The 59436-nt window shown below is 36.6% G+C and overlaps 1 pseudogene; it reads right to left on the bottom strand.

Moving 5' to 3' along the window:
- Positions 1-22681: 22681 nt before the first annotated feature.
- Positions 22682-27888, bottom strand: LOC144359958 (uncharacterized; annotated as a pseudogene).
- Positions 27889-59436: the final 31548 nt, after the last annotated feature.

Below are 59436 nucleotides of genomic sequence, written 5' to 3'. Positions count from 1 at the left end.
GTATTTCTTCAGTGGTTTTATGATCATGTCTCCCAAATATGTGAAAAAGTAAACCATAAATCTTGTTCTCTGGTTGCCAAGGTGTTATGATCATCATACTTTTTTTTTCATCTTTAGGCTAATGTCACATAAAATGCGATGTGAAAAATAAGGGTCGAGTAGTCGCCATTTTGTTGAAATCGGTCACGTGATGGTCACACACGACGCACACTGTTATGGGAAATGACACATAAAATCATCAGTGAGAGAAAGGCTTAGCCTCTCAAGATGGCGACATATTTGACATTTCGCTCAGGGGCCCCCCGGTAAGTTGTCATCTTGTACCATAATCCTTGAGGTTCGCTTGGCAAAACCAGAATTCAATAGATGGCCGCGGGTTTACGCCAGGTCTCCAGAGGGGGCCATCTTTTTTCACTTGCAAGTGTTTTAATGTACAACGTATAGCGTACATGTTATGCTTTCAGTGTCCACATTTCGGCGATGGCCATTACAAATTGGCACTAATGACACAGGAAATGTTTTATTAAAAATAAAAATCAGAGAAAAAAGATCGATAGTTTCAGCTATTGCCGCTATAAGGAAATATATTCTGAAAACTTAGATGTCATTTCCTTAGTTAAACCATGATTATTTTTTAAGACTTTAAAAGCCCACTAAAAATAATTTTAATTTATTAATACGTCTCGTACTAGACATAAACAAGTTCATTGTAGGACACATTAAATCATATTTTCCCCATGTGTCATCGACCAAGATTTTGAGATACTGATAATCCTTGCCACAAATGGTAAAATGCACAAAATGACAAAACATGCTATTTTCACTCCATTATATCAGTGTTCTCTCTAAGTAAATTTAGCAGTGATACTGACATTTTGTGATTTCATCTTTAAAACCACTTTGAATCAGGTGTATTTGAATACAAAATGCATGAAATTAAGGAATATTCCTCAGATTGTCCAGTTTCACTGAGAAACCTGAGCTCAGTCGGAAAATTTTGCAAAAACACTGAAGGCTTTAGAGGGAACGGTGCATTTATACATCAGATTTTCACCAAACTAATTCAAGTTTGATGATGAACCCATATCTTCATCCTAGTAAGATGACAGATGCATACCTGAACTTAAGAAGCAACCTCTCCAATAGAACCGTTGTATGTTGTATATATTAGAATTCAGGGCTTGAACTTCACGGAGACATCGAAGGCAATTGCCTCAATGCCCTAGGAGTTCGCCTTGGTGCTCTTTGAAAAATACAGATTTTCCCCATACTATTCTTGTACACTAAGGCCATTTTATGAAATTTTGCCTTGAAAATGGGTGCCCTCTCAACTCCGAAGTTCAAGCCCTGCATCATGCCTTGATGCCCTTCAATATTCCCTATATTATTCTTATAAAAATGCATGTGCTACTAATAAATCAAATATGGTACCTTCAGATGCTACCAGTAGAGTAATAAATTATTATCTCCATCACATGAGCGATTTCAACAAAATGGACCGCGACGTGACACTTAAAACTGCAATCACATCGCCATTTTATGCGGCTTTAGCTACAGTTGTGGATAAAACAATATTTTGGTAAATGTTATGTTTTTTTTAACCCAAAAAATGTTCATAATTGCAGCTATTGCCGCTTTAAATAAAATTTACATTCATATACCCACTACCAACCTGAGACACCCTTTTCTAATATGAAAAAATAGATACTTGCCATATTGTCTTCAATTGTAGTAATATCCACCACAGCTTCATCCCTCTGTGTATCCAGTTGTTGGATACCATTACTGTCAAATGCAGGAAGGAGATCTTCTGGGTCAGATTCAGAGAATAATACTTCAGGACAAGTCTCCAAATGAGACCGGATATCACGTAAAGGGAATGTGTTGAGACAACCTTTACATATTTCTGTCAAACTAGATGAAGTGACAGTTGCATTAACTGGCTTCGTACTGAGGCTGTTTTGAACTGGACATAGATATATGCGGCTTTGTGGGCCAAGGTTACATTTCAGTTGGGCAGTATTCCATGTAGAATCTCGACAGTTCCCTGCACAACTCATAATCTCAAAACCACCACACGTTTTCAATTGTGGATACTCATTTGATATTTTCCCCAAAATGTCATCCTCTTCATCGTCAACATTAAACATTATCTTCTTAGGTCCGAGTCCGGCCTTGAAGAGTATCCCTTTCTCAGCAATTGTTGGAATCTTTTGGGCATGTCGGTCAGCCAAACAAACGACATTTACTGTCCAGGTCCGAACTCGCCCAGCATTTCTACCTGTGCCAGATCGCCCTCCTCTCCCAGTCCTCTGTCGACTAACTCTGGTTGGATTGAAAAGTATGTTCCTTTCATGGCGAACACTGGCTGCCAGAGATCCACTACCACGACCTGGTGATTCAACGTTATCAACATGATCGGTGTATTTCGCACATCGCTCCTTGAACCTTATTCGGGCCCCAATGGTAGAAGACGTATCATGTAAATATGTTAAAGTTGTATGTTGAGCGGGAGACCAGATGGAAGTGAGACAGGTTACTCACCAAATACGGCCATAGACTTGATGAATGCTGTGCACGCAGCTACAGAGGGGTGCAACGAGTCAGATGAAGAGAATGCTGTAGACGAAGATGATATTCTAGAGTTAGGAACTTGTAACCCCAAGGAGTCAAGTAAAGATGTTCAAATTGGTACAGACCTGACAGAACACCAGGGAAAAGAACTGGTGGGTTTAGTCAATACTTATGATAAGGTGTTTACTGACTTGCCAGGAAAGACCAAGGTAATCAGTCATAAGATTGACCTGACAAATGATACACCAATACGATCTAAGCCATACTCACTACCATATGCAATAAGGGAGAACCTTAGGCAAGATATTGAAGATGTGCTAAAATGGGAGTAATCAAGAAGTCTCCATCACCCTATGAGTCACCGGTGGTGATTGTAAAGAAGAAAGATGGATCGAATCGCATATGTGTAGACTATAGGAAATTAAATAAGGTCACTGTAACCGACCCTGAGCCAATAGTAACAACAGGGGACATATTTCAGAGGCTACATAATAGTAAGTTCCTGTCAAAAATTGATTTAAGTAAGGGTTATTGGCAGATACCAGTAGCTGAAGAAGATATACCAAAGACAGCATTCGTTACTGCCGATGGAACTTATGAATTTTTAAGGATGCCATTTGGAATGAAGAATTCGGGAGCTACTCTGGTGCGGGGAATCAGGAAATTATTGTCAGGTATGGAGGGGTTGGAAGCTATATAGCTGGGGGAAGAGCATGTTCAAGTATTATCAGAGTTGTTACGAAGACTGAGGGCAGCGGACATAACAGCTAGACCATCCAAGTGTGTTCTGGGTGCAACATCAGTAGAATTCCTGGGTCATGAAATTGGACACAATTGGGTGAGTCCGAGTCACGACAACATGGAAAAAATTCGAGAAGCGCAAAGACCAGCGACCAAGAAAGGTGTCCGATCATTCTTTGGGCTGGTCAATTACTACAGAGACCACATCCCCTTATTCGCAACTATTGCAGCACCCCTGAGTGATCTACTAAGGAAAAGACAACCCAACAAAGTTGTATGGGGAGAGGCCCAGGAGAAAGCATATAACACTTTGCGGGAATACTTATTGGGCAAACCAATTTTGAAGTTGCCTGACCCACAGAAACCATTTGTGTTGCGGACGGACGCATCTCAGGTAGGAATTGGAGCAGTTCTTATGCAGAATCATGGTGAGAAGCTTCATCCAGTTGCGTATGCAAGTAAGAAGTTATCCGATGCAGAAAAGAAATATTCAATTGTAGAAAGAGAATGTTTAGCCATTGTATGGGGCGTGAATACATTTCGCCTATATTTTGAAGACGGATCATAAACCATTGTCTTACCTGGATAAAGCCAAGTTTGCAAATGACAGAGTGATGAGATGGGCGATGACTCTGCAGGGATATAATTATCGTGTTGAGGATATTCCTGGACGGGACAATGTGGTAGCGGACTACCTGAGTAGATTGATGGACTGAGGAACTTTTGAACAGTATAGTAGAATGTTATTCGTTTATGATTATATTTCATATTTTATTATAATCTACTGTATGTGATTTTTGAGTTTATGTACTCAGAGCTTTATACAGTTCGATTTGATATATTGTATTGTTGTTTTATTTGAAATTGTTATCATATTCGTATTATTGACGTCGTTGCTAGTCATGTAATATTATATGTTATAATATTCTTGAGAGGGGAGGCATGTCGCATACGACTTATTTACTACTTCTGTGTCACTGAGAATGTTCTAGAACCGTACTGTGTCTGGGTAGAATATTCTAGATTTTGTTTAGAAACTGGTTGAATATGTAATAGAACACTGTAGGAGGCAATAGAAGGTAATGGAACATTCTAGTAAGTGCCAGACTCATTATGTATGCTGATGTAATGGTCTATTTATAGACAGTGGAGGTGTTCAGCACTGAGTTCAGATCAGAGATCTCGTTGAATTGTATTGGAGTTTAAGTATCTAGTTACTGGAGTAGTGGAGTTTTACAGCGTTATTGTAATTGATGTCTGCAGAGTATAATTATACCAGTACCAGTTGAAACCTCATCTGTTGACTCCGTGTTCGTATTTTATCATCGCCGCCAGGGAAGTCTTTCTGTTACTGTTGCCATTTTGGTATTTGAACCATCACACCTGTACTATACCAATTACGGTAATATTACGTTGCGTGTGACAGTTTTCATACAGCTAACCATAATTTTTTGGCAGAGAAGTCGTTGAATGAGGATTTACAGCAATATCTTGAAATATTGCAGGGACAGAGTAGATGCAATGGAAAGAAACTGTCAGAATTGAAGGACAAACAAAAGATAAAACTGAAGTTTCTTTATGGTTTATGGAAAATTTTGGCCTTTCGGTCAAAAACCTAACTACAACGGATGGCAGTTCTGATGTAGTCTTTGACTTTCAGAATAACAAAATTATTCATCAGAGAAACCAGCAACCTTCAAATTCAAATGAGAAGACACCAATCGCTACTCCCATTGGATTTTCAGAAGATGAAGTGGCAGTTTATGAACTGCAACAACTACTTGATCGATTCTGCATTTCTGATGAGGCATACCATGAACTTAGCATGTCTTCATGTGGCTCAAATCTACCAAGAACCTACTTGCTAAAGCAGTGTAAGCAAAACCTGAACAAGATCAGTGTCATCGAACCTGTGCCCGAGGGTTATAGAGTACAGAGAAATTATCAAACATTCTGTTGAGCCTGTTTATGCAAAGTACGAGTAACAGGAACATAATTATTCTATCTTTCTGTAGGTCAAAATAAGTGGTGACGGTGCACAGATGTCAAGAAGCTCAAATTATATTTTTTTATCATTCAGCATTATCAATAGGGGCTGAGTTTTGAAAAGTTCTCAAGGTAAAATGTCCATTATTTATTTGCAATTTTCATTGGTAAACCCTAATGCATTTCAATTCAATTTCCAATTCGTTTATTTAAAGTCAGTTTGAAATACCTAGCCAAAGGCTAATTTCACCGACTACTAAAAATTACATCAAACAAAAGCAAAAATTACAAACATCAAACACAAAGAAAAACAGTAAGATTTCACAAATAATCAATTAAATATCTTAAAATGATGGTGACCACAATGACACCATTTTCTTAAAAGAATACAAATCTTCACACTCCTTCATTCGATTAGCGAGTTCCACATTTTAGCACCCTTATAAGACAATGACTTCAGTCCATAGCGTTTAGTCCTTGGTCGTTTTAACTGTAATTGATGAGAATTTCTTAAATTGTACATTACATTTTTCTCCTTGTATAAATTCCACATAAAAGATTGGGAGAGTTTGTTCACACTTTTATAAACTTCAACAAGTATGTCACGATTCCTGGACATCTCTAGTGTTTGTAGTCCAGCACGTTCCAATAAAGTTTGATAGCTGGACTGAAAATCATTGTACACAAATTTCAGAGCTCTGTATTGATTATGCTCCATCTTGGCAATGTTTACCACAAACATTCCAAACTAAAGAACAATAAGTAAAATGTGATAAAATAAAACATCTAAATATATAATATATAGTATTGAGGCTTGATCTAAATAACCCGACATTCTTTGCAAAACTTTCAATTGGGCACCTGCCCGTTTACACAGAACACTAACATGATGATGAAAATTTAAATTCCGGTCAATATTAATCCCGATCAATTTAACACTAGTTTCAGTTTCGATAGCAACACTTCCAATACTAAAAGTGGTATTGTCAGATTTGTCATTTAATATAATTGCTTGAAATACATTTATATTAGCTTCCATCATGTTATGTTTGAATCATTTGACAGCTATTTCTGACTTTTGAGTTAAGTTGTTTATCAGTTCATTTTTTTTGCACCAGTAGCTGATATAGTATTGTCATCAGCATAATTATAAAGTGATATATTTGTAGATATTACAAAAAGGTCATTTACAAAAGTATTAAAAAGTAATGGCCCTAAAACAGACCCCTGTTGGACCCCCTTACATAAACTGAGCCAGTCACTAACATGCCCAAATAGTTTTACTCTGCTTTCTAGATGCAAGATAAGACCAGATGAAAGTACATCCTTCCACTGACATGCTATAAGCTCTCAGCTTGGCAATTATCAGCTGATGGGGGAGACAGTCAAATGCTTTATTAATGTCCATAAGGATGGCCCCTACTTGTTGCTTGTTTTCTAAGGGACAACGTCAAAAGATCAATGTCGGATAAAAAACTTAATTCCTTTAGTTTTTTTCCAAACCCCCTACCCCCACTGAAACTTAATTGATAAATATTGGTCATGGAGTCAGACTACATTCACCATTAAATACAAATTGATAATCGGACAGTAGTATTGCGTAGCAGTTGGTTGTCGGGTGGTGTAAAAAGATTTTACAAATGCACCTCATTTGACGCACAGATTTACACTCGATCCAAACCATTTTCTCGTCTTGGATGTGTGTTTTTTCCTTTTCGGTTATTTCTGTCCATGATTGGATAGAAAAAAAACGAACTATAAATACTTCAAGATTTTTTTGACTTCATTAAAAAATAAAAACGTTTTTGTAGGATGGAAACTTTTTGAGGTCAAAACCCCCCACCCCCAAACTAAAGGAAATAAGTTTTTTATCCGACATCGATCTTTTGACGTCATCCATAAAGCAAGCTGCCAGTCTTCCACAAGACGTAATAGGACATATGTTGACAGCTATACCCCTTTCTATAGGCTGCAATTTTAGAATCCCAGATATGATCCAGGAAAACTGACATCTCTTTATGAATAATAGCTTCCATAACCTTAGATATAGATGGCAAAATACTGACTGGTCTGTAATTTGTTATAACAAGTCTGTTGTCTTTTTTAAAAAGTGGTACAACCTCAGCTAATTTAGCATTTTTAGGAAAAATAGTCTTATCAATGCATTGGTTGAAAATGGTGGAAATATGATGGCATATACTGGAAGCACCATGCCTCAACAGTCTTGGCGGTATATTGTCATACCCCGTGGCGTTCCTTGTATTCATATGATTTATTATTTCTTCCACACTCTCAGGTGTTGTGTGACAAAAAGAAAAGTTACACGAGTTCAAATTTTGTTTTATATTAATGAAACATTGCAAGGATTTGTTTCAATTTTGCTGTTTGTTTTAGTCATTATAGAACCACTATTCTCATTGCCCTTGTCTGTCAAAAAAGGTTTGATAGTTTTCCAAAAGTCATTATTTTTGGGGGTCCTCCATTATTTGTTTTTAAAATAGTCCTTAATGGCATGCTTACGTATTGAAGTTGTAAGATTTCTTTGGCGGCGGTAAACTTCCCAGTTGTCATCAGCTGAGTGCTTCTTAAATTTATTATGAAGGTGCGTCTTAACTCTCACCTGTCATTTCTAGTGACATGCAGTAAGATAAACATTGTTTTGTTGGCTTGGTCAAAATGGAGTGGCAAAATGTCCACATTACCATTGCATACAAACAAACTTGTATTCACGTCAATGGCATCACCTTTCAGTCAGACCTTTGTTGGTATCTTTCTTCTAAATTCAATGACTTTTTTTCTGTAAAATAGTTAAATAGTTAAACATTAAGCATCTTCGTAAAACTGAATGTTTTTTTACAATTAGTAATTAAATAAATACAAACCTATCTTTTAAGTCTTGTTCATTTCAGTTGCATACTAAAAGAAACAAAAATAAGTCGGGGGTAATGAATACAAAAAATAATATGCGAGTGTTCTCACCTTGCCGCGATCAGCTGTTCCACATCCTGTTGTCAACAGGGGACTAAAACAGCTCCTTGAAATAGATAAAATCACCCAACTGTCATTTGCAGAATATTTCAGCAAAATGAATGTGGCTGAAAGAGTACATGCAGAAGAAAATAAAACACTTCAAAATCATGGTCTCTTTTACACTGATCAAGGTGTACGACCCGGAAGTAAAGAACACAAAAATGGAATGGAAAGAATGGTAGAAGTAGTAAGGCAAAGTTTGACCACAGCAAGCTTTGGAGGAAGACCTCTTTTACCATTCCGGGAAATTGGAAATAAAGATAATTTTGTCTTCAATAATGAGAACATTTCTCTCTATGACTGAACAAAACAAATTGGAGTCAAAGATGACCTACCATCTCAACAACATTTTACAAACACTAAATGATGTATGGGGAATAAACAAAAACTTCAATTGTCTCTATAGTGAAGATTATGAATTCTACGAAATATCAACCCTGATGCAGAATACATGTGCTGGTGTGATGAATATACAGCTTCCACTCACAATGTATCCACAACCGAGAAGAGCCTACAACCCTTACAATATTTTGTGAGATGGTCAATTGAGGATGGGAGCATGGGAGTAATATAGAAGTGGGTCCATGGGATATTCCGAAATTGTGTTTGCCATCAATTGTCTCTATAGTGAAGATTATGAATTCTACGAAATATCAACCCTGATGCAGAATACATGTGCTGGTGTGATGAATATACAGCTTCCACTCACAATGTATCCACAACCGAGAAGAGCCTACAACCCTTACAATATTTTGTGAGATGGTCAATTGAGGATGGGAGCATGGGAGTAATATAAAAGTGGGTCCATGGGATATTCCGAAATTGTGTTTGCCATCAAGAATACTGCAGCCTGTCTTTCTTGCCCTGCCACACATTAAGGAAACCATTAAACCATACATGACACTGTTATGTTTGTTTAGTGTCAGTACATGACATGCAGCAATACTTAGAAGACTCGAATAAAATCACATAGAATACACTGCAGATTTAAATTCTCTGCCAATGAATACTTTGGATGCAATGAAACTTACAGTTGTCAAGTTAAAAGAAATGTTACATTTTCACAAAATACCAACTGCTGGTTCTAAGGACGAGTTAGCTGTGCGAGTAGTAGCTACTCCACATGATACGACGGGAACCCTCTTCAGTCATGACATACAAGAGTCCCCTTAGAAGTAATCACTATAGCAAAACAACTTGGTTGCTGAGATAAATTACCGGAGAACATTTGCAACAAGCTCTCTATTAAAAGTGGCACATGATAGGCCAAGAACAAATGCAGCCTCCAAATGAAAAGATGACATCATAAATCATGTAGCACCATACCACAGATTAAAGATTTGGTAAAAATAACTGGCACACAAACCTTAGTGAAGTGGATGGCAGAAAATTGCATGGAAGACTGGACTCCTGGTAAGATTTTTTTCACATTTTCATACTGTATTATTGCCCTATTTAATTTGGGGGCATTTTTGTATTACACTCTAGAGACACGCATATATTCTTATGTCAATTAGGAACACACAATAGTTGTGTGGTTCTGGTAACCCTACCCAATTTTTAATTGCGACCCTAGACTTTATTGACAAAATCTGATAATTATGCAAATTTTATTAACGAGAGAAAAAAAATGTGTATTTATTCAAAACAAATTGTGATGATTAACCACAGTATTCAATTACACAAATGCACAAAACAGTTTTTCAAGAGTGTGTTACAACTACAAGTTTTTGAGTTGTATTTAAATAGTCAACAATGGTACCGTGACAGTCGGGATAATGATTGATAACATGATATGGTGTTTGTAATCTGTGTAAACATGGTTGTATTCTGATTGTTGTCAACTCGTATTATGACAATTACCGAATATTGCCTACTGGAACTGATATTGCTGATGAACTCAGTTATCTTAGTTATCTCTTGTTGTCAACATTGCATTTTTATTCGACTTTGAACCTTGCCTTGTTTTTTGAAGACGTATTCAATCCAACTTCTTCCACACAATTGTTATGGTAGTATAAATAGTGTACTGGTATCAAAACCACAAACTACTATTTCAATGACATCATTGTTGAGTGAAAATATTTTTTATTTATATACAGAATCCACAAGCTGCTAATGAAGACACCAATGTTACAGAAGAACAGCTTGTTTGCTTCTTCAAGCATTTGTTCCGAGACACAGATTGACAAAAGTTGCCGTAAAAGACTTGATGTATACCATAAATCTTATTTGTCCTGGAACTTACAACAACACCTTACTTTTTCAAAGAATGTTTTGAAGTTACCATCCTTTGATGCGAGAAACACTTGCTGTTCAAGCTGCAAATCATACATTGGACTTTAAGGAACTATTGATAACCTTCATGAATGTGAAAAATCATTCAATGCATTATGTAGATCCTAACACCATGACCCACACCAACACCGTGAAAGGCATATCCACTTTATTCTTGGGAAATGGAGCGCAGAGTAAATTATTGCAATTAAATTGGCTATACAAGTTGTATAGCTCTGACAAGGTCTAATTGGCCCAGCTGGTTGTTCCTTGTCTCTACTCAGGGGTACGAGTTTACATATAATATGGAGCCATTTTAGGTCTCAAGCCAATATTCCAAAAAATAAAGCCTTGGTCCCCTATAACTCGTAAACCAACACACGTGGACACACCAACAGGGTGGACACACCAACAGGGTGACCCCTTGCACCCCCCCCCCCAAATAATAAATATATCACCCCTTTTAGAATGCATTGCCCACAAATTTATAAATAATTATGCTATTAAAAGTGAAATTACGTCTTCTGGAATTGTATCCAAAAAAATGGAAAACTTGAATTCGAGCCTTGCTGCAGAAGTGACGATTGGCAATTTAAGGGATGTCACATTTCTTTTTAACAGTTTAATCAGTTTAACTCCCTGGTTTGATCATTGGTTAAATTGGGAAGCAGTACAAAAGTACCTTAGTTTTTGCTATGGTCACAATGTATCAGAATAGTAAAAAGGATGTCTTGCATAACACTAGCATTTTGATAAATGTTTGTCAATTCCCTGTTATAATAATCTTGTTTTACAACAATGAGAGTAAACTCGTGTGGAATATATCCGTGACTGCCTCGTGTGGAAACTATTGCAGGGTCACAGCTAAGTAACCAATATGTGACAAATTGGACACGTGTACTTCATTTCAAGCTGTAATACTTTTCCCATTGTACATGCTATTTGTCTGCTTGTTAATATCACTGTGTTTTATATATATTTATATATATTCAGTGGAAGACGTGAGACTTCGACTCCAAACATGAGCATAGCAGAGAAACGGAAAATGCGTCTCAGTGGGAAGAGACCTTAGAAGGATACAGAATTACAGATTAGTGTATTTTTTCACAGAATGTACAGCCAGTATAATGATCTGTAATGATCCCCGAAGACAACGCCGGAGTTCATAACACAAGTTCGACAGATTGATGTACGTCACGCCATTTAATTGCAGGGCGAGTATGAACTTGCGCTGTGGATAGCGAAGATGCGCATCCAACATGTCATCTGGAGTCAAAAAACAAAAAGGAGCAGGACCCTATTTATAGGAAATTTATGAAAGATATACCGAAAAGGGAGAAAATCGTTTCAAGTACTGACGGGACACGGAAAATAGCACAACCAACCCTCCCAAAAAGGAATTGAAGCAGCTCAAACCACGACTTTGTAATTGTATCGAAATTGGTGGAAAACATTGAATAATCGCCGTAAAAAAAAATTTAAAAATATAAAAGGTCGTTTTTCCCGACAAAACTTCAATCGTTCGTTTTTTAGAACCCCCATGCAATTTACTCGTTCGTTTATTTCGAACATTATTTACTCGCTCGTATTTTAAATTTAAATTTTAAAACTTCGATGTTATGTAATTTACATTCATGTCTTCCAAAAATCCAATCTCGCGTTTGTATAAAAGAAGTTTCCGTTCAAGGTTGGGCATTCATTTTTCTGTGATCTGTTCAAATCTTCATCTTCAAGGTCCATTTGCAACTTAACATTCCCGCCATCGTAAAAAAAATGACTTTTTCAAGTCAACTGAAAAATGGTTTTGGCGATGAGATCAATGTGGTTCTATGAAATTGAGTTCCAATATGGGAATTCCTCTGTCAAAATCGTCTAACGCATTCAGGCGACACACTGAAGAGTTGTCAGGGTCCAGTCATAAAATAACCGAGCTCCAATTACAGGAAACATCATCGGAAGTTAGACAGCGGCACAATTCCAGAAACCGTACCTAAATATGAATAGGTGGCGTCACAAAATACATGTCTATCGGGGTCGTTTGTTCAGTAACTACAAATTAGCATATACAAATTACAATAAAGATATTTAAGACATTACTATATGGTGATGTAGTATTTTTCCCAGGATGAACGCTAACCAGACGTTGTAGGTGAGCCCATTTTTCAAGTAAAGGGACTGTTAAATTTTGTTCAGTAGAGATTTGTTGAGACATCAACCAAACATAGCGTGACGGTCTGTCCAGCTCCAGCAAAAAATACAAATGATTTGTCTACATTCGAGCGGCAAAGTTGGTTGATAAATAGTAACCCGTCCAAGTACTTCAATTGTAATAAACAGCGATACACCGAAGCAGTGATTAATGGTAAAGTACCAAAACAAATAAAGAAATATAGTAGATTCCCTGGTATCATTTCTGAATATGAACTCGTTCACTTACGAAGGGTTAAACCGAAAGACGTTTAGCAAATAGTCCAGGATACAAAAGTTTTTTTTTCTTTTTTGTCCGGAGTTCCTAAACTAAAGTGAATCAGAACAAAAACAAGCAAATACTCATTCTGAACTTTATTTTTTAATCAGCTATGAGGATGTGAAAAAAAATCAACAAGCTCTACGTCGTAGTAGTTCGTCTAAGTTGCATATGATGCCCACCGCGATGAAATCACCAAAAAGTGTCTACTCTCCGTGGTCTCAATTCCACCAATAATCGTATTCTTGTATGCCTGGTATGGATGCAAACATGTACGGGAATTAATCATGTGCTAACACATAATACCCCGCAAGTGCACCCATAACATAGTCATTCAGTACAATCTCCAGTTCAATCATATCTACAGCAGTACATGCAATCGGCGAATGCTGCACAAACAATCATATTATTAATAACTATGTTTTAGATATTGGTTTTATAGGATCGTTTATTTGTCAAATTTGTTTCCCTGACAGCACACTGTGTGAACATTATCAAACTTAAAGTGTCGGGGATAACAACCAATAAAAGTTTGATAAAAGTGCTCACGTATAGTGCATATGCCGAATTGCAGTATAAAACCATCGAATTCGCTTTTGGTTTAGTCCTCGTTTTTTCCTGTCGTCTAACAAAAACATGTATAAAAAAAATCATCGACTATTATCCATTTATGTGAAATACAAGGATTCCTCAGGTTGGGGCAAATTAAGTCAACACTGACTGTGGTAAAATTTACAGTATCTATGTTCCATTGTAGTCCTACAGTGTTCTGTTACGCTCCTCAAATCTTGGCATTGATGACACTTAAGCTACCATCATCGTCAAGTCCATAGAGCTTCTAACACTGCCTGTGCCACCAGTAAGATATCAGGGTAGATTCACTACCACCACCAGATGCAAATAATCATGCACGTCCACACGACCAAGAAGCACCAGATGTCACCATGATTACCAAATTAGAAATAGTAACACCAATTAAACGTGCTAGTTAAATTCCCGTCACATGACAATTCGACTTATGAACCTACTTCACGAAGGAATCATTTAATCTATAATTTACAAGGGTATACTTCTATTCATCCCATCAACTCCATGTAAATAATTGTGTCTGCACGACACTTTAACATGCAATGTACAACTTATATGCCGTCACTTACATCTGCTCCAGTCAACAAAGGACAGAAGCGTGAAAAACCAACGAACATGTCCTGTCTGTACACAGTCATTGGTTGTACTAGTCTGTTTCTGTAGGGTAAACCAAGGTGACAAAGAGCCTGAAATGCTCTTACAAACTGCTGCTAGGCAGAGCTTAATACGATGCTCACGCGTCGACGATTCGCGGTGTACTGACTTGCTTCGTTCACCACACAATTTCACACTAATTTGCATATCAAAGCCACGCGCTACATGCACTACACACACAGCTTCCCATTTCCATGGTAATTCATATATAAATACTCTCACCACACGCTGTACAAAGCAAATACAACACTTGGCTTGGTTTAGGTTTGACTCCGGGTTCAGCCAATTGTATTAGGTTTTTAACTTCTCCTAAATTTACCTAACAGAAAAACTATATAATTATTTCGAAATTGTATGTTATGAATAATTACGCGATAACATTAGACTGACTTTCCCACATGACATTTCTAGATCACATACTTTCTGCATGTTTTGATTACTGGTCGTTTCATTGCAGTGGCTTGGAGAAGAAAAACACGACTGAAACTAAGGTGCCTGACTGTGAATGACTAAAACTTTAACAACTGGAGATGCTGAATTGTTCGGATATCGAGTTACGAAAACAGTGTTACAAAAATTACCACGCCCCTATTAAAAAAAACACACGCCGGAATTGTAACCAAGTTGTAGCATAGAGTTACGGGCGACATAGATTTTTTATTTTGTTTAACGTTTTTCGAAGTTCAGTTTACAGTTAATTAAAATACAAGCCATTTAATTTGAAAGTTAAACAAAATGACAACTCTACTTACTCCTACTTGCCTTATATACCTCCCTTGCATTCTTTCTTCCTCTACGTTGAGGTAGGAATTCAGTTTCTATGCTCACTCATACATCATGATCCAGGTTATGGGGCTCGGCTCTAAACAATGCATCCTGGATTACTTGATGAAAATATTGCTTTGTCAACCGATCTAGGGAACCATCTCCATACTTTTATATGCAGTGTTTACACCAAACTGGATTCTGGCCCTGTTAAACTAACAGCTAGAAATATGCATTTTCGTATTCATCCCAACTATTCACAAGTATGCATTGTTCAAAATAGGCCAAATATTGATGCGAAGATGACATTCCAGAGATTTTTCCTGACACTACATTATGCTTCAGGGAAGTTTTGCCGAAGCAACCATACTGCTACGATCCCCTTTTATAATCATGGGAACATGTCAGTTGAATTAAAAGGATCCAATGGGGGAAGTCCATGGGTTTTTGACATGCAAAGGAACATTTCACAAAGAATTTTCTGTTCTGTTGATGATTGATATCTTGGCTTTCTGGCAATTTGTCAGGGGTGTGTATAACCACCCTGGCAATGCAGAAATTGTTCTTAGCTTGGTTTATTGCTCCATTTAATGATTGTTATATCTCTTTGAATCCATTTGGTTGCATAGCCGGAGAATAGGAATCTATTTAATGCATTCACGTGGCCCATTCTACCTTCTAGTTCCTTTCCTTGGGCATACTCAGTCTCCATGCTCCCATAAACATTTCCACTGACCAGCCACCTGTTGCTCTCTACTCCAATTTTTCAATTGTAGGTTTGGGTAGTCGTCTAGGCATTTTTTTGGGGGTCATCCAATCCAAGCAGTCGGTCTGTTACAGTGTCCCACCGCAGTGCCACCAAAGTAACAAAACACCAACAGGAATTTCACAACAACCCCATGATATTATGTTTGGGACTGAATATTTAGACAGTGCCGCCACAAACATACTAAAGCACACAGTCAACAAATGTCTCTTTGCATCAAAAGTTACACCACAAGTTTCAAAAGATGGCTCATCACTCATGCAGCGAGTTCAACTATAGTTTCCGCTGTAAGGTCTAAAAAGTATCAATCCCTGTCTAATTGCACTCCCAAATGATGCTGCTTTGCGTGATAACAGTTTTGCATAAAATAGACACTTGATAGGCTCAAGACTGAATTTATAATGAGCTAGTGATGATTGTTAGTAGCTCCGTACCCCATTCTGGCTGTGGACATCTGTACACACCATCCCCAGCTCAGAATGAAATTTGCCCCCATCCGATCTTGATACATGCCACTCACAGAATGATGGTTACAATTTTTATGATCACTTAGCTATATGCCAAAACAATTATTACAAATGGGATGCCACTGTCTAGCAGGGGCCAAACATGATACGTCAAACTAGAATTACTGTGACTTGGTGACTGAAACAATTTCTCACAGCTAAACGTACTAACCCCCAAGTGTGAAGTCACAATCTACTCTGAGTTCAAATGGCTTATGTGGTTATTCCGGAATCAAAGTAACACAAACACTAGGCTAAGAACCATCAATAATCTCCTATCAATACACTAGGGAAACTACCTCCCAAAACGAAACTATTCTGGTATACTAATACCACACATGAAGGAGAGAATAAAACGTTATATCTCTCACAAGATATCTCTACATATATAACGATTCAAATAAAGGGAGCTTACCCAATTTATGTGATTCAAGACGCGGTCTTGCTAATCCAAACGTCCACTCAAACAACTATGAACAAAGCCTTGGCTAGATTCAGTGAGTTCAGTTCACAATTTGACAAGGACTTTGCTTCCCTCTTTCCTGCTTTAAAGGACAGTTTTGAAAAATACGCCTATTAAGGTAGAGATGCAAGTTCGTGGGCACTTGGGAGTGAATTTTTTTTCTTTGGCTTTTTATTATTCAAACAGTCTTGGCTATAGAGTGTTACAATTTTGTACAATTGTGAATAGTGGAACATACTCAAAAAACGATTTTAAAATATAGATAACAGGTGCAAACATTCTTTCTTTTGAATACTTAGCAAGATTTAGCAAGGCTGTACATAAATAATAAAAAAGAAACATGGTGAAAAAAGAAATGATGGGATCTCCATATTATGCAATATATTTAACTTTTAACAAAACGATAATACATTTAAATTTGGAACTGCTACAGCCATTTTAATTATGAGCATTAGAAAACTTCTTACTGAGTGAATTGTTATGCAAATTAGCAATTATCTCAGCTTCTTTTGAGTGCACATCCCAGAACTTTAATAACAAATGGCTCCTAGACGCCTTGACCTTTTGTTTTGAAATTTTCACAAATGATTGACAATGTGTTTATCTTCAAAACGCCGTTGGGGCATTGTTTTTGGTTGAACAGTGTTACAACAATCGTACAGACAACTAGCCTGGGTGTTAATTTATGCATAAACTTGAAGTAGTGAAATTTGAGCTGCGGCCCTGCAAAATTGAAAACTGGTAGACAATTTTCAAGACGGCACTTTCTTCATAGTAAATAGATGTACCCATATACCAATTTTGACAGGAAACAGAAGCATGGTTTAGAAGCTAATTTTTTTTAAATCACTTTTGACCAAAAAAGTACACGACAGTGTCCATAGAAAAAAAATACTAACAACATTTTAAAATTCATACAATAAGCTTTCCGAAAATATATAGTTTTGTGGACAAGAGAGGTTATCTTGGTTCCCTAATTAACTAATGAAAATACCTGTCAGGTAAACTGCATCTCTACCTTAAAGGGTCTTATTCTCTCGTTTTCTTACATAGCCAGCATTCTTTAAATCGTACCACATCTGTACATTGATTTTTTTGTTCATGCTAGTGTGGATCATTGCATTGTTAGGTATACACAACGTGAATTGATATCTTCAAAAAAGTTTTGCCTGGAAACGTAAGAAATGGGCGTAGTTATTTGTGTTTGTTGATGTTGTTATTGGTTGTCATTTATTTGGAGTTCCACTCAAAAAGAGTCGACAATTGTTTTTATTACGAGGCTGGCGAGTGAACAGTAAACACTATACAGTTATAAATCTAACTAGACCCATAATTCACTTTTTTGTGCAACGTTCCTTTCAAGAGCTTGCAAATTATTTGCTTTTATTTACTTTCATGGACGTACATTATTTGTGAAGAGGGTTAGCTATTTTTTGACATATTGAAATTAACCAAATAACTAGCTAAACAGATTCTGGGGACAGATACAATTGTGGTGGACAAATTGTACCAATCGAGACTGTTCAGTCACAAATCTTAAAACGATGATGTTTGAGCCCTTTGACATTGACTCCTTCGTCATATCTGAAGTTACATATAGTAGAACAAGAAAAACTTGTATCAGTCTACAGAAGAAAAACTAACCAACTGTCTGGTGATGGGAGATGTAATTCTCCAGGTTATTCTGCTAAGTCTGGTACATATACTATGTTGTCCAGAATACTGAAACTGAAGGTTCACTCAGAATGGAAACAAGGGTTGCATAAGAGCACTGGAGAAGACGAAGGAAGAACAAGTAAATACTGGTGTCCTGGCTCTATGTTGTCCAAAGCATATCCAGCAACAGATCACCAGTTTGTATGGCATTTTAGCAATAGCATAAAAAAGAAGCTAACTTTGGCTGCAAAGAAAAAAGGCTGTGATGAGATATCGTCATAGATAATGGCAATAACCAATCATCTGTGGTGGTCACCTCGTCATTGCAAAGGAGTCTCTGAGGTCCTTGTAGAAAGATGGAAATCAGTAATTCACCATCTTTGCAATGAACAAAGATCACTGGCTGCGCATATGCAACACTATCATAAGATGAGGAACGATAAAGAAATGGGTAAAAAGGGGAGCAAAGCATACAAAGCCCTGTGGTCGATGATTTTAAACAAGCGGATCCAAAAAGATCTAAAGCACTTAACAAAATTCTGCCACACTGGTCAGCTGGAAACATATCACAGTTGCTGAAATACTGCTCCGATAAGCAAGAGTTTGACCATGACCAGATGATTGCTACTTTGTAAAAAAAAAATCGGATGCCAGACGCATCCAATTTTCAATAATGGGTGTTCAGATCATGAACGCTAGCGTTTTCAGCAATGTCGTATTCAGAATGTCCGACGCTACACGCGCAATTACGTTAATAATGCCGGTTCATTTATTGTGACATATTTTATGTTTTCAATGAAACAGCCCTATTTTATAATTAGTATTATTATTACAATGGGCGCAACATAGCTACGTACACAACAATCAAATCAGCTATACTGTCACCGCCATATTGTTTCGAACACAAAAACAGCAACATTGCCAGCTAAGTTGATGACTGCTTTGGTGTGCCCGTCTAAAGATCTTTATCTTACTTGACCTCCTCGGATCAACTCGACTCAATGTGGGCAGTGTAAGTACGCTCAAGTTAACACCCGGCTATTTCTCTCAGTGTGCTTGTTTTGTTTATTATTAAGTAGCTTATTCAATGTTCATTAACAATAATTAATAAATTGAACTAATAACTCGATTGTGTCCCCCACAATGTGTCGCCAGGAAGCTAACTGAAAATCGAAAGGTTGGACCTGAGTGTGTGTTCTGAATCGTATATAGATTTCCACATCTTTCTTACCCAAGTCAAAATGTACCAGATTCAGGTGAGATATCGTGGCAGGATTCGCTTTTTTGTTGTTGAAGTGGTTCCAGGGTATTCTGCTCTGGTGAAACTAATCAGAGAGAAAATAGTTTCACTTGAAAGCTGTGACTTTCAAATCACCTATCACAATGAACGTGACGATCGCGTAACTTTGTCTAATTCCGAGTTTGACATGATTCGCTGTTTAATGTCTATTTCGAAGCTGAATATAAAAGAATTCAGATAGAAATCATGAAAATCATCTCCAGCTACTTATGAAAAATTACGACGGGGAAATTTTCTTCACATATCCTTACCAAACAATCATCAGAGAATGAGTAATCAAACCAGACATAATGTGTAGTATTGCGAGAAGTGTGATAAAAATATAAATATGGCTTTGGGCAAACTTTATGAACTGGATATCATGCTGTGCTTTCGCTGTCGCTCGCAAATGTCGTAAATTACGAAATTTGGACAAGATTTACGAACAAAAAAAATATCTATTAGTAGGATTTACGAACACATTTTGTACAAAATACCCTCGCAAATCGCCCTCATTTAATTGTCAAGACTCGACTGTGGTCATCACGCGTTACGGTTTGAGTGATTGCCATTTTAAAGTTAAACAATGTCCCGTTACTTCTAAGATTGCAACAATTGTTACATGGTGATCGCGATCAACACGGAACTGCCACTGATTGTATTTTTCCACTCTAAAGTTATTTTGGTGTCATCGCACATGCGTAGTTTAGTCGACATGTGTTCAAGAGGGTGCTGGACATCTCGACCCATTTTTCATTGGACAACTCATCCAGGACCCCTAGACATCTCGACCCACCTATTTCAGACGACCCGCCGCCTCGACCCAATCCCAATAGCGTCGTACTTTTCCCAGTGCGCGTAGACCACAGTGTTTGTTTCACTGATTTATTATTTTTTGCTGCTTTTGCTGTTCATTTCACAGCACGCGACCCCTGAAAGGGACGTCATTTTTGGATTGATCCATTGCGCTTAATGGGTGATAAGTTATTCTTCAAGGAGGTGACACCGGAACGTGTTGCCACTAATATTGACATGTAACAAAGGGCGTGAAATGGCGTTAACAAACTACTAGTATTTGTTTTTATCTTGTAGACATGCAGACTTATATTTGAAGCACCGCGTGTGTTATTCAAGATTGGCTAAATATTAAATCAATTCGATCATGTTCACTGTGTTCAATGTTTCGAATCAATAGATGTCGTTCATTCAAACACAGCATTCATAACACAGCACGATACACAGGATCGTGAGAATTTTATATTTTTTCGAAGGGCAACATTAACAACGTTGAACTAGATAGAGGTTCGCGTCGCCACACTTAGAATAGGGTCGGGTCGATGCGGTGGGTCGAGATGTTCAATTTGGGTCGAAGTGTCTTGGGTCGAGATACCCCGCGACTTTACTCTCAGTATGGGACGGTTTCATGTCGCCCTTATCAAACACGTGATTTGTTTATTTATTGAAAATGGAGACTACGTCAAAAAGGAGCAGACAACTGCTCGACGAGTATTTTTCACGAGAGATGGAGAAACCGCTAAATCGTGTTCAGAACCAGAAACCCATGGGTGTCCTAACCCTGACAGCACCAAGAAACGGAAAGTTGATTGTACTGCAGCACGATTTCAGAAATAATGGAAGGTTAGATGCGGTTTCGTAGCTCTTTGGTGCGACATACAATCTAATTTTTCCCTACCAATTTCATTCGGACGTCTTGTTTATATTTTTATCGATCGAAAAATACTATAATTTGTGTAACATTCTTACCGAGCATTCTTAGCATTGAGATCGAGTTACAAGACCGAAAGTTACTTTAGTTACTTTTTCACTTTAAATCAGAAATTTCGATGAAAATAAATAGTCATTTTGTGTCGTCATAAACGTCAACATGCGGGTTTGCACGATGAGCACGGGAGATTACTTCATAATAATATTGATTGGCATAGAGTTTTTTTCTGAGAAATTTCCTGTGAAAATTTATTCACAGGATGACCTGTGTTCTAGGCAGTGAACTTTTGAATGATGACTATTTTCCCCACTGTTAACAATGTGAGCTTATCATGAATATGTTTAATTAATTAATTAGTTAGTTATTCAAATAAAGGTTCTGGTGTCTACATTGCATATTTTGTTGTAATGTTTTGTTTTACCATCATAAATGGTACATTTTGTGGAGCAGACTGCCTAATTTGATGTCATGAAATTACACACAAAATTAGAGTTCAGGTTGCACCAGCAAGCACCATTTTCAGCGTGCTGTTCTTGTTTTCGGCGGACGACAGAGGGGACACCTCCCTCTCCTTCTCTCTTCCCCGTTGTGCTCGGTCGCGGGATAATGCTCCGCAGTTTCCAGACAAAGTTTACTAATACTTTTTTTTCTTGATTAGTAAATTTACTATTACCTAGCAAATTCCAGAGAGCCCAGATATGGCTGGAAGAAGGAGCCCAAGTCCATAAATGTTTTATCCCATGCTTTATAGGTGTACCAGTAATTATAATTTTACCACTGCACGACAACGTAATTTCGTTTTGTTTTGATTGATGAAAACTGAATGCACTGGGCCGGGCATGATACAGGAAATTATTTCCCTGATGTGAAGGCGCACTTCCAATAGCGTTACAAGGCTGGGCAATACAATACAAGGTGTATGATAGATAACACATGTTACCCTTTGTATTAGCCAGGAATTATCTCCAGTCTATATCATATGTGCAACTGCATCCACACGAAAATCATGAATCCGACAAAGACAGAGGGCGAGTGTGAAAAGTAGCATTATAGATGTATACAGTAAGATCAGTGGAGAGCTCTGGTAGCTCACACTCCAGGACGCGTCATTGTGTGTACTCATAGTGCAGCGATACAGCAATATATAGATACACACTAAATATCATTCAACTATCCAAGAAATATGACATGTACATTTGAGTTTTAGTTCCTTTCCTTTAGATTTAGTAAATTGCCCACAAAACATTGTCTGTGAAATTCATAAAAACACACTTTGCAGCAATACTAATCAAATCAATACATATTACTTCATTTGAAACATTCACAACTGACAAATGGAAGGCAGAAGCCACATCCCTCTTCACTGGTAACTTTTTAACATTTGCTAAATTATGAACAGAACAATTACAATGCACTCGCACAGGCAACTTGGTTTCATCGAGAAAAAAAAACTTGATCATGCCATATTCATTATAATTGCACTTGTATATGATAGTGTAGGAATTGCTTTTTTAAAAGCTCTTGGATAAGACAATGAATGATATATAGTAGAACCAATTTTTAGGTGATGAAATTTCCTCATGCTTTTACCAGGAGGCGTGTGTGCAAACACATCCAAAACTGCATTCAAATCTATTTGTTCAAGATCACATACCTGCGAAGACCGCAGTGCATAGAGATTTCGTTCCAAATGTACCAAGGTAGCCTTGTCGTTATTTGACAGTTTCTTGTAGAAAGCCATTGCTTCTTGACTATGATTCAAACCTTCAACCAAGCTAGGCATATTTTTAAACAAAGGACACATCACTAACAATTTGAAACATTCCGAGTTCCATCAAATAAATTTCAACATCTTCCACCAAATGTAAAAGCGTATGTACATTATGTGTTAAATATCTTTCTCCATAGAGAATGGAATATAAAAAAAACAGAAATGTTGCAAGAATTTGTCAGCTAATTCAAGTTGTTCATAGGCGATTGATTCTTGAAGATAGCTGCAGTAAGTAAGGCAAAATGTTGATAGTAAACAGTCAGGTAGTATTCCTAACACAACTGTAAGTCCGTAATAAAGTAAAAAATACCGCACCTCTGACGCCTTCTAGTACTTTCAGAAATGTCATTTGGTGGTTGTCTATAATATGAACTTTATGTGAAATACTGAAGTCTTCTCCAGAATTTGTGGTATTGAACCATAATTAAAACAGAGTTTTCATAACGTCTTGTAAAATATAGTGCATATAGTCTATGCCAGTTCCTCCCGCAAGATCATGGAAAGAGAGTTCTCCCAGCCAGCACGGTCCTTTTATTCCATTTTCGGTTTTCCTGTAAAATGAGAAAAACACTATGTTCACAAAAGGTCATTTTGTGTAGAGTTAAATTTCGTGCAAACATCTAACTAAATATGATTAACATTGAACTTCACAGGAAGTATCATGGACAATAGAGTAAGGCATAACAAACTCCGGAATACCTATACACAATCCTAACATAAAATCAAAATGTGAGAAATAAATATTAAAACAAAATCATGTTTGGACACTAGTACGAGGGGGGAATTCTTCCTCCTCTGGGTTCTCCACACGTGTCAGGGGGGAATCTCGTCTCGGCTCTATATCGCGTCCCCTTGAGGTACGGGATCGGGAAAGTCACTTATACTTTACATTCAAATAAGACACACACAACGAAATACGTTTCAACTCTCGTCTTAGTCGGTCAGTCGAGCACTCTATAAGACACAGCGCCCTGGGGAAAAGTCCCCAAGACTATCGCAAGGCTGACCCAAGACTAGCCCCACGACTGCTCCAAGACTGCGTCTCTCCCTGTGTACTCGCCAAGACCAACTAAAACAACAGTTACTTTATTTACTTTCAAAACCTTAACCAATTACAAAGCCGTAACCTTCAATCATACAGCCAATCACACTAAGTACTGAATACGTCATATCTTTTGATTAATCGTTCACTATATTAGTAACTGTCAGAAATAGTAGTCCGAATAGCGACGGTTATATCGTAATTTGTTCCAAATCACTGAACCAAGTTCCGTCCAGAACCTTGCATGGGCCTAAACGATGACATATAACACAGCCATTCGCTCGCAACCAGCTAAATAAGTCGTTCAACAGATACGTGTAAACAATTTCATCATACTAGCCAAAAATACTAGCATCTATGTAGGACAAATCTAATCAGTGACGCTTCACTTACAAGTGTGCGCATTTTTTGGCAGGAGTTTAAACAATAAAGATAACACAAATGGCAGTGCAGGATTATTCCATATTGTTTAAAAACAGCATCTAGTTGCTGATTTGAATGTAGTTTCTAGTATTTGTTCTTTATTTTTAATTAATGGCATACCGCAGATTCTCTAAGTCTGTGAATTTGGACACAGAAAATCCAGCCAACATCAGCGATAATTGCCTGTTCTATTGTAATGCATTATACATAAATGAATTTTTTTTTTTTTCAGTTGTTAAGTGCTATTGCAGAAGAAAACGTGAAAATGTTTTTTTTTTATCATCCACAATGTTATGAAGCAATGAAACCTATCCAACAGAACAAAAGAAAGTGTGACAATGTTTTGCGTGAAAATAAAATCGCACTAACTGGCCTTTCATTCTTCACATGCGAAAATAAAGTATTTCACAGTAGGTTGAAGTGTAACCAGTGTCTGGTTCTGAAATGACAGAATCGATTGAACAGTCACTATTCGACCATCTTGATTACTATTATCGAAAAACTCAACATGCATATTTATCCCAATAGTTTAGTTTATTTATTCCAGAAATCAATATTTAGTAAAATGAAAAAAAAACATGTATAGATATGTATACAATCAATTTTAAAATAAAAGATTCATGCTCGTTCACAAGACACTTAGCATATTCAGATTAGAAGTATATCATACATTAGTTAGCGAATCCTTGTCATGGTCACCTACTGGCTGCAGAGGTGAAAATAATAATTATGTGGTAATGGAACTTTACTACTTACCCTGGGCAGTGGCAGTTCTGGCATCTGTACATATGCTTTCATGTGTTCTGAGTGGTTCTTAGTAGTTTTCATTAATAAAAGGAAAAGTGTGGACATGCCTTCCTTTTGGGGTTTTCACCATCTTACCAGGTTGCAAACACTTCAAACAGCCATAGAATCCATTAAACTGAATCGAGTTGCACATCATACTTCTTGCTGGAAGGTCACAAGCACCACTCATCAAAATCACTTTTGATGTGAAATTCCTCCCAGTGCTAGTTTCAACATATAACCTTCATGTTCCAGTTTAGTAAAAATATTATGGAATGGTTTCAAGAATGTTAGCATTTTTGGTTTTATTGTATCACACCATAGGCCGGCAAATATCAAATTCTCTCTTTTAACTCGTTCATGGAGAGGAAGTTCGTTCACCATGAAATACAATGGCCAAATGGAAAAATAAGATGACTTAAATACTGGAACGCCATCTGTATTCCACATTAATGAAATATTATCTTTTGAAGAGAAGGATCCAATTTTGACATAGCTTTTGAGATATTTGTCCATCAAAAATATCTTCTAAATTTGAAGATTGTTCCTTTTCACGTTTGAAACGGTGTTGGATGTCATGACAAAAGTTATCACGAAGAAAAAAATCCCAATTGGCTCTGCAATAGGAATTTCGATAAAGAACTGTTTCATGCCTACACCTGGGTCGCACATGTCACCCAAGATCCTGCTCCCCAAGCCGCGCATATTTCATATACCCCTTGGGCTGAAGCATCCTTTCATCAAATAACTCAAGAATTGGGTTATTTCATGGGGGTCACTTCAGTCATCAGTTTCTCAGTAGCCATTCTCCAGGCTATCCCTCACTTGCTCGGTCACCTTCACGGCCACACACGACCTTGGTGGCACAGTGACCTTCATCCTCTGTGACCTTGATGTTAGCCGCGCTTATGCCCGTGGCCCTGGTAAGCTAGACTGACGGGATCCCTTGCCAAATTTTTAGTTTTATTAGAAATAATCATTTTTTTTTAGTTATTGTAGAGGTAACTGTTTTATATTATTGCATAATCAGTGTATGTTTATTGGTTTGTATGTTTTGATTATGTATGTGCTTTGCTATTAAATGTAATTCTTGATGATATTGACACATTTTTCAATAACGTCTGGTCTGGAACATGATCCCATGCACATATTTTTAGAAGGCATAGCTCCACGATATCTATCCTGGCTATTGTATTATTTTGCTTCACTCTGAAATGGTTTAATGCACGAATAGCAACATTTCAATATTCATATTTGCACCTGCGAAATAAACCTAAAACACATTCAATAAATGGGATATTTAAAAATGTACAACTATGAAGCAGTCTTCATCAGCCCTTTTTATCATTTTATGAATTTTGTCAGACTTGTACAGATATAGTTTTTCTTTGCACAAGCACATATCGTAATAGGGAAGTTTAAATATTCTATCTAAAGTCGTCATTTGCTTGCTGTTTCAAATAAACTTCACACAAAGTTTATCTCTTAAAGATTTTCAAAATTCACTGTCAAAAATGTGTTGGTTGCATTGCACTGTTGGCTTGGAGTCTGAAACAATATGGTTGTGGCAAATATGCATTGACAATTCAGATTGTATGGTTCAATTTTATATTTTTAATTAATGTATAAAGTATTTGTATATGATGCACTGGATTCAATATTCTAAACCCAAATCAATGTCATGGCTTTGACAAATTTTGAGAATTTTCACTGTTGGAGTGTTCACTGTTCACTTCATGAAAATTGAATTACATTTGACTATTATTTTTATGACCATGCAATGTACAGTTGAAAATGCCTTTATACAAAGTGTGGAACAGCCATCGCTGCCTTAAAAAGTCATTGGTGGCAAAAACACTAGGTGAATTTAAGGAAAAAGTTAAGTCAATTGATTTCCCATTTTTTTAGATTTAGCACAATGACTATTATGAGCATTGTTTGTTTGTCTCAGATTACTGTGTGTAATGTAGCTAATAAATCAAATTGTAACTATATAGACGATAAAGAGGGATATTTCTGGAATTACCTTCATTGTGTAAACTTATGCAGTTATTCATGCATTTATTCATTATACTTTAATAGGCTGTGAAAAGTTGAACATTCAGTGTAGTAGTAGTATAAAAGTTGTTACAGAGTGTGAAGACACTGAAGTCGATGAGGATGAGACTCTCTTCGAATTGATATCGGAAGTGTTGATAATACTGCAAGCAGATGAAAAATGAACGGAAAGATTTCGAACTCAACATGAACAAATCCATCAAACCTGTTGGCTGCAGCTAGCGGTTCCTCAAGGATCCTCAGTGATTTACCAAACAAGCCTGTAGATATAGATGCTGAACAAGGTTCATATTCTGGTGTAGGAGTTATGTTGTGCAAACTAGTGGTCATATTATTTTATACTATTGGTGAAATACATTATTTATGATAAACACTTATATGTATATCCATTAGCTTTACAAATCCTCTCATATGTAGTACCTGTTTCTTGAATAGACTCGTATATTGTGGCAATAGTCACATAAACATTGGCTTGCTTCGATAATTTGGTGCTGGAGTTATTGGTGGCAAAAACACTAGATTCACTTACCTCTGATATTACTTGGGACAGGTATGTAGGAATACACAAAATACATAATTTATATTATTTTTGTTTGTTTTTAGATATTCTTCATTCTCTAAAATCCTGACCAATTCCTTTATTTTCGCCATTGGTTTTTTATCACCTTAAATAGAAAAAAGGTTGAATTGGTTTGGAACAAAATGATTTCAGAATGTGCAGAATATTAGTTTGGAATTTACCCCACCCTTGGAGAAGTCACTACAGATTCATTGGTGAGAAGCTCTATTAGACATGACCTTGAATAAGAATGGAAGCTGGAAAACATCATTGGGTATGTGCATGTTTAGAAGAACATTTGTTGTGTTTGCGTATGTCATTATTCATGTACATACAATTGCAGTTCATCCTCGCGTCAAACTGCTGTGAAGCTAAGAAATTACATTCTGTTTTGAGTGATGTGATGATTTTCTGTTAATGCCATAATTATTCAAATAATATATCTTTGATGGCTTAACTAAGAAGCACTATTTCGACATTCTCGTAAATTAGCTAAAATTCCTAGGAGGGTCTTGTCGATGGAAATAATGTAGCTTTTTTTTGCAGTCCTTCTTCACAGAAACATCTCAAAAGATAAGACATGCGACACAATTTGAAGATGAAAAGTCTGTATGGACCTGCAAATCATCAAAATGGTGGAAATTGTCTATTAATTAAATGTATCATCCACTCAATCTCGTCAAAACTTGTTTAGATTTTAGATTAGATCTTATAGAGGGTAACTAAAGGCATATCTTCCACGGGGCTCTTTAAAAAAAATGGGGGGCGGGGGCAGGTTTGATTTATTCCACTAATCATTTTGACAAGGATACTGTGATTTCGTGCACAGCGGACAGGAATGGCATACTATATTATGTGATGTTATTATATACATTATAGTGTTGTAAAGTTTACGTCAAGAAATGGAGGCTATTTCACACTCATTGTATGTTCCAAAATAATCAATGAACATGCGTATTGGAAAATGCACCGATTCGTTGATTCGTTCGTAATACTAATAAACACAGCTATATCAACTCGTGGAAAATGCTAATGATGGGTATTCATATACATACATAGCTCAATGTGTTCTCGTTCATTTCGCATCTTGTAATTAGAAGTTATTTGGGTTTTAAAATAAGTGTAAGCCACCAACTAAACTGTTTTGGAAATGTCAGAAGAAGACGTCAAGTCACACATCAAGGAATTTAGTGAGGAATGAGAGAAGCCAACAAAATCAAGAAATAGCGACCATATCAGAGTATTAATAAAAAAAAAGTCTGTTAAGGGAAGTGATTGCTGAATTTCCAGTATTTTCGGATGCTCTATATGTAAGTTTAAAATACATAATCATGTGTACTAAAGATATGGCTACACTGAAACTACATTTTGTATATAAATTGCTAATTTGTTTCTCTATTCAGATGTTATTTGAGTTTAGATTAAGATACACTAGTAAACGGTTAGTGGAAGTATGTGAAAAGCAAAAAAAAGTCATTGCAGCCATCCGTGGGAAGTGATATTAACTCGCAAAACGATTTTGTGGAGGTATGTTCAATTTCAATCACATTGATCATCAATACAGTGATGAGAATCACATTGCTGCAGTTCATGCAGCTCTCTTGGTTGTGGTATACGTTGCGGGGCAACCAGAGAGCTGCAGATCCCTTCCCGAAAGAAATGCACACATTTTTAAATATGTCAGTTATGTATTGTTTAAATTGTGATTGTAATAAAATTACCTCGTCTTGCAGGATAAAATAGACAAATATTTTCTCACAAATATATCTGCAACTGAATAAAGCGAATTTTCCCATGTAAATGAGACTATTTCGCGTTAAAACTGTGCCTAAGTGGAATCTCCGATTGAACCGACATTTTGAAACCTCTGTCACGTTAATTGGTGTAGTCACGTGACTACAGTAGACGGTTTTTTATGTTTTTTAATTTCATTTCACCATTAAGTGACTTATCTTTTTTATCAAATACAGTACATATATTATTAAAAAAATATCTTTTTTCAAGCAGTTTTATCTATATATTGTGTATAATCCAATTTAAATAGCAGATTTGGATTATGAGTATGGAATAGAGACAAAATTGTTGAGTCTTTTGACCAGAATCTTTTTAATTTGACCTAAAAGCTCAACAAGTAGAAGGTACTACTAATATTTTAAATAATTAATCTACACACATTGGCCATATTACCAACAGGCTATGGCAAAAGTATAATGTACATTTTACCACCAATGCTACTCAATATTACACGGAAAGAGACAACAAGCATTGCAGTTATCATGTTGCCCCTCAAGGGTTTAATGATGGACCAAGTTACCATTTGGTGTAACTTAGAGCTGAAATGTGCTGCAATTACAAGCCATTCAGAGATGACAGCTGAAACAATAAAAGGTAAGTTGACTTCCAGAGGAGAGTCATGTTCAAAACTAAAAATTTCAAGTCTGAGAAAATAATAGAAAAAAATCCATTGAGTCCGTGTGGAACTTTTAAAAATAAATATTGAATACACTATTTTCCCAGTCTTAAATTCAAAAAAATACTGGTCCTTTTTTTGTTGTTCAACAGTTAAGAGTGTTATGCAATTACAATCAAAGTGTTCCCGTGTGCTGAAAGTAATGTGGGCAAAGGTTGGCACTTTTGAAATTTAATACACCAAGTACATTTAACATGTTTTGGTAACATCTAATCTAATAATTCATTTTGATTTTTTTAAATATCGAGTGAACTAATTGTAGACCAGAGATATTTATTAGTTTTAAGATTGGCACAGCCTTGAAATTCAATGAAGAAATTGAATTTTATAAAAAAAAAAGAAAGTATAGAAAAGGGTTTATCAGCAAGGAAAGCCATCATATACACCAGGTAAAAAAGCATAATTGGTATCCAACACATTGAGCTTTAGTTCGGCATTGGTCAGTGTGCGAAATTGACACCACTCAACACTAAGAGGTGGAAAATTTGAAATTTAGGTGAAGCAGTTTCTGTACAGGATATTTTTTCACTTATGGCGATTTAATTTTGAACGTTATTTTCTTTTCTATTTTTGCTATCATCTCCTCCCCTTTCAAATTGTCAACTCCGACAACTAATTATTAATTTAAAATGTATTTACAGAAGTATAACATCAGCTGCAAAAAATGGATGGCCTGGGTGAGTATGCCTTTGATGATAGAATAAAGAAGAGTGGAATTAAACCATGCAAATCTGGAAGTTGAAGATCAAGAACGAATTGTGGAAACTCTCAAAAAAGGACAGTACTATACGGTGTGTGGTTGCCACCATCGCATTTGGGCTTGGGGTTAACATCCCTGCAGACATTGGTATGGTAATTCACTGGGGCCCTCAGTGAATCTGTTCGAAGTTATTGGCAAGAAGTTGGCCGTGCAGCTAGGGACAACGAGAGCACTGGGTAAGCATACTGCTTTACAAACAAAGTGGAAATACAGCATTGCGAGGATGACATGAAAAAGTTTTACTAGCAGATATCACTTGGTGAAGTCCAGTGTCTCAGAATGAAAGTACTTGGAACTTTTATCTGTGTCTGGTATGCCAAATGATGTACCACAGAGATTAGAAAAGATAGTTTAGTGTAACCAAAAATGTGCAATTTGTCATTGTTCGTTGTGTAAATGCTGCAATTCATGTAGGCACCGATGTCCATGTAGACAAGTGTGCATTAATAGTTCCCAGCTGTTCAAATAAAAACGAGAATTACCCCATTGTGAGAATATATTTATATTTATTAAATATTAAATTATACTAATATTAAATAATACAGTAATATATCTCTGGTCGAATAAAATAAACTTCCATGTACATTTTTGGGCTTGGGAGAAAAAAAAAGTGTCAACAGATTTTCTTTCATTTCATATGTGATCGACGTGAAATGTGTGCATGTATTGATGAATAATTAACTGGCCCGAATGCACGGCACAATTGGAGGCGTGGCCTGTTCAGAATTTGTCAACAACCAATCATAAGTTACGAACCACGCCAAGGTTACGACTCAGTTAGCCCCGCTCAACTGGTTTGTACCAGTCTTATGATTGGTTCTTGACAAATTCTGACCAGGCCACTGTGCCGTGCGTTCGGACCAACTGTTAATTATTCATAAATGGAGTCAATTTGTGTAGTTTTCTTAATTTATTCTGCCGATATAGGTGAGGCTTTGCCGCAATTTGAAAGAGCAACTAATATTCGTCAACCTGGTATTTTTTCAGATTTTATTTTTCATTCTGTTCGTCTGTTTTTCCAGTTTAAAAAATATGAGCTCGTTGGAGCCTTCATCCCTTGTCTATTTCTTACACCAGATTCCAGCCGATACCCCCCCCCCCCCTGCTCATATGCACTGCGTACAGTTGATTATCGGTCCTGGGCTTTCTGCGGATAATATGCCGCCCCTTTCCGGTCGCAGACTAAAACAATTGGCGCAGAGTGCATCTTGGTTGGTGAAACCACAGTCACAGACTCGTTGTAGCTCATTACGTCTAGTAACCGGTGAAATTGTACGCTGTTGTCAATGTGAAAAAAAATTAACACTCAGGATTTGCAAATTTCATTTCCAATTCCTAATTTTCGAGTTGTTAGTTTTCTACGGAATTCCGCTAGAGGGCGCATCCAAAATACCTGGATGACGAGCCTGAGTAGGGTTGTTTTTATTGAAGTTCTGTATTCTTACATGCGTAAATCAATAGATTGGAAAAGCAAAAAAGTTCCAGAACTCCGCAAATTTCTTCGGAATCGTGGTATAACTTGCAGCAATATTAATGTTCGTAAAGCTAAACTTTTTGAACTTGTTGAGTTAGCGAACGAGTTAAATGTTCGCCAAGAGTCAAACAATCGTCGTCGTACTGTAAAACACGGTGAGTCGACGCTAACTCTGGTAGATCCGTGTAACGTAAAAACTTGGCAAATAAACCTTCATACTTTGCCATTGTTTGAAATAGCTGATATGTTCGCATATTTGTTGCATCAAAGTGACTGAAAGAATATCGACTTGATAATGATTATTTCCGTAAAGCTTCATCATGTGCAGAATACAGAATTTATTTTCATTATGGCAGAGTGTATTCGGCAATGATCCATGAAGGAAAATCCTTACAAGCCATGGTTTATTATTAAATCAAACTCTAAAATAGTTTCTGGTGTTTGTAATTGTGTAGTGTAAGTGTGAATTAATATGATTCACCAGGCGATCAGCAGATGCAGTTATCATAAATGTTTTCGTTTGCGCTCGTCTCGGGAAGATGACAGTCTTTGTTTGTCAATCGATGTATAACTGCGGTTGAAAGACGGCTGTCTCCAGTTATTGAACTAAAAAAATACTAGCGCAGGATGGAAAATGCCATGAACAAACCCGGGAATATAGTTTGGCGTCCACTCAGGTTCCCGACGACGCATTCGAATCCACTGGCGTTGAAATGATTTCTTGGACGAAAGAAATGTATGAAAAGTTACGCCTTTCATCTCAGGATATTTCGCTGTTTTTTTTTTTCTTTTTAATCGAACCCCAGGAATAGCATTACAATACCAGTTAACCAATTCTTGCAAAACGTTTGTAAAAAGTAAGACTTAGGCAACAGTAACTACTAGTATATTGCTTACAGCAGACGCCGCTCAAATTCAACCCCACCACGAACGTTGAACGGACTGTCATCCGGGTACTTTGAGAATGGCCTCTATCGAATTTCGTGAGAAAAATTAGGAATTCGTAACGAGAGCAAACTCTCGGCGATGCTCCTGTCCAGCAACATGGCCCCACAGTATGAAGCTGAGTGACAGACCGATTCCATGCAGGTTGTATGTAGTTTTTGACGACATTGGTCACAATGACCCGACATATAAATCAGGTACTCAGAGGTGTAATCATTGCAGGACAACTGCCGATGAAGAGTTTTTTTTCCAGGATTGCAAAACTGCACAACACGGACAAGGACGATCGACATCAAACTGATCTACGTGACAGATCACCTCTGGTAAGTATTCAGAGAGAACTCGCCTGTTGATCTGCTCTTGTTCACATGGGATCAACAACAGTGAAAGATTACAACCTATTGATCAGAAGACTGATGATTTCACTACTTTTGTAGTCAGTATTTTGTTTCCGTATTCAGATGATGAGCAGCATGCTGAACCTACACTAGAAGAAGACCACATATCTGTAGAGAATTTGACTATGCATTTATAGCAGCTGTTTCCCTTGGTCAGAATATGCATGTTTTGAATTTTCTGATGCGAGGCAGAAAGTAGTTGTGCAACATGTCAGTTTGAGAAGTCTACGTGTTCTCATGTTGATGCTTGCCATGAATGTGTTACCAGTATTTACGAGAGTTTAGATTCCAAATAAATTTATCTCAGGGTAGGGAACAAGGGGATACCGTTGACTTCCGATTTCATACAAGTGTGCACATAGTAACGACATACAATAGAACACCAAGCAAGACACAGGTCAAAATAGGTTTAAATCTATATATATTCGTGGTAACAAGTAAACAACAACAACAAAGTTGTACATAAATAAACAAAATAATGTTACTATATCACAAATAGTCGACAATAATAATGCCTTAACCTACACAGCAATACTGTCTGTTATGACCCTTAACTTAACGTCCCTATGCCAATACTGTCGCTACGTTGGTAGTGCTAAACGATGGGTAGTCTGTCACGTCGCGTTTAGTCAGCGCTCAACTACAACGCCTATGTTATATTGCAAGAGCCATGCTCGGCAACTATAACCCCTAGACTAATCTATTCTCAAAGTATCTCCAAATACTCAAATAAAAACCTAACAACCAGTACACTAACACTATGCTTCAGGTATTACTATTAACACCACATAGAACCAATCACTAGCCTAAGTATTAACAACCCGTAATTCTCATTGGTCAATCCCTGACGGAACCAAACACATTACAACAATAGTAGCCCTGTGTACATGGCTGTGTAGGGGTGATATTTACATTGGGCTTCTTACGCCACCCCAACACAGCCATGTGAACGGTCACTATGATTTTCTAAAACCCCACATCCCCAACGGACGTGGCATGGAAAATTACATTTTTTTTCAGAAACTTAACCATCCTCCATCAGTAAATGGCACCGATCGTTTCAATCACATTTAATGAACACTCGGTTTGTACCTTACGGATGACTTGACAATTATAAAGTGGAAAAATTCACGTTTTGTCGTCAAACTCGCATTTGTCAACAAACTGTGGCAGCCATCTTGAATCATGCGTGACTTAATTCCTAATTTCCGAGTTACTATTTTTCTCACGAAATTCGATAGAGGGCGTTCTCAAAGTACCCGGATGACAGTCCGTTGAACGTTGTGGTGGGGTTGAAATTTGAGCGACGTCTGCTGTAAGCAATATACTAGTAGTTACTGTTGCCGAAGTCTTATTTTTTACAAACGTTTTGCAAGAATTGGTCAAAATGGTTAACTGGTATTGTAATGCCCCAGACTATTCCTTGGGTTCGATTAAAAAGAAAAAACTGCGAAATATCCTGAGATGAAAGGCGTAACTTTTCATACATTTCTTTCGTCCAAGAAATCAACACTTCAACGCCAGTGGATTCGAATGTGTCGTCGGGAATCTGAGTGGACGCCAAACTATATTCCCGGGTTTGTTCACGGCATTTTCCATCCTGCGCCAGTATTTTTTTTAGTTCAATAACTGGAGACAGCCGTCTTTCAACCGCAGTTATACATTGATTGAAAAACGAAGACTCTGTCAGCTTCCCGAGATGAGCGCAAACGAAAACATTGAGCCGGATTTGATGAAAAATTCGCTCGTTGTCGATTCCCACATCGATCTTCTTGTTCGGAATCCTTATGATGGCATTTTTTGCGAAGTTGAAGTTAAAATAACTACGGAAGGAAAAAAACGTGTGTCCATTTATGATAACTGCATCTGCTGATCGCCTGGTGAATAAAATATTAAATCAAACTTACACTACACAGTTACAAACACCAGAAACTATTTTAGAGTTTGATTTAATAATAAACCATGGCTTGTAAGGATTTTCCTTCATGGATCATTGCCGAATACACTCTGCCATAATGAAATTAAATTCTGTATTCTGTATTCTGCACATGATGAAGCTTTACCGGAAATTATGAAGTAAGTAACCATTAATAAGTCGATATTCTTTCAGTCTGGCTGATGTCCAGTCACTTCGATGCAACAAATATGCGAACATATTTAACACAAAGGCAAAGTATGAAGTTTTTTTTGCCAAGTTTTTACGTTACACGGATCTACCAGAGTTATCGTCGACTCGTGTTTTACAGTACGACGATTGTTTGACTCTTGGCGAACATTTAACTCGTTTGCTAACTCAACAAGTTCAAACAGTTTAGCTTTACAAACATTGCTGCAAGTTATACCACGATTCTGAAAAAAATTTCGGAGTTCTGGGACTTTTTTGCTTTTCTAATCTATTGATTTACGCATGTAAGAATACAGAACTTCAATAAAAACAACCCCACTCAGGCTCGTCATCCGGGAATTTTGGATGCGCCCTCTAGCGGAATTTCATAGAAAACTAACAACTCGAAAATTAGGAATTGATTAACGGTGATCACGTGATACAACTTTTTCTTGACGTCACAGCTGCGAAAAAGAAATCTGCACGTACTTTCATCGAATCCCGTTCAACGAACACTATAAAGAAACATGAATACAACTGTTCAATAAATATTTCATTAATTTATTATTCATTTATTGTGTATTTGTTTTGAAAATTAACATAAATAAATGATGTATTATAACTAAAATTTAATTTATTTTTATTTACTTTTAATTTTAAAAACCCATCATGCTGAGCAGTCTCCACCCATCTTTGATCACAGATGTTGTGTTGAGCTGTATATATTTGAGACACATCTGTAGCAGCTATAACCTCCATCATTAAGATTTAGTATACTTTTCTGCCAAGCATGATGGATAACAAAATAATATATTGCTTTTTAAAATTAAAGTATTTTTTCTTGAAAATAACTGAAAATTTAAACATTTTAGTCAAAAACCACAATTATTTGTAAAACAAGTTTTATATTGATTTTCCTCATAGAAAACACGTTTTCGTCATTCAGCTCTGACGTCATAGTAAAAAGTTTTATCGCGTGACCAAAATGGCGTCTCTGTTTATATACTTCAGTACCATGTATACGCATTTTGGGTAATAAATAGTCTGTTTTAACATCCAAAACTCCCCTACAGTACATCAATTCAACAACCGAGTGTTCATTACAGTATATATGTTAAGGTGGTCGACGCTGCTTTTGGTGCAAAGAGGTACGAATTCGTCCCGAAATGAGACATTTTGTATGACATGTGTAGTGTTTTTGAAAATGCCTATGGTCGTTCACAGGGCTGTGTATTGGGGCGCAGATAAGGTCCCGATGAATAGGAGCGCCTCCACATTCACAGACCTGTACACAGAGCTCCAACAATAGGTATCACGATACAGTTTGCGTCAATATTTTCAACGCTCTGACAATCATCTAAATACTAATGATAAAATACAGTGCAATCAAACAACTACTTAACTATGCATGTACTTAACACAACAATAACATAACTTGCAACGCAGTTGCACAAGAGTCACACATTAAACCAAACCAGTTCATATGTCTCAGACTGTCTGTATAATTCATAGTCAAGAACACAATTCTCTGTTGGATACTGGATGGAATGTCTCTATCACTACACAGTAGTATCATACAACAAACTCTGTATACCCGTAGACGGTTTGCACTTCAATGTTCTCTTCATATACAGCACACACTCTCAGGCGATAAAGGTTCTTCAACACAGCGTTGAAGATCTCGAAGTGTTTCTGCCAAATGGAAAATCGGCCATAGCTTCCGCTGTATCTTATGGTTTTGCCGTTTCACGAATCAATGCACAATATTCACAGACTTGTAACACGTCTGTGCAATAAATCAAGTCACGTCACGTCAAGCAATAAATCATCACAATAATTCGAGTGTCACGATAATCACAGATGACATGGAATAACACAGCAACCGTGTTTATATTCGAATCGATGAAAGGAATGAGTCGCCAGTTGACCCACATACATAAATACGACAGTACAATGATGTATCGTCGATCGTCACACTCTACATGTGCGCAGCCATCTTTGTTACAATGTTGTCATCTCACAAATCGCGTGATCGAGATTTGTATTCAAGCACGTACGCAGTCTCATGTGTTAACTCACGATTTCTGAAAAGGAGCTGCAGCAACGTCAATTCTGGTCGGATTAACTCAACATTTGCGCCGGCAGAGTCTCTGGTCTCTTTTTCATCAGAATGTAGCTCTGTGATCAAATCCAGGCACAATACGTCCAACACCAGCCAAATCTTTCAGCAGCCCATCTCCGGCATGTCCCAGTACGCCGCCATCATGAAGTAACCACCTAACAAGAACGACTCTCTAAGCTAACCCAGAATATTTTCCCGCGCTCACCGTAGCATCTAGCAAAACGGAACAAATCAAGACCGCGCTAGGCAGTCATAGAAAGGGGAAATCCCCAGATATATGCCAATGCATGTATCAATTGGGTATCGCCCTCTAGGCACAATTCCTAACACATAGCATTATGATTTCATAAGATCTATAAATATCCCACACAAACTGTAACTTCTTGTACATGTTCTGACACGTCCGCTTTCGCTTTCAGTCAAGGGCTGAACCAACAGTGTTCTAACGAAGGGTTCTCCAACTAGCTAAATCACACAAAATAAGATCACCAAATCTTACAGTAAATTCGACATGGTTACAAATGGATGGAGAGAGGTACCTGAAGCAGAGAGTCTGTCCAACCCATCATGTACTAGCTCATTCTCGTGTGTTTAATACCGGCGTATACCGTATTTAACTTCTGATGCAATGAAAGACAGGCATGATGAACAACAGGTTAGTGTTATTCAGTTATTTATTCTAGGAATGTGGTATGATACATCTTATATAGTACCAAACAATGTATAATATTAATTATGCTATCCTTAGTGTGAACTGTTGCTCCATTAAAATGGCTTAGGCTTGTACAATTTAGAAGCCATCAAATGAAGAAATATCACAGGTTTTGGCTTGGGAAAATATTTATATCTTTTGCTTACTGGTTGTTGTATGTATCGTGACAATTATTTCAAAAATCTAATGTTTTGCTTACATAGATAAATATAACAGATGCACTGTGTCCTGTGATTCCAGTTGATGGACCATTTTCAACCTGTGATCATTTTAATGAATGGGATTGTTGTGATTGAAAGTGGATTATTGGAAAGACGGTAATTAATTTTGGCACCTAACATGGACACCTAAGAAAGTGAATGATGAGAAGCAGAACATCAAGTTTGTACAACATCATATTTGCATATACTTGCACGCTCATGATCTTTTTCATAAATTAATTGACGTATAACAAATTACTTGCACGGTTAAAACAAAGATACGACAACAAATACAAGAAATTAATAAACATAAATTACTGGAAAAGCTCACTGAGATCTTATTTTAATCCGATTGGGTACAAGCTTAGCAGTGAATTGCTTGATTTTAAATGTCTATTGTTTTTTGTTTGTTTGTTTGTTGGTTTACTACGGACCAGCTGTTGGTTAATGGACAGGAGGATCTTTTGTTCAACTTGACCAATGAAGTGTTGGTGCACCATGATCTGCTCATCCCCTGATTGCATTCCATGTGTGAAGGAAAGAACCCACTTGCTACATATCACAGGTAATTTTTATGAGTTGAGTACAATTCAGGGTTTTTCTCATGTTTATAATTTTCATTTGACTTAATGATTAAACGAATAAATTCCAAGTCTCCTGTCTCACGCAACGTAATATTACCGTAATTGGTATAGTACAGGTGTGATGGTTCAAATACCAAAATGGCAACAGTAACATAAAGACTTCCCCGGCGGCGATGATAACATACGAACACGGAGTCAACAGATGAGGTTTCAACTGGTACTGGTATTATTATACTCTGCAAACATCAAGTACAATAACTCGGTAAAACTCCACTACTCCAATAACTAGATACTTAAACTCCAACACAATTCAACGAGATCTCCGATCTGATCTCAGTGCTGAACAACTCCCCTATATATACCCCACTGTCTATAAATAGACCATTACATCAGCATACATAATGAGTCTGGAACATACTACAAATTTCTAGAATGTTCCATTACCTTCTATTGCCTTCTACAGTGTCCTATTACCTATTCAATCAGCATCTAAAAATTCCACCCAGACACAGTACGGTTCTAGAACATTCTCAGTCAAACGGAAGTGGTAAACAAGTTGTATGCGACATCTCCCAAGACTGAACATACTACCATTCTAAGGTTGATTTCATTGTAACAAAATGTAACAATTGACTACAGTGAGACATACTCAACCCTCAATCCAGTGCATTTCAGAAGACAAATACATGTATGTTGAAATTATATTTCCAGTTACCATCATTTATTTTACTGAAGACAATAAGTAATTAATATTGCTTCTATTTTCATTATATTAATTTGACATTGTATTGTTTGTCTACTGTTTCAGAGCATATTTAACTGGGCTGTAACAACTGTATAGTTCTTGCTAGGTTTTAATACTTGGATTGTTTTATAGACTTTTGTTAGTTACGTGTTATAGCGCCCTCTTGTGGGGAAAGTGTTACCGGGAAGACTCTGAAAGTTAGAGTTACATCTGTGAGCACTACGCAAACAAATCAAGACATTTTGTCAAATAGGTTCGTGATTATTAAGTCATCGTGCCTCATTAGAGTATTTCTTGAAATCTAACCTTATAGAAGACTGCTAAATCATCGATTTAAGTTACCGTAGAATTGAGAAATGAGGTCAAGATGGCGGACGCATATGCGTGATGTACAGTGAATCAGCAAATTTAAGATATAGTTGTACTTTGTAGCCTAGTTGAGCGCTTTATACTTAGCGATTGAATTATTGATACCATATTCATTCTCTGTAATAGATTGAGATTTATTTGTTGTGTTATTCGTTTTATTCGACAGTAATACGTGAATTATATACTGACATAGAACCATTGTCCAGTGATTTACAAGGGTGTAAACCAAGGGTGTAATTTGCAGTGAAAATAATGACATTGGTGTTCATTCAACACCGGCCATAGGCTCATACAAACAGTCAGTAGTTTTATTCCTTCACTTGGGCACTTCATAAGCTACCTATAGTTTGGAATTGCTATGCCAGATTGCCACACTGCTGTTGGAAAATCTGTGTAGTCATTGTATTATTTCTAACGCTGCCGCCATCAAGCAGACTCTCACCACACATTGTTCATGGCTGGTAGTAGTAGATGGATTACGTAACATCCTGTGTGTAGAAAGTTTTAATGCCGCCTTCATGTCATTAGTGGTAGTTAATTGTCCCTGTATTACTGAGAAATAAACCAGTTCTTCTTAAGGCGATGTTGACTGTTTCTCCCGCACACACCTACGTCAAACCTTTCCCCACAACTGCTGCTTTCTGTGGTCTTGAGTGTCGTGATCCATCCCCCAGTCTTTGTGTGTGATGGCACTAGCCTTGGGATGAACAAAGGGGTTTTAAAACAATTTACATTTGCTGATGAGAGTGTTAAGGAAGATTGTCCTACTATAACTGTAAGTAAGCATGTAGATAGTTTTTATACCAAATGTTCAAAGAAGGAAATTACTCACACAGTATGCTCTGGCAACACCTCCCCTATCAGCAGAAAAATGTGCATCATTGAAAGCTATTTTAATGCGTTTCAAATATTTGAAGTATCTTGTTAGATTGTTGGATATTTCTGCAGGTGGAACCATTCTTCCGGCACCTATTGTTTATAAGTCTTTCCTTAGTGACATTGCCAAAAATTCTCCAATATGCTCCATTCTGCAGTTGCCTCTGTCTTCACTCGCCAGGCCTATCATCTCACTCGCCAGGCCTATCATCAAGGACTATCATCCATGATAGGACTATCATGATAGGACTATCATCCATGGACTTGATATTTTCAACGACAGCAACTCGATCAAACTATATGTAACAAGATGCTTCTGTTGTCTTTAGCTATTTAAAGACTGTATGCAGTAACCACCATGCACCACTCCATGCAAGATATCTACTGCGTGATATCCTCATCAGATGTAAACAATCCTACATTTCACCAACAATAGTCGCCAATACCCATCAATATCTTCTGAACCGTTATCTTATTTTCCATCGCTTCCTCAATTTAGAGGGTAAGACATATATTTTCAAGTCAGAAGCTTTGATAAGTGAAAGAATATCCTTTGGAACTATTGTTAACACTGTGGTGCTAAATTACATTCACACATTTATGGTGTTTATAATTTGTTTATCACTTTATATTTTTTTTTTCGGTAAGGGTAAATACCAGCAAGATGGTAAAACAAGTAGTAACATTACATATAGCTGCAGAAAGTTCTTTGGAAGCCACCCTACATTGTCACCAGGAATTGTTAAAGTTTGCTGTCCACATAAAGTATGCTATGGTTTCCAAGTGATGAAGCAAAACGAGTCTCCTGCCATTCCCTTCACTATCCTCACTACAAAATGTTCAATTCCACCTGAAGTCATTATATAAGCAATGCCTGCAAGTTGCACCAATACTGTTTGGATAGGTTAGTAATTGATAAGTTGTACAAGTTGTATCTTAGTACAAGACGGTGAAATATATTAATGACTGCAGTTGAACTGCAAAAATTTTCAGGTGTTGTGTTAATTAGTTGATAAAATAGGATTGATGACATTTTGTTGAAGATGAATCAATTTGCACAAAATGACTAGAGGAACATCTGCGTCATGAAAATTGTCTATCTAGACTACACATCCAAGCACCTTTTGGTGAGGTAGATTATTTTGCAAGCGAAAGTGAAATTACATTTTCAACTTCTATTATTATATCTCATTATCATGCTAGCATTTATATTGCTGAGGCAACTAGCCAGATTATGAAGCTACTTCTAATTATACTATCTTCTATAATATATCTTTTTTTTCTATAACAGAGAGCCAGAATTATTTCAGCACAGTCTTATTTGTTTTTGACAAATTCCATTGGAAAAACTACACAGAGTATGTTGATTATCGCTAATTTAAATGTCATCCATAAGAAATTTCTACTGTATTATTCTATGTGATTTTTCTTTCAAAAGCTGAAGGTCCTGCAATGAGTGTTCAAATCTAGGGTGATTATACTGTTTCCATGATATTTTGTATGTCCTTTACTCCTCATTGCAGATGTTTCTCTGGTTACTTCATGGATACATATAGGTGTAACAACGCCATCAGTTCACTTAATTCACAGGCTTGTGAGCAGAGTAATGCCGATTTATTAAGATTCAAGTGTATTGTATGTTGCCTGACAATTTTATTTTTCATGTAGCATTATTTTTAGCTATTTAAAACATGAAGTATGTAGTCAGGACATCTAACAAATGAATTGCTGGACAAGGTTTAAAATGGAAATGTTTGATTACAAAACAAGTTACATGAGAATTTTATTTTTTACAAATGGTTGTAGAATTTTTTCAACTACAAATGAGTTGATATGATTATTTAACTGAACTTATTTATTGTACATGTATGTATGTATGTATAGAGGACATTTTATTACAAAAAAAGTGCACTTAAATTATGTGCGTATCTGATGACTGCTGTCGCAGTGACCACCATGACATGATTACTCGATATTATGGACAAATTATTGATTCCTTAGAAAGTGCTGGTGATGAAACATTTATTAGAAAATCAACCAGACGTTTTGTGGCTGTACCTGGTTGGAATGAAGTAGTTGAAGAGGCACATGACACAGCTCGCAATTATTTTCATTCTGTGTGATTCCGGTAAACCTAGATATGGTTTTGTGTACCAGATGATGTGCAAATCGAGGTCACAATTCAAACTTGCGTTACGCTACTGCAGGAATAATCTGGCCAAGTCGTTGATGAACAAAGATCGGCAGATATTTTGGGAAAAGGCGACAATGGCATATAACGCGCCATGTACTATTGACGGTTGCTCCGGTGAATCTAATATTGCGAACATGTGGGCAAACCATTTTAATACGATTTTAAATTCTGTTAATAAAGTTAATGTGCAGCAATATAATTCAGTTAATATGTTAGATGTTCCAATTGTGTCCGTAAAAGAAGTCGCTACAGTTGTGCAGAGTCTCGAGCTAGAGAAATCATGTGGAGCAGACGGTCTATGTGCTGAGCACCTTAAATTTGCTAGCCCAGTGATCTCATTGCATCTGTCAATGTGTCTGTCTGCAATGCTTGTACACGGAACTGTTCCAAGATGGTCGATTGAAGTTGAACTGCTTCCAATAGCTAAGAACAAATGTGGAAATATGACCAGCAAAGATAATTATCGACCCATTGCCATAACTACAGTTTTATCCAAAGTCTTTGAACACATTCTTCTAAACAGATGTCAAAATTATCTTGATGTTTCAGACAATCAATTCGGTTTTAAAAAGAAACACTCGACTGACTTGTGTATTTTTACTCTGAAAGAAATTATTAAGCACTACAATTCCCGTGGAAGTCATGTATTTGTTTGCTTTCTCGATGCATCTAAGGCCTTTGACAGGGTCAATCATTGGACCTTGTTTAATAAGCTCACAGAACGCATGGTGCCGGGTTACATTATTCGGTTTCTTATCAACTGGTATGAAAATCAAATGTACTGCGTAAGATGGGGAAGTTCTATTCCCCGCTCATTCAGTGTATCCAATGGAGTTAAGACAAGGTGGTGTTTTGTCACCTTCCCTGTTCAATGTGTATATAGATGACCTAAATGTGAAGTTAAATAAACTTTCATGTGGCTGTCTTGTTGGCAACAAAGTAATTAATAATATCAGTTATGCGGATGACATGTGTCTAATAGCGCCCTCTATAAAAGGGCTACGAAAACTGCTGAAAACTTGTTAATTGTTTGCTACTGATCATGATATGCTCTATAACGTGTTGAAAACGAAGTGTATGTACTTTCCCCATCCAAGCTTAAACTGAACATTCTGCCACAGATTAGACTGATGGGCCAGAACATAGAATTTGTCTCGCAGATTACGTATCTGGGTCATAGGGTCATGTGTGACATGAAGGATAATGCAGACATTGACCACCAACGTCGCTTGTTTTGTGTGAGAGCAAACCTACTTCTTAGGAAATTCGTTAAATGCAGCTATGATGTTAAATGTATCTTGTTCAAAACGTATTGTTATAATATTTATTGTTCACACTCTTAATTCTTTGAAGGTTTCTTATAACAACCTATTCCGTAGACTTTTTGACTATCCATATGACCACAGTGCCAGATCCATGTTTGCTGCTAACCGTGTCAAATCATTTTATGAAACTTACAGGAATATAGTATATAAATTTAGAGAGCGTGCATGCTCGTCCAACAACAGTATATTAACTAGTTTATGGAACAGTGATTTGAGATGGAAGTCAGCCTTGTTGCAGCGTTGGAATGAAATGCTGAACTGAGATGCTATGTGCAATTATGTAATAGCAAGCGAACTATCATTTCCTGTTTAAGTTTCTTGTTCTTTCTAGTATTTATTTACTATTATTATTATTATTTTTGTTGTGTGTGTATGTGTGGATATGGACTTATTTGTCTGAAATAAATAGTATATAAATTAAAAATGTTACGTCTGATATGCAAAAAAGGTCTGTCTTCTGCTCCTCATTCTTCTTGGTGGTGTGCGTTTTGATTGCTGGCTGGTTGACGGTAGTTTCGTTGGTGGTTGCCTGGTCAAAGGTTGAATTGTTGATGGTAGTAAAGTTGACAGTTAGGTTGCATGATCGTTTGATGGTTGTAAGTTGGCTGGCTGGTCGATGGTCAATGGTTGCGTTATCGTTGGTTGATTCAAATATTCCATCGGTGGTGATGGCAAGGAGTCTAACAGTGAATCTAGACTTGTGTCATATGATGTTACTGGCACGTTATTTGGCAAATCAGATTGAATTATCTGCTCTGGTGTACTAGTATCTCTCTAAAACTAAAAAGAAAAAAAATATTAGGAATATGTCAGTGTTAAGTTGAATTTCATGCATTACAGTGATATCAGTATCGGTGTTAGATAAATTAATATATATCTCTATAGTATGGTACTCACCAAGTTCCTCGATTGAATCACCATATGCATTAAGAATAAGATCCATTGCTGTTGGCAGGTCGTGTACAGGAACAATCAATGGTTCAGTAGATGTATTGCTAGACTCGTCAGATGGAAATAGAACACAAGTTATTAACTTTGGTTGCAATGATTGAATAGAAAAAGAAATGTTTTAGTAGCATTTGTAATCTTATTACTCACCAGTCTTTTCAAATACATCATAGAATGTATAGCAGGCTCTCACTGCTTTTCTGATTTTGTCTGTCCATCCACGACCTCCATGCGGTTACCAGGCTTGCTTGGATTGACAAATGGAATGTCAGTAGGCCACCATGCTGGCGTCATTTGTTCATTCCCCCATTTAGGCTGACCAGTTTGGTAGTAAATTCCTCACACGCCTGTCTTTCAGCTTTGTAACTGACCCTTCATCTGTGTCTCTTATATCTGGCAGAACATCTTTGATTACGTAACTCTCTACAGAGGGAACGGCTAGAATTGGTTGATATGTCACTATTGACTAAATCTGGCCGTTGACCTGGCTGCGCAGATAATCTGTACCATGAAGTATATAAGTACATTTGCCAGTGATAGGTATTGGAAATGGTGTCAAAACACTAATCTGATATGATGTCTTCTTATGGTATTTATTTAACACGCTGCATACGGATTACCAGGCTTGTTCGATCTTCTTAATGTTATTAATGGTGAAATAAATTGCTGGAGAAAAGTATTTGTATCAAGTAGGGTGGACGTTAGACTGGCACAGGTGGGGGCGAATAATTTGTTTTTGTAGTTTAAATAAAATATAAAAAAATCGTGAAATGAAGGTGTTAGCGCGAAATCACCCCGACTTGTTTATTCTGCAGGAAAATCATTGCTATTAAATATTCATGAATGCACATATTATAATTAGGTGGGCGCGGAAATGAAGGTCTCACTGCAGACCCAACATGGCGGCACGTTGAAATTCGAGTTTGTAATGAATTAGAAACGACGACTACAACAATGTGTAAAAAAGTAACTGGTGTAGAATTTAAAAAAAATCGGCTGCTGCAATCAGCTGACGTCTTCCTGATCAGAGGTCAGTTGAAGAGACGTTGTGATTGGCTTAGATGATTGTCATTAGAACACTCATTAACATAATTACCCATTGAAAAATCGACGGGTTCCTGCAGTGTCGATAGAGGGCCATGCAGAATAAACCAGTCCGGGTGATTTCGCAGTTACACCTCCATTTCGCGAATTTTTTTATTTTATTTAAACTACAAAAACAAATTAATCGCCCCGACTGCGCCAGTCTAGGTGGACATATATGGTGTATGTCAGCTAGAGCCTCAAGAGTATAATGATTTACTTATATTCTGTTGATTCATAAATAATCAATCGAAACGCGACTCGATGTTGTCAACTTGTCGTTTTCAAATTAAACATTTTAAAGAAAAAAAACGAGCTCCAGCATCGACAATAGCATTATGTTGATATATATCCAAAACTCGTAAAGACTAATGTACTTCTTAAATAATGCTAGGAAGGGGGGAATTTCATTTCTTTTCGGAAAACAGCTCCGTCCAGCCAGCTTTCATCGCATGTGATGTCATCACAGACAACTCACTGAACACTTGAAGTACACGAAACGTGATTGGTCATTTTTCGACATGATTGGTTGCGACCCGAAACTAGGGTACTCTCGCTCAACTTCCCTGGTAAGTAGCGTGAATTTTAATAGTGTGTTGTGTTATCGTTGATTTTTTCTAAAGTCCAATTATGAATATATGTGATCGAACGACTTTTGTTAATAATAAGGAGGCAAGATAATGAAAGAATGAATTGCGTGATAATGGTGATTTAAGAAAAAAACGCAGGTTCTATCAACGGAAAAGGAGGCAAGATGATAATACTAGAGACAGAGAAAACAAAAATCAAATGATCAGATCTGAAGGTATTAAACTATCTGACTGTATCAGAAAATTCCAAAGAGCTATTGCAACTGGTCCCAGTTATGTATGTACATGTTGCACACAAACAATCAATGTTTAAATCATCATTACTTTCAACATCTGCTACTAAGATAGGAATTGATTTTACTGGAATTAAATCTGTGGATGATGAACAGTGGATTTGTACAACATGTTCTTCTGATTTGAAAAATGGAAAGATACCACGGTTATCTGTTGCAAACAAAATGCAGTTCCCAATAGTACCACCAGACCTACGTTTATATCCTCTTGATTAGTGGCATTAAGGATTCCATTTGTGCAGATCTGGGAGCTGCCATGTGGTGGTCAAAAATCTATCCATGGTAATATTGTGAATGTACCTTGTGAAGTAGTTCCAACAATAAATTCTTTACCTAGGCAAATGTCTGAATCACATACTTTGGCTGTTAAACTGAAGAAAAAAATTCAGTATAAAAAAGTGAAAATATTTGGCCTAAAAACGTTCTAGCTGCACTCAAGGAAAAATAGTTTGTTGAATAAGGAAACCAACATTAACATTGATAATAGTTGGATGAATGATGAGGTCAATGAAATTGGTATAGAAGAGCTGCATAATAAACAATATGATGAGCCTAGTGATAATGACCATGAAATAGATAAAAATGATGATTCAGATGATGGTTTTGAAGAAGTTGACCAAAATTCTAAGGATTCTGCTGTTGGTAACATGGATACCCTACTAGATAATGCTGACATCGATAAAGATAAAATGTATGTATTTGCACCTGGAGAAGGTCAGAAACCAATCAGTTTATTCCAAGATCCTAATGCAGAATCCTAAAGCAAACTTAAAATGCCTCACGCGACAGGCCTGTGAATTATAGTGATGTATGCAAATGGGAACTTGAAACTTAGATTGCAGAGTATCAGAGTCGTTACCAAATATATTCTTCAAAATGAAGCAACTAACTGATAAAGTTAGCTTAGCTGTCAAAAGATGCGAATCAAAAAATTAACAGGTGGACAGTTAAAGTAAGGATGACCTTGATATACTAAACTTGGATGATGGCTTTTACATCTTCAAAACTCGCATCTATAAGAAACTCGCCTGCTTTATTTTCAAAAAAGAAAGAAAGATGTATTTGCAATGGTACTTCAATTAGGATAACCGACATGGTTTACTTCACTATCAGCAGCAGACACTAAATGGGTTGATGATGTATTGCGTGCACTTACTCAGCTTGTAAATAACAGAACCTATACTAATGAAGAAATACAAATAATTTAGATTGGAAAAAGAGAACAAGGTTATTACAGTGTGATCCATTTACTTGTGTACGTTACTTCGATAACAGAGTTCAGGAATTCATGAAAGGTCATCATAATCCATTAGGCGAAATGACTGACTTTTTCTATCGTGTTGAATTCCGAATTGCGAAGCTCTGCACTTATCCACATGATGTTCTGGGTTAAGGGTGCTCCAGTATGTGGAGAATGTGATAATTCTGAAGTAACTGAATTTATTGATAAGTATGTTTCTTGCTCTAGTGATGTAAATGATGATTCTACTAAACACTCAAAGACTTGTCGTAAAAATATTAAACCAATTTGTAGGTTTGGTTATCTAATTGCCCCAATGGCAAGCCCAGTAATACTGACACCAGTTGAATGTGATGAAATAAATGATAAGATGAAAATGTTAAAGGAGACTTACAAAAAGATTTTGGAATATTTGAAAGATGCTTGTGGTAGGGGATTTAACAACATTATCTGCATCAATATTTTTAAGATTTTATCTCCTACTCAACTCCCACAGATAAATCCTATACGAATTCTATGGTTCTGTTGTAATTAATAACATTTTTAAAAGAAGTTATAAAGTTAAGACATGCAGGTTACAAAGGTTCCATTCAAACAACGCTCAACATGCAAATTGAATATTGCTGTTTTTAACTCAATTCTTCATTCATGCACAGTCCACAGAATAAGCTAACTGCTACAAAGTATTATTCCCCACTGGTAACCTCGTTTCTAATTTAAAACTGTTTCCATTTGTGTCTGCAGCAACTAAATTTCTTGCCATCATGAACCAAAACACAAGTACCCCAAGTTCTAGTGGCTCCACTGATGTCGTTGGTTACATGGTAGACGTGTCGCCGAAATTCTTTACAAATGGACTCAAATTCGAAATACGTCAGTTCAACACTGCCACAAAAACATACCAAGTTGTTTTTCAATTTTAAAGTTAATGAGTTTATATAGCAAGTCGTCATAAACTCAATATGGCCCGGTATTTTGACTTGAATTGCGTAATTGAGCGTTTGTCATTTACGCCGAAATATACGAATCCAACATGGCGCAAGGCGTGACCTCCTAAACATAATGACCTATAGTGCCTGGAAGTGTTTAAATAAATTATTTGAAGTTGTGACTGCTATTTATTTGCTTCTGTTTATGTTTGTTGGACCGACAACGCGAATTAATATTGTGTTTATGTTATTGTACTGATGTGGGTTACCAACAAAATTCTGTGCGACAAATTCTTTGCGAGTTTGATGCGTGTGATGTGCAAAATTCCGGCTTACCTAATCCCGTGGCTATGATTTTTCTTCTACTTCTTATATGTATATTTCGTCAATGTAACACACAGTGACAGCTTTTATAAATAAGTTTTATAAGCACTTATAAATTTACTATTTAAATGTTTGTGGAAACGTCCCATTCAGATATTTAAGTGCAGACAATGTTGAGCTCTTTGAGCATTTAATAACAGTAATATATTTGAATTTGAAAGTTAAGGATGAGTATTGTCAAATATTTATGACACCCCCCCCCCCCTCCAGGAAATTTGCCACCTCAAATATAATGGAATATATGGGTGAAATACATAAATGTCGATTACACTAACTTTATTGCCATTATTCATTTTGAATAGAACATAGTCCAATCTATAACTAGATAACAATTCCTAAATACATAAACAAAAAACAGTTTAATAAAAGGGCTTGGAAAAATCAGGGAATTGATAATTACTGTATCAGATTACCATACTTTCTTTTATAAAAATGCCAAGCTGTATTAATGTGGAAGTGTTGCCCATAATGTATTTAAATGTTGAATCTTCATCCATCAAATGAAACATAAAAGTTTTATTTTTAATTGAGTCAAACAATTTGCTCCTAATTGTAACATAATGGAATATTCATTCTCAATTGAATTTGTGTTGCATCTTGTAAAGATCCTGTTTTCAACTTTAACCTCTGGCCTTAAGTGCCTGCCTTTCTCAATCATTGAGGGATGGTCACTTATTCTTAGTTTGCATATTCTTTTTCTTATTCGACATCCTCAACATTATGTATATACTCCTCCATTTCAAATTCTGTTTTGAATAATTTATATGTTCTTAGTTTATTCTGTTCCCCTATCCCATCTGTATTTATAATTTTTTTTTTCCAATTTGAATCATAGTCAGTCTCTAAACGTTATTTTTATTCCCACTCCAAAAGTTACCCACTTCTTTTTTACTAGTAATCTTTTGCATTGACTTAGCCCATGAGGTTTGATTTTCCATCATACTCATCATTGCCTCATTGACTAAAGTATTTTGTTTGTGCTTGTTCTTACCCACTGTCAATGTTAATACAATTTTGGTTATCTGCCTAATTCTCCTCTTACTGCTAGATTAGTGGATGATTGATATATCTGTAATAATAACTCACATAATTTTAGATTTAATTTTTCCACTGGTGTTTTGTCAGTATATTTTTCAATTCCCCAAATTTCACACACATATGTTAGTATTTGTCTAATGACATGATCAAAAATATTGATCCATGTGTTCACATTAATGTTAGTAGATGTGTTAATAGCTTTCTAATATAGAAAATATACATGAATGAAATGATCACATATATAAATAGTATCATAACTTGGGCATAAATGAAACCGTATGGAAACATTCATTTTTCATCTGTAATTTTATTCTAGTTTGTATAGTTTTATCTCATTAATTCTTGTATTTGCTTTTTTACAGATGTTTGGATCTGATGCTATGGATTGAGTTAGGATATAACTGTTTTTTAATAAATGATTACAGATCAGATTTCACTACAGTTCACCGACTTGTTTCTTTCTTTTCTTATGTGCTTAATTCTCACTTGCTGTCAAGTGTTGGTCTAGTATCTACTACTGTTCTGATTTTCTGTTAGTCTTGAATGGGGTAGTATGGTATTGTTCAAACACTCAAGTGCTTTCTGCTTGAAGCAATGTATTGCTAAGGCGAGCTGGTGATCTTTACCAAAGCTGCACAAAGTGTCACTTCAGTGAGCTACATATATAATATAAATTGGACGCTATTCATAGGATCACTGGAAGTAGGTTGGTGGAATTGGCACAGTCATGTAGAAATGGTACTGGGAAACAATCTGTCATATTGCACATGTCTACATTCAAAAAATATCTCGTGCATCAAAAATATGGTGTAGTCTACAAAACATTGCTATGAAAAAGTGTTTTCTCTTAAAGACAGTTCGCTGTCAAAACAAAAGTGCTGTGATAAAACAAATTGCAGCAACTGATCACATTGACAAAGTGTATTGACTTACCTTGCACAGACAATGAAATTCGAAAAGAAAGAATATCTGCAATCTTCAAATTTGTTTCTCTAAAACTTACTACTTTGAAGCTAATGGGAAAAAGAGGAAGGCTGTACTTCCTTGACAATCGTGGCAGAACAATCTATTCTACTATGCAGTTATACTTTGGTTTGAAACGAGTATTTTATGACGGAAAACCTTTGTACAATGCTCATATTTTATCTGGTCCAATTGAAAAAATTACTGTCAATATTACTGGTCGAGGTGGTGTCAGGTCAAATGCTCAACAAGAATGTGGCCCTTGTTCTAAATGTGGTGCGAGTGAAGCATCCAGGTGGTATCATACAATATCAAAGCCTACTGACTACCTTGCCTGGTTAGAAAAAATGTTTCAAATTGATAAAACGTGCTGTGTTTGTCCTGGTTGTGATCAACAAATTTAAAGATCTAAAAATTCTTCTTGGGAGAGGTTGGTTTCTGACTGTCGAAAACGCAAAATATCACAGTGTTTCTTTTGCTCTGAACCAAGTTCTCATGATACCACTGTGGAGGACAAAACTCTATTTCTTGGTATTTTTAATTTACATTCACATACACTGTCTCATTCAATTCCTCCATCACTGTCTCTTTGTGTCATTATCAGATGTGGCAGAAGAGAAATTTGATACACTGTTGTATGCCAGATTGTCAAAAATTAATAGTGGATAAAATAAGAAACCCTCCAAATTTAGAAATACTTGGATTTTTTTTTAGAGATCATGGTGATGACTATCCTGATATGCTTATGACAGAAACCAGTACCCTGCGTCAAGGGTGATACATGAAACTTTATCATTCTGTTGAAAGGATAACTAAGCAATAAGGTGGTATAGTTTCTAAAACTGATGATTTAGTAGCTATTGTGAATCAGCTGAGATTAACACTTGGTAACTACTCTACCTCAGGTGATATACAACAATACTCCTTGGGCAAGTTAGCGCTGTTTGTTGGCCAGAAAATGCTTTCAAATGATCCTATTTTACTGACAGAGGGTAAAGATAAATATGTTGAAATTGTTTCTAGTCTTTATAAACAGGAGAATCAAAATGAAAAACCACTTAACCACTTAGTCTTATTTTTACTTAAAAGCTGAAATTACAAAGGTGTTTTCATACCACATACAATTTTCAACCATACACGAGCAAGGCCGTGTTAACTCAAAGTATAGCACCATGCGATATGGAGCAAATGTCAGGGATATTCTGCATCGCTATTTTACAACTCAGTCAACTATTCAAAAAACTGTGAGACATTGTCAAAACAAACTTCGTAAGTGACATTGTCCAAAGTGCCAACATTTACAGCCTTATTAAACACAGGTATTAATATCCAAAATATAGTTAAAACAAAGGATTCAATTCTGTGGAACTTTTATTTTCTTGGTTACCCAGAGTAATAAAGAAAGATCTGATTTGTTGAACACTATATGGGATTTTACAAGGAAACTTCGGTGAACGCAGATTTCTGTGAATCTTTTGTTTTTAAAAAATAATGAATGTTCTTATCCATTGCATTGTGATTGTGTAGATGCATATTCTAGTTCTTTAAAATTCTCCTCATTGTTGAATACTTTTGGGATTATATTCTCAAGACACTGCAAGGGTTCACGTGAGTAAAGTGGTTTGGGATATGTTGTCGGAGCAGTTTCAAAGCAGTTTCACAGCAAATACCTTTGCAGTGGCCTCCTTAGACAACATTGATGTTGGTCATCGATATGCAGATGTAAGCCCAGCTTTTAAAAATAGGGGTATTCATGCCATGTCTTACCATGTAGTTGAACCTAAGCCTGAAACTATGAAAAATTGTGTTGATGATTTGATTAGAGGTAGTACTATGAGTCGTGGCTATGTTGATCTTGTACCAGTTAAAATGAAATTTGATGCTTTGAATTTGTGTCGCAGTATTGATGTGTGCAGTGACTATAGATTACACCACTGTATTCGTGACGATACTGGACTACCTGTCGATGATTCGCTAATTGATTTAGAAAATAAATTTTCTGTTTTGGTTAAAACTGCTTTTGGCAAAGAGCCGAGTCAAGACCAAAATATCAACTATTTTGAAGAACAACTAAGCGATTGTGATCAGTTGTTTCTCCTCACATCAGAGTTTCCTTTCTCCTCACATCAGAGTTTCCTTATTTTTTGGCCGAGCTGACAGACTTCAAACTGCTCCCATCAAAGGTGATTACACAGAATTAATTTGTTAACTTATGTTTTGAGATAAACTATTATTAACAAAACAAAGGTATGATGATGAATATGACTTGATAGATATGAATAACGATCACATTCTACAACCATGGTTTCTAATTAATGCCACACTTTCTGAACCATTCATTTTAGGAGAGAGTATGTTGCAAGTGTTTGGTACAGAATTAGTTAGTACTGCATCAAATACCAATGATACATCTAGTCTTGGTCCTTCTCAACCAAAGCGAAATAAAAATATTCAACTTAATGCTTTAAAGTTCGAGTTAGAGAAGTCACACATGTTGCTCCAAACTTCAACACATACTTTCTTAAACAAAAAACATTTTTCCTTGAATGACTTTGGACCCACTCGGTGTGAACAAGATGCTTTGGATAATGTTATTAGTGAATCTATTGTGCACTCAAACATGTTAACCATCACAATAATGCTAATATTTTGTTACCTGGTTTTAAGGAATACTTAGCTAGCAGTGATGAGCCAAACACTGAACAATCCAATGTAATTTATTTAGGTGTTCTAAATGAACCGACTCATTGGACACGCAGTGTCAAGCAGTGGCGGATCCAGAGGAGGGGGCATGGCCTCCCCCAAACGCATGACAATTCATATCATCTGGATTACGCATAGCTTCACTGCGATTTACGCTCCTTGTGTCTTAAGCAATTTACGCTCCTTGTATCTTAAGCGAAGCTTGGGACCTCCCCCCCCCCCCCCCCAATACATTTTGCTGGATCCGCCACTGCAGTGTCAAGCACGGTGTTGAAAAACTGCATTAAGTTTTCAAGATGGACATAAGGCTTAAATATCTTAATGTGGTTGGAGATGGTAAAACATATGATCTGTTACAAAAGGGAAATTATGAAAATGATCTGAGCTGGCTAATTTGTTTTACCGGTGATTGGCACTTGCTGAAAAATACACAACCTGTTCTCTTCGAAATCTATATGGAAGTAGGTCTCATGGATGTTGCTAAAACAACTTTTAAGGAAGGTCTACTCACTAATCTTGTTCAATGTCAGAGTTTCACAACTTTCTTATGCAAGTATGGGAAGCCTTTTACAGACACCAGCTGGCTGATATTATCAAATGGAATTTTGATAATAGTGCAGAGAGTAATTTTGACTGCAAGGTCATTTTTGAGTTTTGCTCAAAGTTTCTTGAAATTTTCAGGAAATAAAATTACCTGGATGGCACTATGAGCTGAGCTGTAGCCCTTGTATAACATGATTATTCGTTATTTGTAAGATAAACTGTATCTTATTTTTTTTGAGGTGTTAAAAACAGCGTGTATATGAAAGGAGGAAGGATAAGCTGAGTTTGCTCATCGCCAACGAATCCGGTTCCATAGAACTTGTTACTTGGGAAGACAATACAACAATTAGAAGTGGATGCAACATACATCATGACAAACCTTAGTGTAAGGAAGTTTAGTGGCACTACTTTAACTACCACACCTCACACAACAATTAATGAAGATCCAGTTGAACAACAAAAAATGCCACAGCATATTGAAGTAGATAAAGTGTTGCAAGTCGGCATAAAACAAAAACATGTATGTTGTGCTTGTCACAAATCTCTGCAGAAGCTTCCACATGGTACATGTTCAATGCGCCAGAAGACGGGATCTCTTGCACTGATGTATACAGGGACTATAAAAACTACCACTGATAAGCAAACCATGAAACTAAACCTATCAAATGAAGCACTTGCTGACTTTTTTAGGGCTCAAGAAGTTCACAGCACTGATGCAGACACACAAGAGGAATTTATTTTGGAGTGCACAAACCTGAAAGTTGACGTTCTTCAAAACAGAGTCACTCGTATGTTCCTCAACGCCATGAATAATAAATATCATCACTCCTGTCATAATACCATCTGCCACTTTGAAATCTGCCACTTTGAAACATGTCTTGGTTCTGATTGGCAAAACTTCCTTTTTGAACCTCAGACAGTGTTATATCACTGCAATCTGCATTGACATCATAGAGAACATTCAAAACTGACCAATCAGAACAAAGACTCATTATTAACAGATATTTGTCGTCTGATTTAACATAATTTATCTGTGCTAACAACATACACCAAAACAATTTGACTCCATTAATAACCGCATTAAGCCCACATTCTGACCCTCCCATCTATTAACATTTCATAACTTCAAAATGACAGTTAGTATTTGCAAACATAAAGCTTTGTTCACATTCCATTCTGATGAGTTTATCAGTTAAAATTCCAATATGTCATTACCAATATAAAGACATTGAAAGTTATTGCTTACAAGATGCCACAAATAGAAATATTGCACAAAATTTTACTTATTTGAGCCTAGCTAATAATCACCAAATGATCACCAAACCAAATGGGTGCATGTGTTCGTTGTGATAGATTGTTTTGAGTCTTGCATAAAATGCAATACAGGCTGCATGTTGCTGTCACAATTTCCATAGATTCCAACGATTGTTTTTGCACCAAGATACTATTTCAGTGTAATGCTGTCAAGGCACTAATGTCCTAAGCCAAATGTGCATATACATGTAGAGATATCTATCAAACTCAACATGTCAGGTTATGAAGTCAAACAATTTGCACAAATGCCAACCAAAACATACAGTAACTTTATGTATATACACCCCGATGCATCTTATCTTTTTATATTCTGATCTTGAATCAAGTTTCTTGTTATAAACTGTAAATGGGTTTCAAAAATATTTTAGGTATTTAATACAATTGGTAGTACAGTTTGCAAGAGAAAACAACTGTCGAGAACTGTAAACTCTTTTAGCACCACCACCACCATGTCCTTGCTGCCAATATCCACAAATAGGGGATTTATAGTCTTCTTTAAAAAAAGTTCAGTTGAATAAACGTTTTGTGAGAAAAATAACGTTAGCCGCCTTGCTTTCTACTTTGTTAAAAAAGTTGAGTTGAATAAATGTTTTTAGAAAAATGAAGCATTGCTATAAAAAAGTTTAGTCAACTGTTATTTCAGAAAAACAGACTTTTGTTAAAATACCTGTAGCCATCTTGCCTTGTACTTTGTTAAAAAAGTTGAGTTGAATAAATGTTTTGTAATTTGGACAATGGAAAAGTTAATAAATATTTTAATGTTTAAATCAGTTGTCATTTTTCGCTCCAGTTGTGCTCTGCACAAAGGGGAGCTTATGTCAGCAATGTGCACAGAATGAGCGCTCGGTCTGTCGGTGGGGGAAACTTGTTCTGAAACAAGTCTGAAAATATGAAACCTACAAATTCTGATAAGGTTTTGGTAAAACTATGCATAATTAATGAGGTAAATTTGCATTAAAAAATATTCTGGGTCCTCTACTATCCCAAGAACCCGAGTGGCACATTGGCTAACATGTTCACCTCCATCAGTGATTTGAGGTTTCGTCTCCCAAAGCCGTCTTCACTCAAAATTTCCCGGCCCATAGTAACAAAACAACTGCTCTGATGTATCAATTACCAGACTAAAGTTCTACTTAATTCCAAAGGACTTCGGTGACCCTGGGCCCTATGTTTATATTACACCATTTATTTTTATAACTCTAATTCCACTTACCATTCTCCCTGCATGAGCACGCTGAAGTACAATACCAATAATTGTTTGTAGTGCTGTCATGTCTTTATTTTTTGCTTCAGCAACACTGCAGCTGTGAATACTGGTGCTCTGTACTGTAGTTCACTATAAGCCTCTAAGTCATTCTCTGTTCTTCTGAAAACACATTTCTCTCTGATAGTACATAAATTCTGGCACTCCTTAGCAACCTTCTTCATGATCCTATCACAGACAACTTCTGAAAATTTTTCACTGCCCATCATAATGTCAGCTAGTTTCTGTATAGTTGTATTTGAGGTATCAGTTGTTGAAAGCACTCATTTTAGTTTATTAAGTGCTTTCTGGGATAGCACAGAATTATTGTCTACAGTCTAAAATTAATTTCAGAAAAAAATAATTGTTTACATTTATGCACAAAAATATGGACCAAATGTTCAAGTTCAACAAATTTTTGCTATGTGAGTTTTGATGAACTGTTTAGGCCGTCCAAAATAAATTAGTTGGTTAGCATCCTCATTACCAACTCATTAGTACATGCATACTAAGATACAAATATAGAATCAATTCTGCATTGTTAGACAGAGCTTTAAAAAAATCATTTTTTTTCTGGGGCGGACGGGAATGCTAACCAACTAAGTTTTATGGGGCCTATGGGATTACCGGATAACTGACTGAAGTGTGCAGTGCTTTTCAACAACATCTGCGGTATGTATGATAGTTATTGGATTGAAATAAAATAATTGTTCAGTGCTTGACAATCCGATAATTTGAACAGAATACACAGCATCTAAATACGTGTTCAT

The sequence above is a fragment of the Saccoglossus kowalevskii genome, chromosome 8, assembly GCF_978046115.1.
Source record: "Saccoglossus kowalevskii chromosome 8, keSacKowa6.1, whole genome shotgun sequence".
Taxonomy (NCBI): Eukaryota; Metazoa; Hemichordata; class Enteropneusta; family Harrimaniidae; genus Saccoglossus; species Saccoglossus kowalevskii.
The sequence above is the reverse complement of the archived record's forward strand: the minus strand, read 5'-3'. Positions and strand labels throughout refer to the sequence as shown.